We start from the raw sequence: 72089 nt of genomic DNA, 5'->3' as shown, positions 1-72089 counted from the left end.
ATGTGAATCCATATATGTGGTTTTCCAGGTGGATCAGCTCCTCATCAAACAGAAAGTCGAGCTTGTTGAAGGTACAGTATGTTAACACATTTCCTGAGAGCAGTACAGCTGCATTTTACACAACAGCAGCTCATTTAGTCTTTTCCCATCTTTTCAGCACTAGTTGGTTTTGAAAGCAACAACAAATATGAAGTTCGAAACAGCATGGGTCAGAATGTCTTCTACGCCGTTGAGGAGAATGACTGCCTGAGTCGACAGTGCTGCGGCCCCCTGCGCTCCTTCAACATCCACGTCCTTGACAACTTTGGCCAAGAGGTCATCACCGTCACCCGGCCGCTTAAGTGCATGTCCTGTTTCTTCCCATGCTGTTTACAAGAGGTGAGTGTAATAAACTTTTCTCCATGTGTCAGGTCTTTACAAAGTTTTTTTTTTTTTTTTAAATAATTTGTTATAAAAACAAAAAATTTTCTTCCATAATGCTTTACTCAGCTGGAGGTGCAGGCCCCCCCTGGGAACACAGTGGGCTATGTGATACAGCAGTGGCACCCGTTCTCCCCTAAGTTTATTGTTGCAAACGAACACAACGAGCCCGTTCTGAAGATCCACGGGCCCTTCTGTGGATGGAGCTGCCTTCCAGATGTTGACTTTGAGGTGAGTTTACTTTAACACAGAAATCCATTAAATTTGTGAAAACATGACACAGTAGTGTTCTTACCCTCTGGACATGCTCTGTGTGAGGGATACTCATGCTCTAATGGGAGAAATATGTTTCCAATCAGAGTGGGCTTCGGCTTGGATGAAACCACTGCACATGACTCTTCTGTTGGTATAGTGTGACCATTCTCCCATGGCTCACATAGTTTTATTTAACTGAGGCAGGGGTGGGTTTGGGTCAGTGATCCAGATCTTTTACAAGACCCAGAGGAGCAGAGAACTACAGCATGATAATACCATCATGTTCATCTTTGGGTTCTTTGAAATCATTTCAGGGAAAAAAGATTAAATTTCTCTGGCAACAAATCTGAAAATATGAACTATTCTATGACCTCGCCCTAAAAACACCAAACCGGTTAAGGGCCTGATCTTCATACTGATGCAACATATGCCAGTATTATGTTTTCTCTGTGTGTCTTACCTCAGATTTTGACAATGGATGAAGTCAGTAAGATTGGGAAAATCAGTAAGCAGTGGACAGGACTGCTGCGGGAAGCATTCACAGATTCAGACAACTTTGGTATCCAGTTTCCCATGGATCTGGATGTGAGAATGAAGGCTGTAATGATCGGAGCGTGTTTTCTCATTGTAAGTGGAACACCAAGCACTTGTTATGTACTTATAGTTGGTAATCTACATGACAGGAAAAAAAATCACCAAATGTTAAGATATTGTAAAGGATGTAGTTTAAGGATTCTCACATTATAATTTGGGAAAAGATGTCGGTACAATGTGGCTACCGCAGACGCTGCAACCTCAGATGACCCCGGTCTCATGGGGAATGTATTTCTTGTCAATGGTTACGGGAAATTTCACATTCCTTTCAATTAAATTACTACTTAGCTTACATTTAGTGGGAAATACAACCGAAGATTATCCCAATCACATGTGCAAAACAGCTTGTCAAAGCTATGTTATAATAGCACAAGATACATTTGCTTAATGTTAATCCCTAAACATATTTCCCACATATCAGTCAATACATTCTTTAACTTGGATGATAGATTTTAGTTTGTAAATACAATTTAGATAACAGTTTGATATTTTTGCTTTGCATTTAACACCTTCTTCCTGTTTTTATAAATGCAGGATTTCATGTTCTTTGAAACCACTAACTAGGAGCCAAACAGGATTTCCATGTAACATTCCTGAAGGAACAAGGTCACAAAGCCATGATGATCAGTCCCAAATGCCCTAACATCGAACAACCTTCACAAGGATCGTTTCAAGAGGGTACAAAAGTGTACTCACATGTTGTAACATTGCATGAAAAATGAAATAGAAGGTTTGTTTTAGTCTTAGCTGCTCAGGTTGGTTGTAAAGTCGTGTTAGTGGGATGTGAGTGCACAATGCAGTGTTTTCTATTTTTATTTTTTTATTTTTTTTGGGTAAGGATTGTGTATTTTGTTTTGAATTTGTTTTTGTAACTACATACTTTAGTGTTTGTTTAAATCGTGGTTACTGATGCCGTTTGAGATCAGGGAAACACGTAATTGCTAAACTAAATTTGAACTGAAAGAAAGCTCCATGTATACGTGAGAGGAAAGGATTGTTCTTATTATTAGTAATATGCCCAAGTTTCTGCCCTCTAAATTTTTAATTTAATCATATAAAAGTCAGCTTATGTAACTGAATATGTTTGTAGCTATATTGTGTGAGAACTAAATAACTCATGTAATGTAGTAGTTTATAGTTCTCATTTTTAATGCCCTTAATAACTGATTTGTATTTTGGTCACACTTGTTTGTGTTCTGCTTTGTGTGCGTTAGTGTGTCTGTGCTATGAGTGAAATTGTGTTTGTTTAAACTGAAATGGCAATTATCATGCTTTAGAATACAAAGTGTTTATATTTTCAATGCCACGATGGTTATACATTTTTTTTGCTATTGTTCTTTGTGAGTAAAAACTTGATAAGCCATGTCAGTTTTTACCACAAGAGGGAGCCAGATATCCACGTAGTATCTGTTAATAGTCTAAATGAACAGTCTTAATATCTGCTTATGCCATATATTTTATCCAGATATCAGATGGATGAGAAATTATATTTGTGGACAAACTCAGGTTAAAATGCATGCTACTGTGTTGGCTACTTCTGGTATTAAGAATAACTCAGCTGCAATTGAAAACATTTTTTTTTTTTTTTTTAGCGTTTTGTATACGTAATGTTATTATTCATATTCCCCCTGTTACATGTATTAAATGCAGCAGCTCTACATTAATCAAAAGGCAGAACGATCATTTATAAATAAAATAGTTTTACATAGGGACTTAAATTTAATTAGGAATTGTCTGAGGGATTGTAATGAAGACATATCACATTAATGCCAGTAAGTGTTGTAGTCATGGAAAATATAATAATATTATTAATATAATATAAAAATACCCCCTCCTCCAATCACAGCTATTCTATCTATTGCTCTGCAGATGTGTAAAGAAATCTCCATCTTAAGACTCTTTTTAGAAGCTTAAAGACTTTTTTTTCTTTCATTTACTAATCTGCCAGTTTGGAAAGTTAATGTTGCTTGTACAAACTTAAAATGTGTCTAGGGTGCTTTATTCTGCCTTCAGAGTACTAACTTTTTTTTTTTTTAACTCCTTTTTAGGCATTGTTTACTTCATTTTTAATATTTTTTTTTTCCAAAATATTTAAGTTCTTAAGATGGATAATATTTTTGCAGTCTTTTTTCCTTTTTACATAAACAATCCAGGTTATGTAAATCTGAGTCACATGTTTGCCAGTAGCCTCATTATTTTTCAAATCTGTATTGTTAGAAAGCAGTGATGGTAAAAGATGTCAAGGATCCATCCACAAATATCAAAGTCAGAATGTGATATTGTGCCAGTTTTGCTATTTCCAATCAAAACAAATTAAAGTCCTTATTCTTCTACTTTTGCACTAATACAGATAATTAAAGCAGTTTAGTCAAACTGAGCTTAACTTAAATTGTGCAAATAATCAATGAACACGCTTAAATAAAAAATTTAAACTGAGGTGTGTGCAGATTTTTTTAATTTTGTCTCATTTCCAAAGAAGCCCATAAGGTATTAAAAAACACTCAAGTATCTTGGGTTTTCATGAATTTCAAATATAAAATAAAATGTATTGCTTAAATCCTTGCTCTCTTTGCTTTCCTCATGGTAGGGGAGATTGAGGTAAGATGAACCAGTGGGCAGGTTGACCCACCCCCTGTATCTAAGTAACCTTGCACATGTTTTGTCATGTGACCATAAATTCAGGACACACCCATCTTTTTCCATCTTGTGATGCACAGAAGCCAATGGGAGAACAGATTGTTTTTTGTTTTTACCCAAAAAACTGCTTTTTGCTTGTCAAAGTAAATTCTCTGCATATCAGGTAAAAAGACTGTTATAGGAAATTTAGCTTTTAACACCTAAAATTATATTTTCTTTTAGTATACTCAACTGGCTTGGTGTGGTTGTCTAATGTTAACCATTGTACATCATGCCGAGAACCTACAAAAGGAAAACAAGCTGGGGCTTAACACCCCTTGAAAAGATGGCGAGAGTAGCCAATGGTCAACATTGAGGAGGTACATGAAACAAAGGGAGGCAAAGGAAATAAAAACAGTTGCGTAAGATGGATCAACAGAAGCAAAGAGGGTCTTCTCAGAGGAGGTGGAGAAAGCGCTGGTAGACCATATCAAGAAGCCCGCGAAACAGTTCCATGGCCTTACTCAAAACAAATGAACTAGCCTTGGAATTGGCAGAAAGAAGCAAGTAGGTGCCATCACATCTACTAAAAGAGGCAAACTTGTGACTGTGGTCTGTACAGTCAATACGACTGGTAATGAAGTTCCTACCATGTTTATCTTCCCAAGGGTTAGATACAAAGACTACTTCATTACAGGAGCACCACCAGGATCAGTTGGTACCTCCACCTGATCAGGCTGGATCAGTCAAGACACCTTTGTTGAGTTCCTCGAACATCAGGTTCAGCAGACCAAGTTCTACCCTGACCTGCCACTGCTGCTAATCTTGGATAACCATGAAGCCCACATTTCACTTAAGGCTCTGGATGTTGCAAAAACAAATAGTATTGTTATGCCCAGAAGATGAGATTCAACCCAGGCAGAACAGGAAACAAATCCAGATGAAAACTGTGGTGGAAAACAGCTAAAGTCATTATTATGGGCAGCTTTGTCAGAGATGCATTCTGATCATTTCATTTGATAGGAGACATCCTGAAATCAAGGTTTATGTTTTCATTTTATTTCTGCGTCCTTTTTCCTCACTTCCAACACAACATAAGTAAAAAGTGGCTCATCTTACCCCACTCTCCCCTACTTTTATACAGCTATTGTATATTTCTGCACAAGTTGTTCATATAAATGTGGAACATTAGCAGCTTTTTGTTAAAATGAATTACTGCTGCAAAAACATCTTGGTCAGGCTGTAAGTTCAGGAACAGTTTTATGTCAAAGAATTATTACAATACAAACGTTTGAGGCCACAGTTATCTTACATTTTAAGTTTTGTGTAAATAGACTGTCATATCTCTGCCATGACTCACAAATTTAACATTTTAACTGCCTTGTGATCAATTTTGGAACATTCAAGGCAATAAACCACATATGGGTTAATGAAGATTTCGCTGGAAAACAGTATTGTGCATTGAGTAATATATCTGCTATTTAATAAGGGAAACCAGAAAACCATGCACAGACATGGACAAAATTGTTGGCACTCCTCAGTTAATGAAAGTAAAATCCACAAAAGTTACCGAAAAGAACTTGAAAATGTCGAAATGACTAATAAATAAATATTTACTGAAAATCAACCAATGAAAATCCGACATTTCTTTTGAATTTTTGAACAGGATTATTAAAAAATAAAAAAAAACAAAACAAAACAATGAAACAGGCTTAGACAAAAATAATAGCACCCTTAACTCTTGAGGCAATCGCTGCAATCACACGATTTCTATAACTGTCAATGATATTTCTGCACCTGTCAACAGGTATTTTGGCCCACTCCTTGTTAGCAAACCGGTCCAGGTGTCTTCCTTCTCCAGACGACTTGTTTCAGCTGTGTTTTGGGTCATTATCCTGTTGGAAGACCTGTGACCTAAGATCAAGTTTTCTGACACTAGACAGTTAATTTTGCTCCAGGATGCTGTGATAGTCATTTCATTGTACCCTGCACAGATTCAAGCCACCCTGCGCCTCAGAGCATAAATAAACGGTCCCAGCAGGGACAGTGTTCGTTTCTTGGAGCTTCATTTTTGCATCTGTGAACATAGAGCTGATGTGCTTTGCCAGAAAGCTCAGTTTTGCCTCATCTATACACAGAACATTCTACCAAAAGCTTTGTGACTCATCAATATATACTGTGGTAAATTCCAATCTGGCCTTTTTATGATTGTGAGATTGTGTGTGACCTATTAAGTTAGCTTGCCTTCACCAGTGAACACCAGAGATAGTGTACAGTGTGAGAAAGAGCTATAGTGTACATCTCTGGATTTACAGGAAGTGTGTTGCAAGATGGCATGTTACAAACACCACATTTGATATAAATTACACACCCTAACTACACAGAGCTGATGTCCTCAATGTCAATGCAGCAGTGATTTGTTGGTTGAGAAGACCCAGACTGAGGAAAAACACATATTTCCAGTTGTGGTGAGTGTGATTATATTGAGCGTAACATCCCATTTTATAAACTTTCCTTATAATTAAAAACATTTTAAAGTTTTTTTCATCCCATAAACTGTGTGATCTCTGTGATACGACCATTTAAAAATGACACACTTGGTTACACAAGTCAAACGTCTGGGAGTCGACAGATTGTAAACAAACAGCATTACAAACAACTTTAACATGTTCTGCCTGAACAATGGAGCAGACATGTCAGTTAGGGCAGCTAGCTGCCATATGTTGTACTTTGTTCACAAAACTGGCAGATTCCCAAGCTGTTAAACGTAATAGTTTTGTTGAATCATTGCACACTTTATTAAAAGTAGAAAGCAAGTGATTTAAAATTACCCTGAGAATTTTCAGTAGGACTGTTCCTGGTGTGCACAGCATGTCTTGTTAGGACTGTAACAAGAAGTCTGTAAAGACAAAAGTCTAAGTGGACCTGGATAAAATGTTATAAATAACAGACCAGAAAAAAAGGGCTTTGTTGTGTTTGTAGCTAAGCATGAGAAATAAATGGAATGTAGTTTGCATTTGGGGAAGGGGGTGCAACAGCTAGTTCCCAACAGAATGCACTTACTGGAATTTCTGGTATCTGTGTTTTAAAACTCTCAGACAAACAGCTAAAGTAACATCTGTGCAAAGGCAGCTGAAGAAAACACTGTATACACACTTTAAGTGAAAGGAAGCAGATTTTAAACATAAGATGGGGGATGGTTATTTACTTTTACATTGGTGTGTCACATAGATAAGACTGGGGACATTGTAGACCCCCCAGAAGCTAGGAGTCTTTGTAAATACATAATAAGAAATATGTAATGCCTCTTAATTTATGGTTTTGATCACCGGACTCAAATAACATTTGCAGAGTAACAACGTATTTTATCTTTGACATTTTTGCTTAGTGAAATACATATTCTTTGCCATTAAAAGAGGAATTACTGCTTTTATATATGGTCCCAAGGGATGAAGCATTTTGTTAAGGTCTCAGGCAAATTGAAAATAGAGGAGACAGAGTTGGAGGAACCATCATGGAAGGAAAAACTCCTGGGTGGGATGTACCACTGACAGATAGCTTAAGTGATATGTTAAGTCCTACCATGTCTAGAGAAGGCTGGACTGGCGCTAATCATGACAGCACACAAGCAAGCCTGAAGAAATAGAGCAATTAAGGCCCAGATCTACCACACCAGGCAGGAGCCCAGGTGGAGGCTGTGCAAAGAGGCCCCTGAAACAATCCAGCACTTAACAGTAGGGTGTAAGATAAATGCAGGAAAAGAATCCATGGAGCACCATAACCATCTAGCTGGCATAATGTACAGAAACATCTGTGCAGATTATGTACTGGAGACCCCTAGGTCACAAGGTGGTGGAGAATGAGAGGTCTAAGATCCTGTGGGAGGTCCAAATATAGACTGACAGAATGGCAATGACTGCACGGTGGTGTGGTGGTTAGCACTGTGGCCTCACATCAAGAAGGTCGCTGGGTCGAGCCTCGGCTGGGGGGGAGGCCAAACAGTGGCCTTTCTGTGTGGTGCTTGTATGTGTGGGTTCTCTCCGGGCACTCCGGCTTTCTCCCACAGTCCAAAGACATGCATGTTAAGTTAATTGGTCATTCTAAATTCTCCCTACGAGTGAGTATGAAATGGTTGTTTGTCTCCGTTGACCCTGCGATGGGCTGTTGACCTGTCCTGGGTGTACCCTGCCTCTTTGGTTTGCTGGTTTAGACTCCAGCTTCCCTGCAACCCATAATGAATGAAGTGGTACATATAATGGACATTGTGATCATTGATAAACAGCAAATGTGGTGAATGTAGCTATACCTAATTATGGCATCATGTGGAAGTAATTTTAATGCATATGGTAATCAATCATATTTACTCATACAATAACCACAAGTGTTATCATTCTTTTACTTGTAAAATGCATTTATTCATTTATTATTCTCAATTACATTTCATTGATGTGTGTTTTCTTTTCCTTCTGATATAGAACATTACTGATATAGAACATTGATGTTATTATTCTCCTGTTGGGTCATTGTATGTGAGGTCAGGCTGACCACTCTTTTGGATTCATGACGTGGGAGAAAGATGAGACTGATAGGGAGCTGATAGAAAACGGTTGTTTAGAAAATGACAGCCTGATTGGGCGAGAATGGCGCCTCTCAATCTTCCTTTCTCCTACTATCAGTTTGAGAGACTGATCTTCAGCTGGAACCAGGTTGAATAAAAACTGATGTTAATGATGCAAGAGCCAGAGTCTCTGTGGACTTCATGCGAGTCTGGACGACACTCTCAACTTGCAAGTAAAATTGTTTGTATTTTATACTTCTCCTGTAATAAATCTTCTAATTACTTTTACTCATTCAGACTCTTGGTAATTTTTCTATAACAATCATCAGAAAAAAAGGAACATGAAAAACTAGAGGAATATCAAGGGCTCGAGGAACAGCTGGAGAAAGCCTGGAAGGTGAAGGCGATACCTGAGCACTGGGGACAGTGGCTCCAACAGATAACAGAAGAAAAACTGGACAGTGTAATAGGAATAGCTAAGAACCTGCTTCCCGGCCTCTGGTAGAGGATCTGAGCTTGAAGATAAATGAAAGCCAAACGCCTCAAACCACGGGGGAGGGAGGGGTGTGAGAGACGACAAAAAAAAAAAAAAAACAAATATAATATTTGCTATCACAAAATTTTAGACAAAGAGTCTTTAGAAAACACACACACACACAAAAATAAATAAAAACGTAGCTGTTCATTTTTTCAGATGTGACAAACAAATGAAAACCAGGTGTATTGAACAGGAAACAAACACAGAATGGGATAACTCTAAAAATAAAACAAGGAACCTGAACAGCAAATCCCAAACACAAACCCCAGGTAGGGGTCAATCCTCGAGATGAGAGGTTCACATTTTGGTCAAAATCCAGTTAAAATAATTTGACTTGAGATGCAAATCTCACAAATGTTAAATCTACAATTTTGGCATTAAAATGGCTGCTACATCACTTTCCCTAGTAAACAATGAGAAAAATGTCATTTTCATTGACCATGAGATGTGTGTCTTGGTTGTTTCACTTTGGACTGCAAGATAAAATATCAGACCATGTCTGACTTAGTATGGAACCCATCTCCTGGTACAGGGTATGTTTTTTTTTCTCATCTTCCCTATTACAGTGCTCTTCTGGTAGGTCTTCTGGCATCCCCAGTAATCTACATGGTCCAGAACACAGTGGCACATCTAGTGCTTGCTTGCCTAATAAGGACACATGCCACTACTCATTGAACTCCGCTGCCTACCCATGGCTGCTTGAATCAGGTTTATGTCACTAATGCTTGCCTGCAGATTGGCTCTGGAGTCTTCAGGGCAGCTACTTAAACTCAGTCAAATTTAATTTGTGGAATAGTTTCTCTCAAGAGTGACATCTGGTAATGCCATCTCTATGCACAAGGCAGACTGAGGTCAGATTGAGGAACCACAAATGGGAACAATCAAACATAATCAAAAAGAAGCCATATGATATTAAAGCTGGTGTGTCCATCTGTTTTAAAGTATCTGTCACTTTTGAACAGCCTGTTCCCCTACACATTTAATATTTATACTTAACTTTTACTTACTACTTACTTATCTCTGCCTGTAAAACAGAAAGATAGTATGTAATGCTTATGCCGTGATTTTAATATACTTATAGGTTACTTGGCATTAAAATCTCCTTATTGACTAAATTTAATGAGAAATATCCACTTCAACAAAAGCTTCTGTAGTAAAGCTTAAGGTTTTAGGAAGGTCTCACTTAAAATAAAAGTTAAAATCCAAAATTTCAAGAATTCCACATGGAATCTAAATAACAGCCAAACCCTACAATCTATTGTTTGCGTTGCAAACTTTGTGCCACATGCAGCCCTCTCCCTATGACCACTGGGATATATAAAGATGTAATATGTCAGATGAACTGGAACAACTATTGTCAGTGAATAGAATGTAGGCATCAATTATGTTTCCTCCAAACTGTGTTTGGAAAAGAAAATGAGCAGGATGAACATTTTCTGAAGCAATGAGTTGGCACCAGAAATGCAGGTTTTCTGCAAGGTTGAATCTTCATTTCCTCACCCACTTTTGGTGTGTTTAGTCAAGCCCTGTGGTTTTAACATGCCTAATGATGACATTCAAATGAAAGGGCAGCTAAAGATCTCATTATCTGTAATTTTCAAAGAGCACTGCCCAAAACCCCGAGACGATTAGAAATGCAAATTTTGTGACTAAAATAATAAAGGTTTAAAAACTGCACCTATTTTCATTTGTGCACATAAAATAATTTGATGCACAATCCCTCAAGGAACCCTCAGGCCTCTTTTCTGAGACAAAGATTGATCATGAGCAGTCAGAAGTAGTCCCTATCTTCTCCCTTTCTATTTTCTCTTTGTGTGGTCAGGCTCTGCAAGGACGTTACTAAACATAGCACATACATTTTGAAGTGTCTGTCTTTAATTAAATGCAGTGTTGATCAAGTACCTTAATGTGCCCCCTCCAAGTCCCCTAGACCACACCCTGCGTCAGTGGATGCTTTGTAGTCCCATAAATATGACCACAGTCGCCTGAACTAAACAGGAGATGATGCAATGATGGGTTCTTTAGAAAGATGACCAGCGTGAAGGAAATGACTGATACTCTTTCCACTGATCGGGACTTGTAATTACATTTTCAGTGAAGTGATCAAAGCATTTGAGCTAAAAATATAACCCAACCTTCTACAATTGTGGGTTCTCAAGAAGAGTTTAGGGGGCCAAGTTTCTATGATACGTGACTCACCAGTATAATTGCAAAACCATTATGTTCTACCACCAGAGGAGGTCAAAAATAGAGAGAAAGTAGAGTGAAATTCAAGGTGTGTCACAACCACTGACAAATGTGTACTTTTGGCTTAGTAATTGTATAAAGTTGTGCAAAAAAACTAGACAACATGTCACAAAAGTAACATAGTCATTAAAGTAAAATTTATTCATATTTAGCGATTGGCATTGAATGGAGCTATATAGTAGCTTAAACCACATAAAAGGCTGAGAACTATGTTTTATTGAATTGTGGAGTTGGACAATTTTTCAGGTCTGAAAAGGTCTAAAATCACATTTTTAAGATGCACTTGTTGAATACTATAAATTGATCTAATATAGTGCATTAGCATCCATCATGGAAAGGGATCTTCCTTGGATGCCTGAGTTGCTGAATTTGCGTTGCCTACCTAAACTGACAAGGAATAATGGCTACAGGAAAAACAGATTTTAGCTGAAATGTGGCAACACTGCAGATCTGGCAGCATACCAGCTCAGAGAATAAGATTTATCCTCTGCTGATAAAACTGCAACTTTAGCATCTTGTAAAAGTGGTTGTTGTGGACTGTATGAGAATGTAGTGGAGTTATAAACCATTGATCAACTTTGTGGCGTGCCAACACCGCACTGTGGAAGGTTCAGGGCTGTGTACTGTCTCAGAGAACCAAAGATTGAGGAGTAACTCCAGTCAGTGAATGCTCTGTGGATTCATTCGGTGCAGAGCTGCTGCAAGTGAGTTCTGCACCTTATTTTTTACCTTTACTACCTTTACAAACATTTACCAGATAAATAATATCTGCAATATAGTTCTCTGAGCTCTTCTCTGGCTGACCAATTAGTGCAGATTGAGCTGATCTCGTAAGCATACATGCCCTTAGAGTCCCAGATTACTTTGAGACAAATTCATATATATTTGTTTTGATAATTCCTGTCTGGCTTTGTGGAAAAACCCATTTGTCTGTGATGTAACAAACTCACAATGTAGATTTATTTCTGCTACAGTCAGACTTTAAAGAAAAATAAAATCATGGAATTATGAGAAGCAGTTCCAGCTTAATTTTTCCCAAATGCATAATTTCTCTTTTAATTGGTTTCCAAGATTGTTTTTTTTTATTATTATTATTTTATATATATATATATATATATTGAGATTTGGGTAGCTTCCCAAAAGTCTGCCTCCCTAATGAACCGTCTGTTTCTTCTTACTGTCCTTGTAAACCCACTGTCTCCAAAACAGGACCAAAAATAGAGGATGGTTTGCAGTCGTCAGGAAGCTACAGAACTGTGTTTAGTCTTTAATTCAGGCAAGGACAGTGAAAGCCAGAGGCTTGGTTGTTTTATTTGGCCCAGAAATGAGCTAAAATAATAATAATAAAAAAAGCAGGTTTAAGAGCACAACACCTGTGAAGTAGAAAGATTCCCAGCTGCATAAGCTTTATTTCACATTTGATCAACAGCTTAACTGTCAGCATGTCAGTGTGTGCAGCAGTCCAGAGTGAACTCTCATCCACTGATATCCAGGCAGAGAGGAGATAATTGTAAGCAGGTGTGCCTCGCTGTCCTGATGAGCTCCCAGCTTTCCACGCCGTCCTCACCCCACTCGCCACAACCACGTCTCAACTGCTTTAAATGCCCATTTTTGTGTAATTAAAAGTAATTTTCCCACTCCACTCCACACATACCCTTAAGTTTAAAGTTGTTGTCAACACACTGCCGTCACTGTGGGCACTGAAGATTTGTCATACTTCTGCAAGTAACTTAGAAAGGTTGAAGCCTACAGATGGACTTGTGATTTTACAAAATCTCCATGGTGTCTTAAATCTCCCTAAAAGAGGCCACTGATGGAATATTAAACCACTCATGCAACATTTATATAATTTCTCAGGGTGTAAATAAGTCCAGGGAGCATTTCATAGGCTTTTCTAAATAGCTGGGTGTTTAGATTTGAGGAAAATGATGCCAGACACAACGCGTCCTCCCACAACACACTGCCAAGATGCAGCATTCGGCCCTGTTTCACAAACACTTTTATTTTCCAGCAGTAGAGAATTCCTTCACAAACCACATGGCAAAAATGTCAGCTAAATATTTGTAATGAGCTGTTTAATTACATATTCTTTAAGGCTGCTACTGACTGCAAATCTAAGGACTGATAGGTTTGTTCAGCTGCTAAGACAAGACTTGGTGTTTGAGTCTGACGGTGAGAAGAATGATCTTTATTTTGGATGCTTGCCATAGCGCTCAGCTCAATGTCAGCTGCACACTGGATGTCACTGATGTCAAAGTCAAGCATTATATGTTGAGATTTCTGGCACAGCTCTTTATTTTCAGGGTTTATCGGGGCCTCAACAAGTAATTTAACTCATAAAAAATAGCCTGCCTTCTAAGAACTCTACACTCAAAATCATAAAGCCAGTGATGTCATTACATAAAACAACCTACTTGTAATCATCTGCCAAATAGGAATGATTTGAGCTTTAGTGGGTAATGTTTTGCCTCTAAAGTATTTACTGGATTTATCAGTCTTAACAAAATGGCACAATCTCCACACATCAAAAAGTTTTACTCCTACTTACTTTGCATTCAAAGCTATAAACCTGGTGATGCCATTAAGTTAAACAATCTGCTGACAGCTACTAAAACTGCCCTGCAAAGATTTTGCCAGATAGAAATTGTTTTAGCCGGGGGGGGCAGAGGGGGGCAGGTCTGTTTCTTCTAATAAGGATGGAGAGCTATAAATGAGACAAAGCATTTGGTTTCAAGGTCAACTGAAACAAATATGTAATCTGACAGCAAATGGAAGCTGCATTCACTGTCTGCTTTCCTCATCTATTTCCTCACCCTACCGGGCACAGGCTAAGATACCCCAGGAGTTCTGGACTCCCAGTTTTATCCCAGAAATATTATGTATATATCAGAAAGGAAAACTAAATTAACATAATGAGATGCTGAAAAGATGTAACATGGCCACAAAAAGACTAAGTGGAAACACAGACCTCACAAAGGTCCTTTCATGCAGAATGTGTCAACAGCACCAGTGCAATCTAAAAACTATTATTTTTAGTTGCTTATGCTGCACGATGATGGTTTGTCACTGGTCAAAGCAAAGCGCAAGCACATTTGCAAAACAGAGTTCTGAAAGTTTAAGGAAAGACTGATGTTGCATGTATTGAAATCTAAAATATATTCTAGCTAGTGTAAGATTTTGGGACTAAAGCTTCATCTTTGAAACATTTTTCTATCGTGGTTGGTATTTCTTGCAACATACAGTACACAGTGCATATGGACAGATATATTTCTTACTGCCAAATTAAAATAAATAAGGTTTTGTAAAATAAAACTATTTTGCTATGTACCCACATGACCAGTGTTTGAACCCAACTGCAAGAGTGGCAAAAAAGAAATGAAGCCAACATACATGTCAAAATCATACACAAATTTCTATAAAGAGACACAAAATAATGCAAAACATCTTCAAAGACAACTCACACCTACACAGTTTTATATTTTTGACTGTGTCTCATTCATTCTGGGCGTTTTAAACCTCATGTATGGGGAGTGGGGGGCTTTTCACATGACTGTGCCCAGAGGCCACTTCCATCCCAGCTCGCCTTCTATGTACACTATTGTAGAAATGGAGCAGCAGCTTCGACATCTGCTTTATCAATTGACTGTTTCATACAGTCTTATTAGCTGGGTTTCCATCCTGCTGCACATTTTTAATTGGCACATCAAAACAGATGAATGGAAACACCAAAGCAATATTGCAAGATTTAACTTAAAATAAACTGAAAACTTGCTGTATCAGTTCAAAGTAAATGAAACCAAGTGCAATGGAAAGTGCAGTTCATTTGTTTTAGAGAAATTAAATATCTTCTGAATACAGAAAGCTATCAGGACTCCAAGAATGGATTGTTTTCATTTTAGTTGTCCAAAAGTGTTACTGTTACGTAGGGACTCCACAGAGACATCAGCAGGTTAGCGATACTTTATTTATCAAGACTGAACACAAGGTAAAGGTCTTACTCGGACAGAACAGAAGGAGCAGGTTGGAGGGACAGGAACCAGGAATGGAGAAGGGGTGAGTCCATGAAGTATGTAAATTTAAGGTCCGACCAGAACTGAGAGCAGAACTGGGGATTTTAAGGACTGGAGGACAGGTGTGACTGATTAGACTTGATGATGATGAGCAGATCAGGACCAGGTGTGGAGAATCTGAGAGCTGGCGGAGGACTACCAGCCCTGGCCGGGTGACGTTGTAACAGTTACATTTTGCTGTTAGTGACACTATCTTTGTTTAATTTGTGTTAGGGTTAGTTATTTCTTGTTTGAAATTTTACGGATGTGTGTCATTTTGTTGCAGCCGCTTCTTCATCTTTTCACTTTCTCAAATAATAAACTATTGAAAACTGCCTTACTTTACTGAATTTCATTAGCGTGTTTTCTGTGTATTTCATGAACAACTTATGGCATCTTTTGAAGGAAACCAAGAAAATGTGGGAGACTGAGGACTGCAAAGAAAAACTATATAAATGACTGAAGAATTAACTTATTAATATCCATTACAAATAATAATAATAATATTAATATTATTATATATATATTATAATATATAATATATATATATATAATATATATATTAATATATTATTATATTATTACCCAAATTTCCCTGAGGGCTCTCTGAAGGGATTAATAAAGTATTTCTATTCTATTTCTATTCTATTATTATTATTATTATTATTATTATTATTATTATTATTAATAATAATAATAATAATAAATCCCAGAATGTGTAGGTGTCCTCCACATTGTTTTTTTTTTTTTCTCTGTCTCTCACAAAATGGAAAATTTGTTTAGCACATTTCTGGCACATTAAACCACAAACATGTGCTTAGAAGTCTGTTTTTAATCTGAAAAGGATAAAACAGGTAAAAGAATATTCCTTAACTTAACCACAAAGTTGAAACAATAAGTAGTTTAATATTTGCTTCTTTGGAACTTCTCTGTAGTGTCTCCATGGTTTTGGCTGTGCTGCTGAAGTGGAGCAGTGTTGGTCAGCCTCTGGAGGGGAGGGGACCAGAGGAGGAAAATTTGGGTAAGGGAGGTGGACGGAGGGTACAAATACAGCTGTGTTTAATCAAACTTTCACACCGGACGTCCCTCTGTCAGGGGTGAGCAGTGCAAAGTTCCCTCCTCCACGTCCCAAATGGCTGCTGCTGCAATTAAGGAACCACGCCTGTTGCTTTCTAATTTCTCTGAATTGTAGAACTTATTCCAGCATTCCCTGAAGCTAAGCCGTGACAAGAGCTTTTGAGACCTTTTTGTCCAGAAAACGCAATACCTGTGGACTTTGTCTTCCCCCCCCCCTAATTATTCTATTATCGCGAGAGACCCTCCGGGCTGATCTTGACCACTGCTGGGAACTGAAAGCCCCGTCGGTCACTCTGTTACAGTAACTATGGAGTGCCTTAAGTTTTGTTTGGTGTTTTCCTGCTGGATCAAGTTAGCAGACTCAGTCTTTTCTATTGATACTAATCAAGGACCTGTGCCCATTCCTAAAGGTAAGCAACTATAAACTTTCTCTTTTTTCTTTGTGCGGGTCTCCCCAACTCAGATCCTGTGCGCACATACAGCCTTAAGCTCCATCCCATCTTTACAGCGTTTCTAATGGTGATATTGCAATTAAACCGCATATGTTCTGGCTGCGCTTCAGAGCTGTCATGCGATTTGTGCAAATAACGACTTATGTATTTTCAAGATGTAATTTACCGGCTGCGTGATGTCAGTGTGTGTGAGAGGCAGGTTGAATGCCTGCGGCTCCCTGTGTGGGAATCTGAACATGCCAGGCGCGTCAAATGTTGGAGCGTGAAATTACATGATGCTGCTCGACACAAAAGAACCGTCTGCGGTTTCTCATGTTATTTGTCTGCACACAGCACGAGCTTTTATATACAGAAGACGGGCTGTAAAGTTTCAGCTGCGACAAATAACCAATTTCAGTCTTTGATGGTTTAAGTGAAAACCAGAACAAACACAATTAATGGCTTACAGATCAGATAAAATAGGTCATTTAAAGCCTGTTTTAATTGAATAGTAAGTAAGCTTGTGATTGAAACACAGTCAGGTGCTTGTAAAGTTGCTATATTTGAAAGCTCAACCTATACTTAACATACAGAAGTTTACACTTCAGATAACAACCCTTACATTTTATTGACTTGTTTGAAAAAATCCAGCCCTATTAACATTCTGCTGCAGCTAAATCACTCCAAATTACACTAAAATCTACACACAACCACTTGTCCTGGAAATCCTGTAGGCAATGCTGTAAGCCTGATCACACTAACTGCAAGGTTAGGTTTAAACTAAGTCTGACACTTTTATACTCTATAAGGAGTTTGCAGTATGTCAGTATACAGCGTTTATGAAGCACACAACTACTAGATAAACTCCAAATGTAGCTCTAATTGCATCAGACATGTGGTTCAGGCATTCCTTTGTCTTTATTTCTGTTCTTTTTTTCAAATCTTGTTGTATTAACCATTTGTGTTTGAGCCTGACATAGTAGTAAAAGCCAGGGGTCAGCCTCTTTCCATCTAACATCTCACAGATTATATCGAAACCTCTAATGAAACACTTTTGCACATTACATATTAAAACACATTAACAGTGTTGAATATCAAGTTGGTCCTCTATTCCGCCCTTAAAATCTCAGCCTTTTTTTTTTTTTTGATGCTTTTCCAGATAAAGTCAGACTAATGTGTTCCAAGGAAAAATGAAGCTAGTGTTTACCAGCTGGGTAAAAGCCTAAGTATAATTTAGAATAGTCAGATAGAATATTGTGTAATACTTGGTTACATTCTGAACTGTTTTAGTTCTGCTATGAATGTTTAAAACTTGTGTTTTAATAGAATCATCTGCCTTAGTGTGCCCTTCAGCTAGAACATCAAGTACATAGCGACAGATAAGTGAGAACCATATGTGATTAAGAATCATCAGCTAGATATCAGTCAGGTCTGTTGCAATATACAATTCAACATTCACACATTGAAAAGCACATCCTAATCTATTGTGTCAGCACTGGGTGACCTGCTTATGTCCATGATAACTGGTCAATTACAATCGGTTGTGTGTCAAGCCGTCCCATTGTACAAGGCAATCTCCCGGCCTAAGAAGATAAAATGTGATCACATCCAGTGCTCGGTGTTCAGAGGGGAGGCCTGTTCACGGAGCCCAGCACTGCATTGCTTTACCTGTTACCCAAATTAGAATAAGCTTTGCTGCATTTGAAGTTATCCTCTACTGTTTGTGTACTTGAGCTTCCAATGAAAGAATCAGGTTAACAGTTAATTGGTTGCAAATCTTTGTTCCAGCTTAACTCACATTCTGATATTTGTCCTCTAGCTCTTCTCTGAGAGCACACTTGCACTGGTTGTAGCTCAGACACAAACAGTTTGTTTCAGCAGTGGAAGAAGTAGGAATGCAGAGCTCTGCCCATTTCTCACCAGTGTGCACCTGGCTGGTCACTGTGAACAGCGGACGTGGCTGTTGGTTTGTCAGATTTGGAAAGTTACAAAAATTGGGCTGCGTAAACCCCCAGTGTCCAGCCATCTGAAAGGAGCCTTTCATTTATGTCTGACTGTTTGAACAGCACTACTGACAGCATATGGGATTTAACATGTAGGTCTTATGGTGTGAGGTTGAGTCTCTACATATTTCTGTGCAGGACTAATCCAACTGCCTAGCAAAGACTGGATTGATGATTGATTTATGATTTGATAGTTTTGAATTACAAAGTCTTTCTTTTTATATGCAGTATAATAGTGTTTTTTTAGTGTGAGATTGCCTGCTAGAAACCTCAGTTAGGGTTTCACTGAAAGTAACCGTTCCCTAGAAGTTGTAGCGACCTTTCCCCAAATGCTTTATAAATGTGTAACTCCATCACTAATAATCTGGTGGACTGTTCCACCATCCCATGGACAAAACATGTTTAGATTAGATTTTTCCCAGACATGCCAACAGGGAGCACTTTATAGAAAAGTGAAGGAAACTCCACCTAAGGCTGTCCATGCCTTATATACACTATATAATGACGTTCTCTATTGCCTGTAATACCAGTCTAACAAACTAACAAACCCCTTTGGCAGGTCAAAGCTGTAATCATGCCTTAGGACATTGTCACTATATCACCACAACGTTGGTTCTGTGGTTCCTTCTCAGCCAAACATATGCTGTGCTGTTTTTCTACTTAGGTGTTTCTGAGGTTTTTTTTGCCAACTATATTAGATACTGTGACTAAATAGTGCAAGATTCAAGCACCTGTGATGCACAGGGTTTACCTTAGGCAGTGCTAAAACAAATGAATTACAAATATAATTGTGTTAGGGCTGTCTTTAAAGTATAAATATCCGATTGCACTAAGCAAGTCTATGTCTGCAACCAGGAATTGCACAGCTGTTCTTCTTTGGAAAGCTTTTTGCTGGCTGAATGTTGCACTAATACAGCTGAACATCTGCTTAATGTTGTCAGGTAAATTTATCATACAGTGAAACAAGAATATTTACTGTAACACAGAGACAAAGCAGAGGAATAGCTATGAAATTAAGAGAAAAAGGGAATAATGTGCTAATCTATTATATATTGCTACTAGAGAGAAAGCATTTTCTTATTTCCTTCATGATTTTCAAGCCAGCTATTAAAGTAAGAGTAAAACTGCAAGACACTCACAGTAAAAATACATGTTCTTTTAAAAGCCCTTTAATGAGAGAATGGTATGCATTAAACATTGTTGCTCGGTAATGGAAATATTATAGATTTAAAATGTACAGTTATATGCCAAGCCACACACATGGGGAGCAGTACATACTGGTCTCACACCCCGTTTAAAATTAAACTAAAACCACATTTAGTTGCATTAATGACTTAATGACTTTCTTAACAGATGGAGCCCCATAGGAGATAATATTTAGAACTGCCTTTCTTTGGTAAAATAAATAAGCTATTCCTGATTCAGAATGACGTCTGCTGAGACTAGTTTCCTGGCACAAAGCTGGTGACATCATGCTACATCCTAAGGCTAACATGCCTATGGTTTAACATGTGTAATTGAAAATACAGCTCTTCTTTGTGGGTACGCTGCATTCCTCTTGTGTTATGGAAACTGTGTGTTTAATCGATTAGGATGATCTTTTGACATCACTAGAAAATTAATATTTATATTTAAACAGTGAGAAACAAAACCAGTAAGGTTGGATTAAAACGCTCGGTAAGCAGTTGAGTTTTCTACTCTCTTGTACTTTTTAAGTCTAATAGCTAACACATGGATTGCTCAACTAACAACAAAGTCATTTGTTACTGTAGGTTAGAAGGCAGGCCTGCATGTGTGGGGGTTACAGGCTTTAGATATCACAAGTACAACTTCAGTGCCAAATGTCCTTGTGGTCACATTAAAGTTCTAATGCTTTCCAAAGCTGGAAAACCTTTACAAGAAAGCTCTAGGTTGGACAGCAGGCTTCTATGTTTAGCTGAGGGCAGTTTTATATACATATATAAAAGTCTCTGCACATAAATTCATATATATATATATATATATATATATATATATATATATATATATATACAAATATAAAGCCACATTAATGCCAGCTCTATCTTAGAGCATGAGTTCTATAACAGCAGTCCCTTATAGCTGTCTTTTTCTATGTGTAACTGCTGCTTTCCCACCATGTCAAACTCCCTTCATCACTCCCATCATTACTCAGTTTCAGTGATTGCCCTGTATTTGTCCAGTCAATATCTTATCCATGTTCTTAAAACCTCATTGCTATCCCTTCATTTAGCTTTTAGACCACTGGTCATTCAACATTCCTCTTTACAAACTCCACCTTTTTCTGGTTGAGTATCTTTTCAGTCGGCCCTAAATGGACTGGCAACTTGTCCAAGGCGCACCCTGCCTCTTGCAGAAGCTACTGGGACAGGCTCCAGCCCTCCCCCCTTGTAATCCTGGATTGAAATATAAGTGGGCATAGAAGACAGATGGATGGATCTATTCAGTCCTACCTGCTCAACATCCACCACCAGTATGTAGACTATGGTGTTTTTGTAAAATCCGAATATAGAGCAATGTTCAAAATTCTTAACAAACTTAAAAATCAGCATTTGGTATGACCACTTTTATTCATCAAGAAAAAATGAGTTCTTCAAGCTTCACGAGGAAAAAACTTTGGAAGATATTCAAAAACACCAGAGAACTACTCCTCAAGACCACAATAATGAATGATATTTAATGCTGTGCATTACTTTTGCAAGTCACACTCATTCTTCCAGTTGTGTTTACACACAACTGGCTAATGATCATATTGCGTACAGGGCGATACATTAAGGTGTCCACATGAGTTTCAAATAGAATGTTTCATTCACATTCTCATTTGCATGTTAAAGTTAATGATTAGGGCCCAACCGATTAATCGGCAGGCCGATTAAATCGGTCAATATTAGCCCTTTTTAAATGGCCAATATTGGCTGTTGTTTTGCTGATTATACGCCGATTTATTCTTACTTTCTCATAAAATAGTAAATGCTGTTAAGTGTTGGAGTTGTGCAGCGTTTGTCCACTAGATAGAACTATGATTTCATTCAATTCCACAGTCATCCCCCTGTCTTTTCAACAGGGGTAGCTGGTAGCTAGCCAGGTTATATTAAAGTAGTGGGCCGAGTGGAAGTAAGTTTATAATGATGTTGTGAAATTAATGACTCAACGTGTCTCCAGTTTCAATTTAACTCTGTTTACCATGTGTAATGACGAGTGACACGTGCTTCGTTGTGTCGGTTAGCTTTTTATTTATGCTGCATTGCTAAAGTTGTGCTAAATTAGCTTAAAGCGCTCCCCGTTTCAGTGTTTTGGCTAACTGCTGTAAGTGGAACTCTTATTTTGAAGTGTGAAGCACCGGAACAGAATGTGCATCTAAAATGTTAAAGCATTGCAACGTTGACTTGTAGCCATAGTAGCACATCAAGAGCATGCAATAAAGAACTGGCTGATGTCGGCAGTTAACACATAATGTGTGGTTAAGTTATTCCTTAAAAACAGCCAGCCATAATACCCGTCTATGTTAGCAATAATCTTGCTGTTATCCCAACCTGGCATAGCATTAGCTAAGTAGCCAGTAACTGCAGAAGTAACTAAGTGTACAAAATATCTGAGAGTACAGAACGACTGTTCATCACTCCGTCAGCTGCCGGTTGAGGCGCGTTTTAGGAGGAGAGATGTGAATGCAGAGGGGAAGAGGTTTATTCACTGCAGCACAGAAAAAACTAATTATTAATATTCCAGTCTGTCTTCAGCCACCATCATGATGTCATGTCACCCTTAGATTTACTAACATGACAGGCTGTAACAGCGACTCACTATGTGTTACAATTAGTGCTAGACCATTTGTGACCATTGTAAAATACAACTTTATCAAAGGTTACATCTTTTTGACATTTGAGTTAAGCATATCTGGTTTTTATTTTGGTTTATATATGATATATGCCATGATATGTTTCATGACAAAGAAAAATATTGGAGTAAAGAAATTGTAATTTAACATTTAAGGGCATCAGAAGGCTGCATAAACAATGTTTTGCTAACTTCACTCATGTTGGTTATATAAGGCATACACCTTATATTTTTCTACCTGTACTTTAACCTATTTCTAATTTGCATCAGCGAGAAGTACAAAACAAGATATATTTAATTAATTCATCATTCATTTCTACAATTCATTCATAGATTGACTTTTTTTAGAGTTAATTTCCCAGTTAGTTAATGCTTTGTTGCATGTTTTTGGAAATTCTTCTGTTGTAAAGTTAAACATAGAAGGCCAAAATATTGTGAAACAATAAAATGTTCTACCTGTTATTCATATTTTTGTTGGTGTAAGCGTTAATGAACCAAAAAGGAAGTTAATTTATTCATTACATATTTTTGAAAAAAGTTGGCCGATTAATCGGTAATCAGAATTTTTTTCTGCCAAATATCGGAATCGGTATCGGCTTCAAAAGATATATATCAGTCCGGCCCTAGTAATGATTAATGATTACCACTCACACTATTTTCCCTAATGCAACTGCAATGCTTTGCATTGCAAAACCCCTCAATGTATCCATAGTCCTTAAAACATGAAGCTTCATTCTAGTTTTTCCTTCTCTCTAAAAGCTTGTCTTCTATTTTCCTGAAGTCATCCTGTTTGGGCTGCAGCCCTAGTGTGTTCCAAGCTATGCATGTAATCATAATGCTTCTTGGACCAGCATGTTCTAAATACTCTATATATCTATATAACTAAATCCAATTATTTCTTACCATAAAAATTATATTTGATATAAGGTAATCTAAAAATACTGTTTACATGGCAGTGTCTTATTTAGAGTAGGGCTTTTATAGGGTTAATATCAGGATATGCTGTTCATATAAACAAAACCATTATCTCCAAAAATGGCCACAAAATGCATTCAATAACTTCTACTTTCGCTAACCTAACAATTTTGGGTGATCCTTGAGGTAAAATGTTTATTTACTGGGTTGACAAAATAGAACAGGGGTTTGTGTTCTCTGGCCACAGCAATGGGAATCCTGTTATCCTTGTATTTAAGGCCAGGGCACATTCCCTTAATACCCCCCTTTCCTTTCTGCAAAAAATTGCTTACTTAAGCGAAGTCTCAGCCAGCAAGTCAGAATTATTGCTCATCTAAGTGTGAAAGTTTACCTAGACGGCTGAACCCTATGTGGTACAGAAAAAAAAAGAGCAAAGGAAAGATCACTTCTCCTTTCTTGGAGAAGAGATTCAGAAGCACCTTTTGAGCTACATTCATCTCCTTCTGAACTATTCATACAGGAATGCCAAGAAAATATGTTGTGTTTACTCTGACTGCACAGTTATCCTCTGAAACCACAGTTGGAAAAACAACAAGAAAAAGAAAACAAACTCCTCTATTGAGTGTCCACATCTGTTTTCTAGCTGTCCTTCATTATCACTGATCATGGTGGTGACATAAAACATTTAAAAGGATTGCACAGAAAAAACACTTCATAATCTTACAAATCTCACACAGGTTTCTAAATGTTTGGACAGAAGAAGATTGATAACTCCAAATTCTATAGTGTCATTTTGTCAGGAACACATTCATTAAAACTGCATTTTGATCCAAACCAAATCATTTGTCTTTATCTGCTTATTTTTTCAACATCTTAGGGAGGGATTATCAAATGATATTTTGAGGCATACGACACACTGTGGTCTTGTTTTTTACTCACCAATGTAGACCAGGGCAAGATGTGTCTCGTCATATTGTCTTGTCTTTTATAGTTGTTGAAATGTCTCTTCTTGATTCATCATCAATTGCCTTATGATTTTCGCAGGTAACAGCTCCATAAAACACCCAATGTACAATTCAGTTCCTGTTTGTGTCACAACACTTACAGCTCCCCTTTCTTAAGGTGTATCTCAGTGCTGCATCACAGTCATTGTCTTTGCAGCCCATGTTTTTGGAGAAATTCAAAATAGAACTACTATTTTATAACTATCTCACATGTTTCTTAGTTTTACCTTACATCTGGAAAACAATAAGATTTCAGGGTAAATATCCTGCTTGTACAAAATCAGCACCACACATGGTTGCATTCGTTGGGACAGAAACTTCAGTAAATTCCCGTCTTTTTACGTCTTAAAGTACGTTCAGGCAGAAAGATATCTCTGTTTAGCTCCTTAAGTTCAGAGAAACTGTGCATGGCTGTACAGTGTTGGGGAAGGGATACTCTACCATTATTAGATACATTAAACTGAGTAGTAACTTTTAACACATTTTTCCATAAAATATTTTATATGTACTTTGTATTGCACCTCGACCTTTGGCAAATATACACTCAAATATTTAATAGTTACAGATTGTGTGTCAGTGCTGGAAGATTGATCATTCTAAATGTTTTTGACAAATGATATTTTAGCTGGGTGAGAGGACAGCTGACTGAGCATCAGTCTAACATTTGTTTCCTGGCGACTGGTCCAAAGTGTACCCCTCCTATTGCCTGAAAGCATGTAGGATTGGCTCCAGCTCCCACAATGACCTTAAACTGGATCAAGTCGGTATAGAGAATGGATGGATGGATGGATAACGTTTGTTTTTTAGTATTATATGAAAACAGAAACCTGATTTTTACTTTGGATTGAACTGGCATATCAAATTTTTCCCAAGGCGCCTTGTGTTTTTGGAGACAGTGTCATCATATCCAACCAAGTATTCCAGTTATAGTTCGCATGAGGTGACTGTGAATACAAAGGAATTTTTTTCCACCAGTGGTTGTGTATGGAAAAGCCACAAAGAAGACCTGCCATAGTGTTTGAATAGCACATGTAGTGTCAAAACTAAATTGTACGTCTCAAGCCTTTTAAATCAAAGATGGTTTACATCCCCACGGTGCACTTAAGAGAAGGGTTGCTTGTTGGGATGTACCCATGTGGCCTGAGTACAGGCCTGTGGCCTGCTGTGTGTTTATGACATGCGATTCTATAAGGTCAGGGCAAAGTCATTGAAGGATAAATGATGTTTCCTGACAGGATTTTTTTTTTTTTTTTTTTTTTTTTTTTTTTTGGGAAATGTCAGCATGACATAAGAATCAACAAGGCTTTTGTTTCCAGAATGGCTGCTAAAACAGGAATTTAGAGCTATGGAAACAAGTCCAGTGAATACACAATATAACACATTACTTTCTTTCATTGTACAAACAAAACTACTGGTTATAAATTTGTGTTTTATGAGAAAAGCAAAAAACATAAACAGAGTCAGTTGTAAAGAGAAACAGTGAACATGTGTCCTGGCAGTAACCACGCTATCACAAAGGTTTTCAAATTTTTGCCAAGAAATCCAAAACAGAAGACAAAGAAAGCAGCATAATGCTCAGAGTTGTAATACAATCTTCAGGATCTCTCCAAAAACAACTTTCCACCAGTATGACTATAGCTCTTCATTTATTAAACAACTATTTATGTTACTGTTAACATAAATAGTAAAACATTAAGGGTAAAGTATTAACAAAATATTTCCTATTGAAACTATTTAAAACAATACAAAAGTCTTTTCCTCCTAGTATTAAGTATTAAATTTTATTTTGCATGTCTAATTTCCTGACCTGGGCTTAAACCTTGGCTTCATCGCTTGGTGCTGGGAAATGGGAAGCTTGGAAATCTCTCATATAACTATAAAAATCACCTGTTTTAAAGAGCTGTAAGGGAAATGTGTTTTCCAGATGACAGAGACATCATCCCCTTACGCTCTAACATCTTCCTTCAAGCCAAGAACATGAACAGAGAACACCTGCTGCTCAGAATAAACGCCCCTTCCTCCTGTGCAGTGCTTCACGTGAAACTCATGTTTCTTGAATTGACTTTTTTTTTTTACGCCACGTGTTAAGAGACCATTAGGGCATCTTAACTTTAATTCAAATGTGTGGACATATTTTCCCATTAAATTTAATGGGAAAACGTGTCCAAACCTTTGACTGGTACTGTAGTTCCAGTCTCATAGGAACTATTTCCAACCTGTAACAGATCCTCAGTGTCTTTAGGTCAGGAAAATGCTGCAGTGGCTGTTAGAGTGATGAAAAGGGCTATAGCAAAGACTAAGGTGAGAAACTGTCTAAGTCATATTTACAGGCAAGGGATTAAAAATAATTCTTGAATGCCAAATTCTGTTCTAGATTTGATGTAACTTTTCCACTTCATTGGTAATAAAGTGAGGTTTAATCATCAGCTTAGAAACTAAATTACCTCAAGTCAATTTTCTCATCATAGATTATTTTTGATCCAAATGGTTTGTTTCACTTTTTCAAGGATTCCCAGATGCCCACGGGTAAAATTAGACATACAATCTCTCTGGCAAAATACTCCTGGGGCTCCTTCCAGCTGCTCAAAGCACCTCAGCTGGCTCTATCTGACACAAAAGAGCAGGAGCTCTGGTCCCAACTCCCCTCAGACCTCTTTGTCTTGTCTCAAAGACTGAGCTCATACACCCTATAAGGAGAAAACTAATTTCTGCTGCTTGTATCCAAGATTTTATTCTTTCAGTCAAAACAGAGAGTTAAGAGGTCAGGGTAAAATTGTAGATTGGCTGGTAAATAAAAAAAATGCCTTTTGGCTCTACTATCTCTTAACAAAAGGTATCCCTCAAGGTGTTTATTTACCAAGCCAACAAACAACAATCATTTGTGTCTGAAGCATCACTGAACTTCTGTCTCTCATGAATTCTTGGTATGTACACAGACTCTGCAAACGTCTTCATATAGTCTGTTCAGCATGATGAATCACTTTCATGTTGCTACAGTGCCTGCAGTAAATGATGATGCTCCGCAATCTTGAACAGAATCAAGTGAAGCCACGCCATGTAGTGAAAAAGAAGTGAAGACTGTACCAAATGGAAATGCCATACCCCCATTCTTTTAAACTACCATTCTTTAATGTTTGATTATTTGTCTTTACTTTTATGTTGATGGTGAAATGTGTTATGTCAATGACCCCATTGACTCCATTGCCATGTTAATATTTTTGTATAATAAAGGTTTACTGTAGGTCCTAAACTTTGCTTTTGGACAAAATAAACTTTTGAGTCAAGTTTGCAGAAGGCCTTTGTAGGTCTGATATGTTCTCTCTCAGTTCTGTCTTACTCTGTGTGTCATTGACCAATAAATAATTTACAATGGTTTGGTGATGTGTATTAAACAGAGAACATGTTGCCTGTTAAACCATGACATGAAAAGCAGGATCAGTGTTCAAGTAGTCCTCTAAAATTATATTAAAGTGCTATTAAAATAATTCTGTTGGCCCTTTTGAAGACTAGCACACATTAACATGTTAAAATGTCAGCTGGGAATGAATTAATGCCTCCCCTTCATGCAATAACAGGGTTCAATTAACACAATCTAGAGACCCTGGGTACTTCCTTCCTTGGCTAAAAGCAACAGATGGAACATTTCTGATTAAAGCGATGCAGCTTATTGAACAAAACAAACAGGGAAAGTGAAAACTAGCAGCATTAAGACAGCCTTCTTTTTTCCAGCTTCATGTTAGACTATGGTGAAAACTTGTATTTGGTTAACCCTTCCTCCAACCTCAGATTTCAGCACTCGTGGCCACTGGAAATGTCCTAGAGGTTTGTGGAAGTTGTTCAACCCCAATAGGAAGGAGCTTATAGAGTCTGTGTTTGAAAATATGCTTCTGTTTTTGAATCCAATTAAAACTCCAGTAGTTGTTCCTAATTTGAGACATAGGTTTAGACTTGCTAAACCAAATAGTCACCAGTATGTTGACACAGGTTTGAGGTTTACAAGGGGACATGGTTCACAGAAGTGGGAATCTCCATACTTATATTTAAGCTTAAAATAATATACACATTTATGTGGATATTTTTTAACTGAAGCCAAATTGTTGCTACTTCAGACATCTCAGTTTTCATCTGCAACAGTTTAATCTCTCTTCCCCATAATTTTCTAGCCATAAAATATGTGATGACCTTTAAGTTGTTGAAGATTTGTCCTTCTATCCTTTGCAGAAAAACTGCTCGTCTTAACTGTTGCAACGGAGGAAACAGATGGCTTCCGCCGCTTCATGCAGTCTGCTAACTATTTTAATTACACTGTGAAGGTAAGATTGTCTTTTCTAAAACTGTTCCCACAAATCTTCTATTTGGTTCTTCCAGCTAACGAGAATGTACTCACACACACGTTACAGCAAGATTTTTTTGGCAAACACTTGCCGGGATTGATTGACCCCGTTAAAGGAAACAATAAAGTGCAACAAGCTGCAAAAACAACCATCCCAAAGGGATACTCCAAAACGTAGTTTCAGAATTCCCCTCTGTGGTTGAAACAAGTAGTAAAAAACCTTTTTTTTTAGCTTGTTGTTCAGTGCTCTGTTTGTGTTTGAAAGCTCATGCGTGTGTGTAATTGTGTTGCACCAGTTTGAAATCTGAGTTCCCCAAGCAGACACTTGCAAGCTTCTCAGTTTTACTGAGTCTGACTTTCTATGAGAACTTAGCCCCAAAACACATTTTACAGGACAATAAACAGGAATCTGATCATTTTACTTCCATACAGGTGTTACCTTTGCACTACAGGTAATTTAGCCTATGTGGATGATCAATTTAAGGGTACTGAAATGCAAGATAAATACACAAACACAGAATACGAATATAAAAGTCTCATTAGCAAAAACCTGTTGGTGTTAAAGTTTATTCCAGCAGCATTTATACAAAGAAATCTATAAAATGTACTTTACCCTAATATAAAGGCCACTGACACAGTGGCATGATTTCAAAATGTGGGAATTTCCTTAAAGTGTTTGCAGGTAAATAAATTTGCTGTTTGCCCTCATGTTTTGTCTCAGGTGTTGGGAATGGGAGAAGCCTGGAAGGGGGGAGACGTGGGTCAATCTATTGGTGGAGGGCAAAAAGTCAGACTACTGAAGGCAGCCATGGAGGCTCTGGCAGAGCAGGAGGATCTTATTGTCCTGGCCCTGGATAGGTATGTTGCTAACAAACAGTTTATATTTTGATTTATCATGCTTACCTCAAACTAGCACTACATTTATATTTAAAGCAGCTGTTTCATTTAATACTAAATTATGGGTTTGCCACTTTCCTCAGTATCAATTTGACCTTTGATCTGATTTAGCTTTAATTTCTACCCAGGAAAAAGTTGCAGAGCACATTTAATTGCAGTTTAGCACTAATTTTCACAATCATAGACTGTAATAATAGCTTGGAAAGCCATATCTCCTAAGTGAGAGGTGTTTTGTGGATGAAAAAAAAAAAAAAAAACAAACCAAAAAAACACCACCACTCATCCAGCCAATGGCATTATTATATGTGAGCAGAGCTCTTCTCACATGCAGGTACATAAATTATGAGCTTTCAAGGCCAATGGAAAGTTTCAATGAGGTGATGTGAGTGGTTTAGAATAATAAGTGCTTTGCGAAACATTTTTCCTTAAATAGAGCAAACGATAATAATATTCATGGTACCATGTACTGTAAATAATGTTACCCATAATTGCTGTGCAGAGCTGTCACACCCATGAAGCAGGTAATCAGAATGTAATTTTCTGTCTTTTAGGGGAAGTGATTGTAGTTTAATAAACTGCTTCTGCACTTTGCAAGACTCTTGAATTATTCAGACGTATTTTGACACCTTTAATCCTGCTGGACCACCCAGACTGGTTTGGCAGTTTCAGACACAATGGTTTACTATGCATGATCCTCAAATATAGAACTGGAAGGAAGTTTTTTTGCAGTTTGGGTTCTTAAGTTAACTAATTATACAGTTTTTCTTACACATTTACTACATTTTTGTAAAGTCTTGATGAAATTAAGGAGACAGTGAGTGGTTAGAATCCAAAATGATATCTACTGAGAAGTTAAATCACCATATTTCACTGAAGCTAAATGATTTAATATTTCTTTTTTAGTGTCCATAAGTCATTGTGTGAATCATACTTCAAGTCACACAGACGGAGGGAATACAGTGGGGAACTATTCCTTTGTCCAGATTTGTCTTGAATTTATTTCTGTGCAGTTCGTAGACATTGTCATGAATGCTTTCAAAGACTGGAAGTAAATTTATACAAGAAATAATTCTGGTTTATGACATTACAAGTCACAAGGGATACTTGTATGAACACGTGTTTGCCAGATGTGGATAGAGCACACACACTTCCTCACCTATATTATACTTCCCCATCTCTCATGACCTCACTTTCACTTTTGCTAACATCTTTTAAAGTCTTTTTTTTTATTTGTCTGTTTTAGATTATTTATGGTGCATACTACTAGAGTCAAAGCTGTATTTTATGTTTAATAGTCAGTGACTCTGGAATTTGTCTCATAACGGTGACTACACACCTCAAAGGAAAACAAAGTTTACACATACTAAAATATCTGCCCTTAGGGTAATATCCCTTTAAAGACATTACTGTATGGCCTGTGTCATCCATGCAAGCATCTCCACAGTTTGTTAATGTCTGGCAAATACAAACATTTTTGAAAATATCTCATCGAATAAGTTCCCAGATAACTTGGCTTTGCAAATGTCCATTGTTTACCTTTAGGTTCCCATCTGTTTCAGACAAGTAGAAACATAGGTTGTGTGTCACTTAAACAATAAAACAAGTTAAAGAAAATGACTGCTCCTAAAGGATAAATAAAAGATAATGATCTGTTGTATTTTATCTTCACTTCTCCCTTTTAGTTATGATCTTATCTTCGCTGGCGGACCAGAAGAGATTCTCAGGAAATTCCAGCAATCCAATCACAAAGTGCTCTTCGCAGCAGAGGGACTTATATGGCCAGATAAACGTCTAGCTGACAAATACCCCTCAGTCCGCAGTGGCAAGCGCTACCTCAATTCTGGAGGTGAGGAAAGAAGCACATCAATCCAAAGTCTATAATAAAATGTTATCACTCCTGCCCACTTGAGATATTCTTTAAATTGCTTGTTTGTCATTCAAACTCTTTAAATCGGCTGCAGTATTTGGATTGCCAAACACTTTGCTTTCTGCATATTCAGCTGCCTCTCTAGTGAGTCTCTTGTGCCAATAACAAAGTCTAACTTCTCCATTCAAGCTTAAAGCTTTTTCTCTCTGAGCTTGGTATAGTAGCACATAAACCACCTGCAGCATCACCTGCTGCAGGTTCTGGATCATGTGGAGAGAAGATTGAGGACAAAGATGGTGGATTTCCAGCCTGAGCTGAGACTAAGTGGCATCAACAGATCAAGGTCAATCACAACAGTGGCATAACACCACAAATAAATCCAAGTAGCTCTTCCAGTCTATTGTCAACTGGACAAAGGCTGGTCAAGGACTTTTTGGAATTAGTAGACTCTTTTACCTTTGTTCAGTCTGTTACTGGTGCCACCCAGGGACATGGACTCTGCTGGACCAAAGTCAGACAAAAGTTTTATATTTTTCTGTTTACCATTGAAGGTCATCCTGACCAGATAAGACCAGGACAGAGTTGAGCCTCCCTTCCTCAGAATCTGGAGTTGGATGCGTAAATCTGTAGATTGGCATTGTAAACAATCTATGTTATCTTTAAAGAGTTAGGCTATGTCCCAGATCTGCGTCTGTACCAGTACCAGCCTGCACCCACTATCAAAGTTCTGAGGAGATTTGGGGTCACTTTGTCCCTTCAGTGAACTTTAAACAGGGTCAGAACAGAACACAATGAATAAGTGTAATATAGGAACAATCAGTGTGAATACAATTAATAAATGAAAGAATAAATGTATATAATAAAGGAAGTAATTATAGGTGTGATTATAATATAATATAAAGAGCATAATGAGTAAAATTTCTTCCACACATGCCTGTTTTGTTTGATTTTATCCCTATGAATCAAACTGTCAAACAGTGCAACCCTGCTCGATACTGTCACATTTTTAACTCTGCTACTGCTGAACAGTTCTCTGCTGCTTTTGGTGAGGCAGCATCACAACTCTCAGGATCTTCCAACACTGTGGAGTTACTTTCTAACTTTGTCAGTTTGTCAAGCTGTCCTTGACTCTGTTCCTCCTCCCCTGAGGTTAAAGCGACCAAAACCTAAGTCAGAGCCTTGGTTAAATTAAAACACAAGAGTTATTAGAATGGAGTGCAGGAGGCTGGAAAGGAAGTGGAAGAAAGATGGACTACAGGTTTCATTTGAAATGCTTAAGGAAAACTGGAGTTGTTATCAGAGAGCAGTAAAGGCTGCTAAAAATAAGTATTTCTTTAATATTATTGCTGCTAACTCACATAATCCTCATGTTTTTTATAACGCATTTAATTTTGTTTTGTTTGGAAATGAACCTGACCTTTTGCAGGGCTCGAGCAATACATGTAACAAATTTCTTCACTTCTTTGGTAACAAAGTTGTTAATATTAGATCTCTGATTTCACTGCCTTCCACTAATCCATCTACATTAGTGTCCTATTCAGGCCAGCTCGACCAAATTCAGCCAGTTTCTCCCACTAGTTTAGAGAAGAGATTAAAAAAAAACAAAAAAACAAACATAGAGCCTGTTCTGACCCTTTGCTCGTATCATAACTTTGTCACATGAGAGTTGATGCAAGCTTTTGAGTAATGTTATTGAGGTGCTTGCTGATTTTGCCGCAGGAAGGCAAACCTGACCGAGCAGCAGCTTACAGAATTCAGCCATTTATGTTTGAACCAGACTCCGAGCCTGAGAGTGAAGATACCATGATGGTGGAAGAAGCATGTTTACAACAAAATGTTTACAAAAATTTACGTGGCAGAGCACTTCATCCCACTTATAAAAAAGAAAACATGGGGCTCATTTGTACATTGCAGGGGGTTAAACTTTTAGGCTCATCCCTTTGCATTAGCGTTAGCATTAGCGTTAGCATTAGCATTAGCATTAGCTGCATCAGCAGTAAAGCATGACTTTATATCATTATATCATTATATCATTCCACGTCTAAAGCAAAACTTTAGGCGTGGAAGAGCGGCTGGCTTATTCAAATAGCCTCTTGTGATGACGTAAAATCACACGTTTGTGAGAGTTTACCCTTGTTGGCGGTTCTACTGTTAACAAAGGGCCCAGACAGAAAAACTCGACCATCTTTAAAAGAAAGGCTTTCTACGAAGTTAACAATTCGGTCCAATACCAATACACATGTTTTAACTTTAAAAAGTACAATTTTCAGGTGATGACTCCTTCAAGCTATAGATGGATCTTAACTTTTTGAATTTTATTTAACGTAAAACTGAAAGTATTTTTATTTGGTCCCAACTGCTCCACCAATGCTCCTTGTGCTGATCTCTCAGCTCTGACTCCACACTTGAAGTCAATTGTCACCAACTTAAGAGTAAAAGTAGATGATGCCCTTACCTTTGATAACCACGTTAATGGGGTGGTAAAATCATCCTTTTTTCATTTTAGACGTCTTTCGAAGGTTAAACCCTTTCTTTCAAGACGTGATATAGAATTGGTAATCCATGCTTTTATAACTTCCCAGCTGGATTATTGTAACTCTCTTTTAATAGGAATTAACCGGGGCACTCTATCACACCTTCAGTGGGTGCAAAATGCCGCAGTACGATTTTTAAGGTACAGGGAAACGAGAGCATATCACTCTGGTATTGGCTTCATTACATTGGCTTCCTATTCTTTTTAGGGTCAATTTTAAGGTTCTGTTATTTTTTTTAGGTCGCTTAATGGTCTAACAACAGCATATTTGTCTGAGTTGCTGCACTCTTAAGCCCTCTCTCGTTCCCTCCGGTCATCTGACCAGAGGTTGCTGGTGATTCCAAAATCACAAAAGGAAACGAGGTAATCGAGCATTTTCTGTTGTGGCCCCATAGCTCTGGAATGAGCTTCCTTTACATATAAGATGAGCTCCCTCAGTTCACATTTTTAAATCTTCTTTGAAAACATACTTTTATTCTTTGGCTTTTAATTGAGTGTATGTTTGACATTGCTTTTACTGTTTTCTGATTGTATTGTTTCCTCTTTGTTTTTAGTGTGTATATCAATTATTTCTGTCAAGCATGTGTTGTATTTTTAAAGTGCTATTTAAATAAATGTGGTACGGTATGGTAAGTATGGAAAACTTTAATTGACTTTAGATTTCAATGTTTTGTTTACCTAAATGTTTAAACTGGTTGCAATATGTCATGGAGTGACAACCTGGTAAGGTTGTATCCTGCCTGATAGCAGCTTGGATAAGCTCCAGTATGGGTGGATAGTTTGCATTACAGTACATGCAAGTAAAACACACAAGTTGTAGTTAGTAATTTTATTTTTCCCTTTTTTTGTTTTTTGGTTTTTTGGTTTTTCTCTGCATGGATTAAATACCGTCTTGCATTTTTCTCACATGTAAATGTAATAGAAAGTCAATTTTCCTGTGTTTCTAAACCATAAGTACAGTGATTTGCTTGGACTCTGAATATGCACTTAACCTACAGCAGAGTTATGTCCCTGCCCACAGACTGCACTTCTACCCTGAAAACCATGTTTGACCGTATCCAACAGTATATCAAGCATCAGCTTGAAAATTTACCAGACTGACTGATGGTTAATTTCAAGGTACAATGCAAATCTAAAGAAAAAATAATGATCAGTGATGCCATAGTTACTGCTGATATTTGTTTAAATGTTACCCTTTGTGTTTAATTTATGCTTTATGTCTAGATGTTATATACTAGGGAAAATTATTGTTTGAATAACCTGGCTGAGAAACCCATCTAACCCATCCCACTTGTCCTGGAGCACAGCGGTTAACACATTCCACCGGCAACTGTCAAACTTTGAAGACATGCAGGCCTAATTGGAATTCAGTGGGCTGAGCAGCTGTGGGTCTTCACTGTTGTGAGCGTAAGGAGTGGCGGAGCAGCTTTCAGGAATGGCAACAGACTTGTGTTAGTTTTAAAATATAAAACCCCATGATTTTTATTACTATCTCATGGTTTTAGATGGAAGTATATTTTCACTGTAAACTTGCTCTGTGAGGAATTTCCTGTCCACAGTGCACAGGATGTGGGAGAAGCTCATTCATGTTAATATTAACTGCATACTTACAGTACATGTCTTTTTTAAGCGCTCACCCTCCCTGTGGTTGCTCTGACAGATATTCACTTTACTTGTGGGGATGTTTCAAAGCATAATGCTTACATCAAGTGCACATTAAGATGTTGAGCGAGAAAAGTTTAGAATATATGCAGATGCTTTTAACAAAGTGTAACAGTAAGTTCTCATGCATAATCCAAACGGTGCAGCCAGCTGCATCCTGCCAGTTCTTCAGGACACTGAATTACTGCCTTCTTTGTGGTCATCAGTCTGGTCTGACCTCCCATAGTGGAGCCTAACTGTCTCAGACTGATCAGAGACTGTTTTTAGCAATCATTGTCATTGACATGACATGTGGATTTGTCTTGGGCCCCTAAAATGTGCCACAGTTTGTATAAAATTGTAGGCTTTGTTTTTGTTCCTACGGCTACCGCCCAAGTGACCAGTGGGGAGAGTTTTATTGCCTTTGGACACACACTGCTGTGTCACAGAGAGTACAGTGTAGGGTATGGAATCAAGATATAGAGGGGTTGTGTTTGTGAGTGGCTGTGGCTGATTCTTAAAGCAGAGTAACCAACAGGCCATTTACTTGCAAAGCTAACAATGTTTGGAACTAATTAGTTAAAGCTGCTGGAGGTTTAGCACTTAAAACATTAAGTTTGGCAAAAGAAACTTCAAGAGTCCAAACACACATATTTTACAAAGCATTCTGCTTTTTTATGTTTGGTGCATTTGTTGAAACTTAGTAGTCAGGATGTTTAAGTGTGACATGGTGCAAAACTGAGGGTTTCTCAAAAGGATTGGGTGAAAAAACAACAACAACAAAAACAAAACAAAACAACAACAACAAAAAAATAAAACAAGAAAACAAAAGGCCATGTATTTTGCAGCATTTTCTCAGGGTCTCACAAGATAGAGAAACTACCAACAATATAATTTGCATTAAATTCATGATTTCCTTTTTTATTTTTTTAGTCATTCCTGCTATTTAGATTATGTCATGTCTATCTGTTGACTTGTTTACAATGTCTGAGGCTTTTGTCAAATGATGGGATGCAAAACGCAGTGCACCAGCAACATAGCCAAACCCTGCAATCTGTTACTGTGGTCAGTGTCTTTGAGCTAGAGAGGGAGAGGGAAAAAAGAGACACTCAGGGAAGACTGGAGAAGAATTGCCATGAGAAAGTACATTTAAAAAGTGTGTAAAATGGTAGTGCACCCAGTTCCAGTAGCTCAGCTAACAGTAAGAGGGTTATAACAAACAGACTGTGAGAATGTAAAGTCCCTGCTCATTTCTTGTGTGGTTGGGGTTATTGCCAAAAATCACACATTGTTTAAGGCATTTAGCCTTCTTGGGTGAAATTCTTAGGCCATGGAGCCAGCAGATATAGTATAATTGTCACCAGCAGCCTGCCAGTTGTATATGACCCTGTAAACTAAACCCTCACCCTATACTTTACAACTCTACGTGTTTCACACTGTTAATTACTTGCAGGTATAATTGGCTATGCCCCGTACATAAACAGAATAGTCTCACAGTGGAGTCTCCATGACAATGATGACGACCAGCTCTTCTACACTAAGATATACCTGGATCCATTACAGCGAGTAAGTTCCTTGTATCAGTGACAACATGTAATATAAAAATGTATATTGAAACGATGGCAAAGCAAATTTCCGTATTTATGTCATACAGGAAACTCTCAATATGACCCTGGACCACAAGTGCCAGATTTTCCAAAACCTGAACGGGGCCATTGGTAAGAAATCAAAGAAACAGAATTCCATAATTTCATTTCCAGCTAATGTGTATATTTTAAACTTGGCTTGGCATAAGTGTACTGTCACCACTCCCACCCAGTGTGGTGAGTCAGTTTCCATTAGCTGGCCTGAAATGTGTTCCTCTGTTTGGCAGATGAAGTACTTCTCAAGTTTGGAACAGACAGAGTCAGAGTTAGAAACACAGTGTATGACTCCCTGCCGGTTGTTGTCCATGGCAACGGAAACACCAAAGTGAGTATGAAATAGTATCTGTGAACACAACTAATGCATTCTGGATAAAGTACAACTTAAATACTTTTAATTAATCTTCATACAGCTCCTCTCTACCATTCACAGGTGGGTTTCTTTAAACCCTAACTTTTAGACCTTTCTCCAACTACTACTTATATATAATTAAAAATCCTGAATATGAAAGAAAAAAACTGATGATACAATTCATGGGATGCTTGCCAGATACCCCATGCCTTCTCATAACCAAGTCAAGTCTAATGTAATGCTTCTCTCCATGTGTTCCTCAATGGTCTTGCCATTACTCCCTGTATATCAGTGTCAGGAGCTGGCTAAGTTAAAAAAACAAAACAAAAACAAAAAAAACAGGATGTTAAAATGGTACTGATATTCTGAGGAATTTTTGTCTGGTATTCTCTTTCCCGTAACTCCTCACAAGTCTTGTTCTTTTGCCAGCTGCATGTTTCTGGTCATGCCTGGTGATGAACCAAACCCACCAAACACCAAAGTCATTCTTACCAGAGGCCCAAACAGCTGTAGAAGCTTGAAATGGTAGACGAGGGAATTAATGTCCCAGCGGTGGTTTCTACTGTTGGAGCTGCCTGACTGGATGTCTGGCCTTTAGTTTATTATTTTTTCCCCAATTTGTCATGCCAAATTCAGTCTGGTGACAAGCACATGATCACAGCGTTAACGTCTACAATAACATATTGGTAAACAGCAGCACCCGGGAAATTATATGTTCCCACAAAATGTGTAACTTTAATGCACGCTAAACACAGAGCAGCAATAGTTGTGATTATAATAAGTTGACATTTCTTGGGGACACAAAGAAGTGAAAAAATGACTGTACATGATCGCCAAGTTTCAGAATTTACAGCCCTGAGAGTTTTAGTTTGGACTCCTGAGAGATTCTGTCCAGCCGTTCCACATTCACACAATAAAGCTGAATATTCATTGTGGTATCCCAGGGTAGGATGCTGAAAACACAGGATTAAAATGTTTTATGACCTTGGTTGCATGCTTAAATTTAAAGCACAATATTAAAAATACCATCAGACACAAATGTAAATGAAAAATGTCAGAATATTTCAAACAAATATTCAAAGTTGATAAAAAATAAAGATAAAAACATTTTAAATGACTTTTCTTCTTAAATGGAATGGTAAATGGACTTGAACTTATATAGCACTTTTCCAGCCAGTTTGACCACTCAAAGCTCTTTACACTACTTATCACATTCACCCATTCACACCCCGATAGGCACATCGGGTTAAGTGTCTTGCCCAAGGACACTTTGGCATGTAGTCAGTGGAAGCCTGGAATCGATCCGCCTACCTTCTGGTTGAAAGACTCCTCTTCCTCCTGAGCTATAGCCGCCCCTTACATTCCATTATGACTGCAGAACCTTTGACAGGCACTCATTTTTATGTAGTTGTCTTGAAGTGCCTTGCACCTGTTTGCTGGTAATTTCTGCAGCAGGTGTCATTTTTACAAAAAAAAAACAAAAAAAAAAAAACACAAATTTCAGCTCTCTCCAAAGGCTTTCAAAAGGATTTAGGTAGAACCTGTTTATATCTCTACTTTATTTCTTTTTGCTGGTGTGTGTACATTTAAAGTCCAAACAGCCCAAGATTCTGGCCTTAAACTGAGTTTTCAGACCCTGTGTGAAGCATTTTACTATAAAATGCCTCAATAATCTTCTGATTTAATTCATTCAATGCTTCAGTACCAGACACAGCAAAGCATCCTCACAGCATGATAGAACCAACTTTACCATTTCCTCCATTTCAGCACCTGTATGTATTAGTCTGTTCGTAAAGTATGTGCTTTGGTTTTATTTCATACCATTTCATGTCCCCACAGAAAGAGAATATGCCTGATTTATAAATGAAAGTCTGACTAAACATCAGACCTTCCTTTTTGTGCCTCTGTAAATGTATGCTGTTTTGGGGCTTTTTCCCATAAAGTCTTTGTTCTACTTTGTTCATTGCACATTAGATGTTGCAGTGCAATTAAAAAATAAAGAAAACTTTGTATTTTGTCTTTTTTTTCTGCTCAAAATCTAATCCAAACCCATAGATGTTTCTCTGACTGAGTTTATTTTCAGCACCACTTCTTCTTATTAGCATCATAACAGTATCATGACCTTCAGAGAGGTTCTGCTCTTTGATACTTACAAATCTGATGATCCCCGACAGTTAACGACAGTTTGTCTTCCCCACTGTAAAAAGACATTGGGAACAATCAGGCTCCTTTTTTATTTAAGTGTGGTTAATGAAAGGATGTAAACAGGTAAATGTGTTTTTAACTCGGTGTCAATAATTGCATCCACCATTTACATTATTTCTTATTTTGCTAAATTAAAGCTTTTGCATCATTATTCAGTTGCTTCTATTAAAACACATTTTTTAACATAAGAAATACTTAACTGCCTGTTCTGAATTTCTTTCCCACTACAGATGTACTTGAACTACTTGGGTAACTATGTTCCCAATGCGTGGAACTATGAACATGGATGCAGCCCCTGTGATGACGATACTCTGGATTTGTCTCAATTAAAAGTAGGTTATTCATATTTAGTCCTTTTCCATCCATTTGCCATCATCGTTGGCCCATTTTTAAATTGCGACTGTGGAAAGTCTGTCTTTAGCCTGTGGACCTAGGAAAGGATGAAACATTGTCTGGTCTTCCAGCATGAGCTATCCATTTATCGGTGACTGTCTAGACAGTAGGAGGGGAACCTAACTTAGCTTATTTCAACAGATAAGCAAGGCTGTTGGAGCTGCAAATGCTTTCCAACAATAACAGCTTAATCCCTTTGAACCCTTTTAAAAAAGGAAAAGTGTGATGAGAGCTACTCGGGGGAAAAGGAAGCACTGTGTGGCTGTGTTGCAGGATATGGCTTCTGAGGTTTTCAGAAGGGCTCATTTAAAGGGGTGTCACTGTTGACCAGCCTGCCTTTTAGTGGGCTTCTCAGTGTGGCTTTTATCCACAATAGTAAGTTATAGTGGTTACACTGAAAATTTGTCACGGAGTTCAGCCAAGACTGGAAACGTATAGAAAGCAAGAATGGCTGGTACTAGGAAATGCATCCAGTTGTGTGGTTGCATCTGTCAAGAATGCTACCAAACTCCTTCCCTCTTTGTGGGCTGAGCACTGAAGCCAACACAGTTAATCTTTGTTATTGGTGTTTTCTAAAAAAAAAAAAAAAAGTGCAACAAAATCTGCTCAAAGATGTTGCTTTTTTACTTCTGTAATCCTACAAGTTCCTTAAATAAAAGTGCTTTCATTTTAAGTTTAACAGGAGGTGATTCAGTACAAAGCTAACATGGACAGTATCTCCGTGACCTTTCAAATACAGAAAACACAGCTTCTTATAATGATAAAGGGTAACTTAGAGAAAAAAAAAATCATTCCACCATGTCCCTGTGTTGGTTTAGGATGTAGACTTCTGGAAGATCGCGTCTTGTGGAAACACTGGTCAGACTGTGTGAAGGTTTTTTTTGTGGGTAAACTCAGTTCACAGGCATTCCTGCGTGGCTCTTTGTGTAACTTTAAGCCTGGCAAAAACCTCATATGTTGCACTCACCAAAGACCAGTACCATGCCAGCCAGACAACTTCATTATCTACTGTAGTTTGTTTTTTCCATGAGGGTGTTTTTTTCTTTCAGTCATTATAATCATTTTAGTTTAGCTTTTCCGTGCTCTCATTGCTACTCACGTGTCTGCCGGTCTACTGTCTTGGTTTGATGATTTAGTTCACATTGGCTTGATTCTTTAGATTCCCTTCCTGTGCCCAAAATGCAGTCATTTTGGAACTCGCAAATTAGATGCTTCTGCTTACACTGCTTTTCATCCCTTGCCCAGACCTTTGCTGTGAACTGGTCAAGAGGATAAGGAGTCCAGACTGGGATATGTGGGTTGGAGCTGTGTGTCATGGGAAAGTCTTTGCTCCTCTCTGTCTCGTCTTTTAGTTCCTGGTATATCATCTTTGCTCCAGCTGTCATTTTAAGCATGTTTTTTTATGCTTTTACCATCACACGCTGGCCTGGTCTGCAGGAGCAAAAGAAGCCCTGTGATATTATGAATAATTTCTTTTTGATTACATGTGTAAATGCAATGATGTCTGTACTTTTAGAAAAAAAAATATAATAACCAGGATCACAGTTAAATTGGTTAAATCAAAGCAAGTTCATGTTAAAGTCATCTGCAGAAGCTTCATTTGTTATTTTTTTTAGAAGCAAAGTCTAAACTTCATCATGATTTATGTTAAGTGGTGCTGAATTACTGAGACCAGTTGTTTAAAGTAGAACTGATGTATCTTTTCTCTAATCTAAACAGGAGTATCCAAATGTGCTGGTTGGAGTGTTCATTGAGCAGCCAACTCCATTTCTACCTGAATTCTTTCAACGGCTGCTGGCTCTGGACTATCCCAAAGATAAACTTAAAGTTTTTGTCCACAACAATGTAAGTGTTTACAGCTGCACTCAGGTTGTCTTCCAGATCCTTGCAATGCATGACTGTCCCTAATTCACTGATACTGTGTTCCCACATTCAGGAGGTATACCACGAGAAGCACATTGAAAAGTTCTGGGAAGAGAACAGGAATGTGTTCAGCAGTTTCAAAGTTGTGGGACCAGAAGAAAATCTGAGCCAAGGAGAGGCCAGGAACATGGGAATGTATGTGTGCTTGTTTATCTAGCTTGATATATTGTTACTAAGGTAAATATAGTGTTCTTATTATTCAGGAGTATGTTGTTACTCTGATTTAACTATAGTTCAGTCTGTAGTGGCTGTCTCTTAGAGAATGTGAACTGTTCTGCACTCGCCATTTGATTTAGTCGGCAGAGTTGTTGCAGGAAACAAACCAAACAGGCTAAGTTTGTTCAACATGCTGAATGTTGGTAGGTGAGAAGCTCCTTGTTTGTATACAGCAATATGTTAACAGTCAAAGGTACATCTGTTTGTACATAGTACCCAGTTAGAATATGCACCTAAAACAGTAGCTGGTAGAGAAATCTGCTTCTAAGATATTGTTTTACTCCTTAGTTGTATCAGGGACTTCAGTTTCACTCAGTACCCATTTTTCTTCCATCTTGCCCTCTCTGATTGAAGGGTTGCCTCATATTGGCTGCATGGAAAGTCTTTAGAATCACATGTCCTCTCAGCTTTGCTGTGTGGCATAAGCAGCTAAAAATAATGGGCTCATGGTGCAGCACTGCTGAAAGGACCACAAGTCATCATCTATGAGATCCCATTTAAAGGACAGCACGCCAGAAAGCACTGGTCTGGACAGCTCTAGCATGATGAATACTGCGTTTTCATCAAAAGTGAATTTAACGGTGCATTGGTGCAGTTGCATTTAAAGTCTGTTGAAAGTGTGAGCAGATGCATTTTTGTGTCAAAGCACATAGGTGCAAATTTGCAACTGTGCTGTAAATACTAGTCATCCAGACAATTCCTGGAGGAGACAGTGGAATTCCCTCCGCTGTGTGCAGCTACCTTCAGGGAAATTCTGTTAATTGTTATTGTGGTCAGATCGTTATGTTCTTCACCCTACACAACTAGTTTGTCTTGTGTATTGTCATTGCTAAAAAAAAACAAAGATGCATGGGTGTTCTCATTAACAGAGCAGACCCTTGCTTCTTCACCATGCCCTCCATCATGTCTATTGTATGTTTATTTCCTCCTTAGAATCGCCGCCTGCCACGTTGCCTGACCTTGTATCTTACCCTCCTTTTGGCTGTAGCTCCTTAAAGCTTTATACTGATAAATTAAACTTCAGATTTGACTGACTATTGTGTTTTTTTTTTTTTTTTTATTTTATCAGGGATCTTTGTCGTAAGGATGCCACCTGCGACTATTACTTCAGCATAGATTCAGATGTCATGCTCACCAACAGACAGACAGTGAAGCTCCTCATTGAGCAAAACAGGTAATCACACAGTAACTTGAATGGCAGCAACATTGGAGTCAATTCAACAAGTCTCCTCCGTAGCAGTCGGGATCAACGAACCATTGAAGTTATCCCTCAAGTGGCAAAACCACAAGAACATTACAGCTAGGTCAATTAAAGTTTTAAAATAGGCTGCTCTGGCTTCCTGTTATGGCCGCATGGAAACACTGAAAGTTTGTCACACTAACCCTGAAATGCCACTTAGCATTATACAAAAAACAAACATGCAAACCCTTCCCCCCCCCCCCCCCCCCCCTCTGCAGCTCATAATTGTGAAGAAACCTTCCCATAAACTGGATGTCATTGCGGCTGTCGCAGTGGAACTGTGACCAACTGGATGCATGCAAAACGAAAGATTTTCTAGGATATTTAAAGGCAGCATGAGAATTCTGTGCTGACACAAGTGATGCAGCAGGAAAACCAAGGAAATTTACCATTAGCGCATTGCATTGCATCTATTTGCATAAATGCTAAACACTATTGGGAGTTTTTTAAAGCTTATCTGTGTATTTAATTTTAAAAAATTGATGTTTTTTAGATTAAGATTAGTGGAAACATCAAGCTGTTAATAATCTGAATTCAGTTCAGCATGACCTACAAGTCTGGTTTGCATCTGTTACCAGCTTGGCAGTGATTGTATATTTCCAGTTAGAGCTTAATGTGATGCAGCTCAATGGTTTTACCACAAAAAGAATCTGTGTATTAGGTGGTTGGCTGTCTGTGACATTTCTCCCAGTTTTATCTGCTCTGACAGAAACACCACCTCTCTGCCCTGTCTCCCGCTTCCCCCACAGAAAAATAATTGGTCCCCTTGTCACTCGTCACGGCAAGCTGTGGTCCAACTTCTGGGGAGCCTTGAGTCTGGATGGTTATTATGCACGCTCTGAGGATTATGTTGACATTGTGCAAAGGAAACGCGTGTAAGTCACAAGCAAAACACAAAGCAATATCTTTGCATTTTCTATGGTTCCTGCTGACCTGTGTGTCAGTTTTGGAGCTCTCACTTTGTCTACAACTCTAAACAGATCCTATCCACTTGTGCTTAAACAGTTCTCATCCACGTTTACACATAAACATCACCTGCCTTTATTTTAAGCCTCATCCCAGAATTCACATTTGAAGATTTGTTAAAGCTACAAACAATGAGTGGTGATTTAGTACTGAGCATTGAACCGTAAGGCATTAACATTACGGTAGTCAAGTTCAATACTTCTTTCTGATTGTGCACAAAAAAAAAAAAAAAAAAAAATGAAATGGCATCCAGATGGTGGAGTCCCACACTCTCCACCACTGCACAGTACTGTTATTACCCACAAAAATTGTCTGCTATGTCATTTTGACCAAACAGAAGCTTCTAAAAACCACTTAATGCATCTTGTCTTATATTACCATATAGTTCTCCAACAAAGTCCATAATAATTACTTAATCTTAAATCACGGATAGTGTAAATATTTTAAAAAATAAGTCTTGTAGAAATCCAAGAATTTCAATTTTAAAGGTTACAGTAAAACAAACATCTACTTTCTCTGTCTCTTGTTGTTTTAAGGGGTGTGTGGAGCATTCCTTACATGGCGCATGTATACCTCATCAAGGGCAGTGTTTTAAGGAATGAACTCAAAGAAAGGAACTACTTTGTTCTGGAGAAACTGGACCCAGATATGGCTTTGTGTAGAAATGCCAGAGAAATGGTAAGAAGGAACAAAAATCCGTTGAAGTAGTTCATCATTGTCTTTAAAATATGCATGCTTGCATAAAGGCGTAGCACCAAGTGTAAGCATAGCTACTTGTAGTTTAGAAATGAAATAAATCTAACCCCTGACAAAAGTAAACAGCTCAATGGAAACCAAAACAGGCAAGTATGAGTGTTTTACAGTGTCTTTGCCTGTCATCGAGGCATGACCCTCCTCTATTCATAAATGCTCCATTGTGCATTAAAGTTCTCTCCTCCATTTGTATCCCTCATTCTTACCTTTCGTTTGCCTTCATCCTCACTTGCAATGCCTGACTTGCAATGATGCAATGAGCTGATGAACTTTGTCTCGTTTGCTGTGTTTTTCTTTTCTTTTGTAAACTGTTCACTCAGCTGCACTCTGTCACTTGCACTCAGCACTCATGCAAATTCACTACTTTTGGATTTTTTGGCCTTTTTCCCAACACGCATTCCTCCCATATTAACCCCCAAAAACATCAGCTTCAGAGGGAATCTTGCTCCTTTTTTCATGCCGCTCCTCTTGAGTTCTTTTACATGTGACATGTATATTTTTAAATGTCACCGTGTCTGTTATTCTCATATAATATCATTAATGTTTTCCTGTTTGATGATGCTTTTCCTTTATTTTAGACCAGTCACAGAGAAAAAGACTCCCCTTCTCCGGAATCATTCCATATGCTCAGGCCCCCAAAGGTCTCCATTTACTTTGACTATTCTGTCTTTTGAAACATCCATTTCCAATGGGTTAGCACTGAGAAACTGATCTGAATTTTGATAAATTTTGGAGGAAGGCCCATTCTGCGCAGGGAAAAGTCTTGCACCTGATTTGATTTCTTGGCACTGCCAAGTTAAATTTAGTTGCTTTTTGATAAAAAATAAAACACTTTATTTACCGCTGATAATTATATAAATGTAATTTGATAAATGTTTTAATATTGAGAAGCTTTCTATGTTGCTGCCTATGTCGCCGAATGACTGGCAGCTCTTTGGAAATTGATGTTTGTTTGTGTTGCGTTCATATTTAAAAGCAGATTTGCTTCAGCTAGAGCGAGAAAGACCTGTTCTCTATCCTGTTTTTAAAATTGTTTCCAAGACAAGATCATTGAGGAGACAGAAGGCTGGAGAGTCAGTCTACATGCAAGTCCCCTGTCCTGATGCTTTACCCCGAAAAGCCAAACACATGTAACCAGCTGCTCTCTGAACACACAGACTGATCTCAGACTAGGCTCCAACAACATTTCCTTTCACCCATGTAAAGCATCTGGTCTAAATCACAGCTTTCACAACATGATTTCAGATGATTGCCATTTGGGAACTTCCACCACAAAAATGCAAAACCGGTCCTAATTTATCATTTCTGCCATTGACAAAGCCTAGTCTGATAGAGTCCAAATCCCCTCCCACACAGCTCCTTCCCCATGCTTCACATAGAGTCAATATCATTCCTGGATTTGCTTTGTCCCAAAGCTGTCTCTCTGTTCTTCTCTCCTTCCCTCATTACCCTACCTTGCCCTGTTACCAACCCAATAAAGTCCCTGCAGCCCTCTACTCCCCTACCAATAAATAATCACAGATTATTTATGTCATCTTTGTGTGTATGTGTTTTAACATAGTGTTTTAGTTTGGTTAAACATAATTGATTTCATTGTGCTTAAACACTGAAATCAATCTTTATTATCATATTATCTCAGTGTTACCCACTGTTGAGCTTTCCATAGCTAAGTTTTGCATGTGTTATAGTTGCATTTAGATATGAGTCTGTGTTTGAGAGTTTGCTTCATCTTATCGGCTCTCTAACTTATATGAAACTGACAGAACTTTTTCTCGTTTGCTGCAGGGAGTCTTCATGTATATAACTAATCTTCATGACTTTGGGAGGCTTATTTCCACAGCCAATTATAACATTTCTCATTACAACAATGACTTGTGGCAGATGTTTGAAAACCCTGTGGTAAGTTATAATTCTTTAACCATGAATACACACACAGGAAATATGTTTATATTTCTGAACAGCTCTGATAGATAACAATGATCTGCAAACCTATAAAGGTTATTAACCATTAGGGTTAGACAATTTGAGGAAAATCTAAACCAAAGACTTAAGTATAATAATGTGATATAGCTCCTGACTGATGGGGCTACTGCTTTTGGCAAGCTGGAATCTGCCCTCTGTAAGGGGTGGGGGATTATCTCTGTGAGGTATGCAGGTCAGTAAACAGTCCAAAGAAGAAAAAAAAAAGTCTCCTAATCTCTCTGTTTTGCAGGACTGGAAGGAGAAGTACATCCACCAAAATTATACTCGAATTTTCACTGAGAACTACTTGGAGGAGGTTTGTGTTTATATGTTAGCGTGTGCAAGTGTGTGTGTGTGTGTGCATGTCCTCGAGATGCAGACAGACTGAGAGACAGTAAAACAGATTGACATAATGTTGAAGGGAAATCCTAACATCTGGTTTTGATATTTCTGGGTATTACATTACTTCTGGTTAAGGTGTGATTCAAGTCTATTCTCAGCGGTCTTTTTATGTATTTGTGTGTGTGTGTGTTGCAGCCTTGCCCAGATGTGTTCTGGTTCCCGGTCCTTTCAGAGAAGGCCTGTGATGAAATGGTCGAAGAGATGGAGCACTATGGCTCATGGTCAGGGGGCAGACATGAGGTCAGTCGTGTTAGTTCACACTTGCTGAACACAGAAAGACATTCTTTGCTCTGGAGGCACAGTACACTGCCGACTTTGTTCTCTAATCTTTGTGCTGACATATTTCTATGAGAGCAGGATTGTATTATGTGTTAAGGATAATATAATGCATGTTAATTAATATGTTTATTTTTTTTAAATTAATTTGATTACAAAAAGAGTTAAAAAACAAAAAAAAAATGTACATTACATGTTGCCAGAAGAAATGATTTGTGATGCAGAACTTTTACCTTTGTAGTTTAGTGTTGGCATGCTAATATTTGTGAACACTGCTAGCATCACTGAGAAAATCTTCAGATTTCAGTCATAGTGAGTTGCAACTGTCCTGCAGAAAGGTGTCTATCATTAAACCAAATTCTGCTCTGCTGCTAAGCAGTCTGCACTTTGTCCATTAGACTTTATCTCAAGATAAATATAACTTTATCCCTCTTTTGGGTTTTATTCCTCTTAATTTTCTTTACCCTCTCTCTTGCATATAGCTGTAGCCCATTGAAGCTTACTCAGTAAGATCTTGCCTCCTGAATTCTCCCTAAATGATCTAGCACGCTAGGTATTTGGTTAGTCTGGGACATGTCTGTTAGTCCCACAAATCATGTCTTTGAAGCAACCACACATAACCGCTCACCTAACACAGATTGTCTCTTTTTTTTCTTATAATCAGGATGTGAAAATTGGGCTTAACATGTGTTTGTGTGACCTGGACAGAAACTTTAGTCTTTCTTTACTTAACAGTGACCTGCTGCATGCATACCCCCCCCTGTTTCATCTTCTAAAGAAGCAATTTGCTTTAATTTATCCAGCTTATATATAGATTAGCCTTGCCAAAGTCAATTTGTTAGTAATGTACAAACAAAATCACACTTTAATGCTTTTAAAAACATTAGTACTGTTAATGCAATTGGATGTATAATTAGATTCCTGATCAAATTCTATTTCACCTGACGGTGGTTATGCTCCGCAGCAACGGTGAAAAACTGCACAAACACTGTTAAGTGAAAAACAACGAAGCTCCAATTGGCGGCTCTCACTTCTGTGTCTACACTGAAGATTGGCTTGTACTACCCTGGCTGCTAACTAGCTTCGACAGTTTGGGCTGACTGTGCTGAGAAAGAGAGATGAATCAACAACATTGCAACTTTATATCAGCCAGGTTTTTATTTTCCACTTCTGAGACACTGAACAGAATACAGCTATTCTAATATCTGGGCCTATTTTTAGTCTGTATGACTAAATACAGATCGGCCCTGATGTGTTCCTCACTAACTAAACTACCACAACTAGCTTTCACACAGTGCAGCCTTCTTAAAGAGGAACAATTTCTAATGAAAATTTCTATATATTTGTGAAAAATCAAGATTAATTGCACATTAAAAATAATATTTTGTTTCTCCACTGTCCAAACTTAAATGAAATAAAGATACACTCTTGTTTGTTTTTGTTTTGTTTTTTTTTAGCATGGTTGTTTGATCCATGTTGGTGTAATTAAACAGTCCCAAAAAACAACTCTATAAAGATGAATGCAGCCTTGTAGAGCTTATGAAAGAAGCCTTGTGTTTGTTGTCACAAAGGGGCTCGTTGAGCCATCACTCTTACATTCAAACTGCCTTGTAAATGTTAACCAGATGGATTCAGTGGAAAACTCATATTTAGCTACTGTTTAATATAAAATCACACATTTGATTAGTGTAAAGACTAAGTAAAGCGTTATTACCTCTATCTCATATCCAGAATTTAAACTGAATATAAAATGAAATCATGATGATGATGTGTTTATTTTTTATACTGACTCATGTTGTCTATTTTATATAGTTTTAAATTGGTCACTTAATGTCTTTCTAAGTTGGCCTGCAAGACTGCATGCTTACAGATATTTTGTCGGACTCTGGGAAAAGAATGTGCTGGATGGGTCATTAAGTCTCATACAGACAGACAACAGTTGTGGTTTTAAAGAAACCATCATCACCATCATCATAATCACTTTGAAAACTGTGGTGACACGCTTTGAGAATGCAGGATTTCGGGGTCATTTGTTCTGTCGTTAATCATGCTGCTTTGTTTTCTTTTTTCTCAGGACAACAGGATTGCTGGAGGCTATGAGACGGTGCCAACCGATGATATTCACATGAAACAGATTGGGTTTGATAAAGAGTGGCTACACTTCATCCGAGAGTTCATATCACCGGTCACATTAAAGGTTTTCTCTGGCTATTACACAAAGGTTAGTGTAATCGGGTGGAGAAATACAGGAAAGCTTAACAGGAGACCCCTCTACTATTCATCTGAGAGAAAAAACTTTTTATCTGACCTGTTTTACTTGTAGTAGGGATAATTTGATTTTATTAACCGATATCAAATCCCAATATTTTTAATAATTCAACAATGAAATGGTGTAATTCTGTGCTGATAGTTATTGTAAATTTTCTTCTCTGTAATGCAATGGAATAATTAAATATAGTTTAGAAACAATAACTAACCAGTTTCTCACACTGTGTTTTCCAATAATTTAAAATTCAAATATAGCTCATAAGTTTCAGGATAAAATCAATACAACACACCATGTAAATACAGACCGCAGCCATTACTTTCTCAGTAATACATACTTTATTTGCAGATTGACAAATTGTGGTCAAAAAGCTAATTATGGCTCAGTAGTGATGTAACACACTTTATCTGTGCATCTCTAAATATTATCCCAAGTGTGTAATAGATATTTAATTCTTTGACACCATGATTATTGTCAATACTTACATATCGCTACAGCCCTAACTTGTAAGCAACCTTCTTCAGCAGTGCACAGCGATTTTCTCATCTGGTGATGCGATAATTTAAATATTAAACACTGACATGCAGTGGATATAATGCATTTCTATTCCTCTACTGCAGGGTTACGCAATAATGAACTTTGTTGTGAAATACACACCTGAGAGGCAAGCATACCTGAGGCCTCATCATGACACTTCTACCTTCACCATCAACATCGCTCTTAATAACAAAGGCATAGATTTCCAGGTAAGCAGGCGTAACGCAGGACTGATTCACCCTTTTTTCTTCTAAAATATTTCTGAATCAGCTCTAAAAAAAAAAGATAACACTATTTCCTGTCTTGTCTGTATCACATTGACAGGGTGGAGGTTGCCGTTTCCACAGGTATAACTGCTCCATAGATTCGCCTCGAAAAGGCTGGAGCTTCATGCACCCAGGACGACTGACCCACCTTCACGAAGGCCTGCCAACCACTAACGGCACCCGCTACATCGCAGTCTCCTTCATTGACCCCTAAACTATTTGTTTATGCTGAAAATCTTCTTTTTTTTTTTTTTTTACTTTTATTTTCTTTTGAAGGTTTGTGCACCAGATGTCTCACAGATGCAATTCTTGTTTTTTTTTTTTTTTAAAGCAAGTGCTTTGAGAGGATAAACGATTGCATTAAAAGAATCTCTGTCAAACAGAGTGTACGGTGGAAAGGGAAGCGGCAAATGTAATGATACACACAAATAAGATACATGCACACAAAAAAATATCCTATCAGGGGACAAAGAAGTTTTAACCAATAACGACTTTCCCAGGAATCGTGTACTGTAGGTAACTATGACTTCCACAATACTGATCTTACATCGTCATGGTGACCGTCACTCATACACACTGGTAGCTTTCTAGACAAGTAGCTGTACCACGCAAGTGTGCAGACTGCTACTGTGTATCTAACGAGTTTCAGATTAAATGTCACTGAAAATGAAAAGATTACTACTGGTGCTTGTAGACTTGTCATGTTTCTGCATCCAAGGTTTGTGTCTTTATTTGCTGGAGTGTACTTTGTGTATGTTTTTTCTACCCCAAAGCAGCTAATTTGAGATTGTTACTAAATGAAACTTTGATGTTCGCCCAATGACAAAAGAAAACAATTTTTTTGTAATTTTGCACAACTGAAAAAAGAAGACAACAGAATTTAGTGTAAATTCTGTTTAAATCATGTTCTTAATTAAAAACAGCACCAGTCATTTATTTCACTGAAAAAAAAAAGCTTTAGCATTCTTCTCTCTGGTGGTTGTGTGAGTGGCTTTCAAAACTCAGCAAACAGACTTCTTTAAATTATTGTCAAGATGTAATAAAATTTTCTTAAAATACTTGCTTTCTCTGTGCTGTTCTTACTATTTTCTCCAGAATCAACGAGTGATGTCCCATTTCTCCAAACTGATTCAGTCCTCTGTAGATTCCTCTGACAGATGTAAAACAATATGTTGATCTCATCACCTCTAGAGAGACTTTTCATTGTATTATCACTGTGTCAGTTCATTTCCCAAGTCTGTACAAGTCACATGTAGAATCAATCAGGGCTGTAAACTGCTCTGCTGCAGGGAGAAGCACTGCCATGTTTGAGGTGTTGTGTGATGATGTACATCAGTGCGAATGTAGTTCAGTGTACCTTAGGGGCTGTGTGTAAACATGTACATGTAACCTAATGAAAGCTGTACAGATGGAGGTTGTAAGACGGATGCAGGAACTGAGAAGGAACACATGGAAGGTGGAATGCGCCTAAACGCTGTCGTCCTTCAGAAAGTAATGCCAGTGCAATTTTTTCATGTTTTTGTCTGACTGCTGTTTCACCCAGCAGAAATGAATCATGATAAGCTACTGAGAACTGGAGAGAGAATATTCACCTTGGATCAATACTTCACTTATGAAACATCTAAAGCCTTGCCACGCTATCAAATTTAATTACTTCTTAGCACCCATAGCCATACCCTGAGGGGTATGTTTTCACCCTGCAAGGTCGACTACCTGACCAGGCACACGTTTCTGCTCCTTGTAAACCAAGACGAAGGCTGAATGTCTGAGTACTTGTTATAAAGTAGCAACGATGAGGGTGGGGTATAGGAGGCAATTTAGGTCAGTCTGGGGGGAGACTCACTGCTGCTGAAAGAGCTCTTTGTGGCCATCATTTCCCCTGAACTTCCTTGTGTCCATACCCTCTGAAAGGTGACATTGATCCAAACCAGGCAAGCAGGAATACCTTCATACCCACCTAACTAGGAGATTCTCAGAGGACTTGCCTTATCAAAAGGCAGAAATGGACAAAAATGTTTTAAGCCTGATTTATTTAAACCGTTTAGAGGGTGAAGTAGACTGGGTATTTGAAATTTAAAGGCAGGTTGTTTGAGGTCTCTCTGGTTTTAACACAGTGAGTATCCATGTCTAGGGTAAATGGCTCTACATATGGGAAATGAGATTTGAATTCAAATGCACCACAAAGTGGGGGGTGCTCAGGGAAAGACAGTGATTTAACAATTACAGGCCATACACTCTGGTCCTGACTAAACAACAGATTTAAACTGAGTGTTTACAGTCATGTAAAAATTGAAATGTCTTAGGCCCATCTATGTGTGGTCCAAGCTGGTGCTCACGGCTTTGAAACAATACTACAACATAACATGCAAAAATGGCTTCCAGCTAATTTTATCTGTGGCTGATTTACTAAGTCACTCATTTACCCCTTGAGGCATTAAGAAAAGAAAAAGAAAACATTACTCCACAAATGGCAGCCATATTACCTGCTATGAGCCTCAAGACATTAGAAAAAACAGGCGCTAAAGCTAAATCTTAAAGTTAATGTCCATTTTTCTCCTGCTGTCCCACTGGTTGTTATGATAATCTTGCCTACTTTTGTCACATGTTCGGTGGTGCATTCCATTTAGAGTTACTGTCATTATATTGATTACTTTAAACAGCTGAAAATAGAGTATTTGTGGCTGTCATCCGCAGGTCCAAGTGATGGCACTGTATTCACAAGCTGATAAAAGTGGATTTCAATTTTTCTTTTTCTTTGAATTTTCAGTTGAATTTTTCAACTTTCAATTTTCAGTCCAACTTCTAAAAGAAGAGGAGTAGGTTTGAACCTTTGGGTTAACCTATGGATTATTACTATGTATTTGGGGCAACAAGGCCTTTTTATGTGGAGGTGAATGTAATTTAAACTGCCTTCATCGCGATAGTCACCCAGTGCAACAACGGCACAGCTTTTGCTGGTTTGGGAACTTCCATTTTAACCCAAGTCGCAGTAAGACATACAGTCATGTGTATAGCTCCACTACCACACCCTCAAGCCTCCACAAACTTTCCTTTAACATTTAAACTGGATAACACTTTTTTAATGACAGTTTTACAAAACACCATTAAAATCCTATAATTAGTCATTTGTGCTTTGCTGTTCACAAAAAAGTTGAGAAATTTGTGTCAGTTAACCCAAAATAATTACTAAGAGCTTTACAAACTGCTTTGACACTTTGTTGTTTTGCAAGATCTATGTCAGGTTGTGATGTGGGGACAGGACTCAAGACGTTGAACCAGGAAAGAGGAAGATGGATGGAGGCAGCAGGTGTTTATTAGTTAAAAAAAACAAACAAACAAAAAAAAAACATGTCACTGCGACAACAGGTCACCAGAAAACACAAACCAAAATGAGGAAAAAATAAATAAATAAAAAATAAATACATAAATAAATAAATAAAATTTTAAGGAAAATGGGATTGTGCAATGATCTGGCCAAGAACAAAAGAAACCAATTGGTATTTATACACTAAGGTGAGAGAACTAGCTAAATGAGGAGCAGGTGAATAAATCAGGAAAGTGTGCACTGAATAGGAAGTAAGGAAAACAGAACATACAAGGGCGTGACTACAAAATATGACAAATAAAAATAAAAAAAACAAACCAACCAAAAAAAAAAAAAATAAAAAATAAAAAACAAACCAACAACAACAAAAAAAAAGAAATAAAAAAAACACAAGACTCAAATGTAACATAAACTAAGGAACAGAATTAAAATAATGACACTATAAGCCATGACTATTTATTCTTATTTCTTTGAAAAACAATTTAAATCAGCAGTTTTCTACAGGAATCAACCACCAGTAAAGAATGCCAAGTAGCTGTTTTATTTTTGTTTTTATCAGTAATGCAGGATGGATTAAGTCAACTATGTGTGCATGTGTGTGTAAAGCATGAACTACATGATGTTGCATAGTTAACTCACTGTAAAGTTCTCTGACTATGTTTGGGGAAGAGACTGAAGGGGTGGGAGGACTCTGGGTTCAAATGCAGTGCAAGTTTGAGTTAGTGGAAAAGTACCAGGATGAGACACGAATGAAGTCAGGAAAGATTCTGTAGGCTGTGGCTGTGCACTGGAGTCTGAATGAGCTGTGGGTCAGTGGGAAGGTGAGGCTATCTTCACTTGTGTATAAATCAAAGACTGTTATATTTCTTACACATGAAAGCATTATTGGAAATGAGAACAAGATACAGTAATACAAGAAAATTTCATAGTTAGAAACATGACCTGCTCTCTATAATCAGCAAAGCATTAGTATGAGACCTCTGGCACAGAGCCTGTTTTCACCATTTTTTGAGTAAAACTCAAATTATAATATATATTTCTACCGGTTCCACATGCTGAAGAGTGGGAACATTTTATTCTTTCATTTCAACATCATAAACCCGCTGACTCTGGCAGCTGCAGCTGCAGCTTTAACACACTGTTAAAGCTTTACAGGACTCTAAAAAGTACTCTTAGAATCTAAGTACTGTGTGCAAAATCTCTTTTAATATTTGCACATGATGTTCTTTTACATTAGGTTAACAACTGTAATTAAACTAGACAAACACACACATACACACACAGACATGTCAGATGACAAGAGGTGGTGAACATGATCCATACGATTTGACAAAAATAGCACAAATATTACGAGCCTATCATCAGCCCTATCTCTCAGGTAATGAAGTATATGCAATGCACAATACCAATTATAGCTGATTGTATGCTTTGAAACTATCAGCACACTCCCTTTTCCTGGCCAGACTGTTTACCATCTCAAAGTAAACTGGGTGCACGTACCATTTAGCCAAATTACACAGCAATGCTCTGTAAAAACAATCAGCAGCCCCACACTCCTAGACAGATATTGATTTATGGAGAAGACAAAAGTGGAACAGAATAAGGGTGGAGGATAGGGAGTTGTCAAAAGCCACAGGAGTTCCTCGCAAAGAAAACTCTGAACGTGTCTTTTATGAGCTATTTTGGAGTCTTCTGAATGATCTTTCAATGTGTTTAGTCTGGTTTTTCTCCTTCAATCGCTGCCTTGTAAGTAGAACTGCAGATGAAAGAATGGTAGTGTGGAGTATTCTGGAGTCGTGGTGTGTGCTCAAGTGCATGATGAGGCTCCATGTCTTAGGTCAATATGAGTGCAGGAAAGAAGCAACAGGAGGTTGAGTTCAGATCCTCAGAGCCCCCCTGTGGGTAAGAACTGTCATTTCTAAACTGGATGTCAAAAATTTTAAATGTTGGGGTCTGGAGGTGGTTTATTATTGGATTAGACAATTTCCAACATGCTAACAAGTGTATTATATGGTCTGAAGCCAAATGCAAAGATAGGAGTTACAACCACATCTTCCAGCAAAGCAAAATTTTCTTTCCTTTTTTATTTTTTTATTAAGATAGTTTAAAGAGTATTATGTGCTTCAAATTTATTGTGTCATTTGCTGTTCATCAATAATCACAATATATTCCAACCAAAATATTTAGAGTTTTTATGTAAAATTGATATACATTGTAAAGGCACATACAATCTGGAACACTAAAATACAAGTGCACCCTTTAAGTATTCAAAACATTGTCTACAGAAACAAAAAGAAAAATGATAACATTTCCCTACATGTAGACAGGCTTAAAATCCTCCTTGATGCCTGATGAAGACATTTGCTTCAGTGTTTGTTTGCCACCAACGTTTTCTCTGCTTACTTGCAGGCCATTTCCTTGCTATTTCAAAAGAGTTAGTTTATGATTCTTGGCAGTGTTTTAGATGGCCACCCACACTCGTCACATCTAGAATGCATCACATGGATGTGGTGAGGCCAAAATACATTGCAGTCTTATACTTTTCATTTGGTTTCTGCATTTGAATGAAGTAATTATTGGAAATTATCAGGGTTTAAGCACAAGTTAAAAAATATGTACAGTTTCATTAATAAAAGTACATTTTTGAAGTCTTAACCTAAGTATACATGATGAAAAATTCCTGAACCTGGTTGCTGTGCCTGCCATCAACCCGCTTCCTTCCTGCCTCTTCCAGCGCCAAACAAAATGTTCAAACTCATCACCGTGTGTGGGCTGAATTTCCGGGTCTTCCTGAGACGATCTTTACACCAGTAAAGAATGCCAAGTAGCTGTTTTATTTTTGTTTTTATCAGTAATGCAGGATGGATTAAGTCAACTATGTGTGCATGTGTGTGTAAAGCATGAACTGCATGATGTTGCATGGTTAACTCACTGTAAAGTTCTCTGACTATGTTTGGGGAAGAGACTGAAGGGGTGGGAGGACTCTGGGTTCAAATGCAGTGCAATTTTGAGTTAGTGGAAAAGTACCAGGATGAGACACGAATGAAGTCAGGAAAGATTCTGTAGGCTATGGCTGTGCACTGGAGTCTGAATGAGCTGTGGGTCAGTGGGAAGGTGAGGCTATCTTCACTTGTGTATAAATCAAAGACTGTAATATTTCTTGCACATGAAAGCATTCTTGGAAATGAGAACAAGATACAGTAATACAAGAAAATTTCATAGTTAGAAACATGACCTGCTCTCTATAATCAGCAAAGCATTAGTATGAGACCTCTGGCACAGAGCCTGTTTTCAACATTGTTTTTTTTTAAAGGGAATGTTGAGTCATGAGCATATTGCTGGTCAGATCGCTCATCAGGTGTCCCAGCACCAAACTACCACTAATGAAAATAATCATTCTCTATTATAAGCCTCATCTGGTTATTCATATCTTGTTGTTGCAAGTCTGTTGTTGCTTGGATTGTGAGTCTTCCTGCTTCAAAAACGCAAAGCTTCAAGCAAGTATCTCCATTTAACTCTGTATTTTTTTTAGTAAAACTCAAATTATAATATATTTTTCTACCAGTTCCACATGCTGAAGAGTAGGAACATTTTATTCTTTCATTGCAAACTGCTTTCACACTTTGTTGTTTTGCAAGATCTATGTCAGGTTGTGATGTGGAAAAATATTAGTCTTTCATGCGTTCATCAAGCCAAGCATGCAAACCTCTCGTTCTAACTTACTGTGATTTTAATTTCTGTAGTGTCAGAAAAACCAAGCCTGAAAGTTAGAGTTTTGTATGGAAACAAGTTACATGTGTGTATAGTTGCTTAAAACATGTTAAAAGGGTCAGAACTGAGCTACAGAGTTTGGCTGTTAAACTGTTTTCCATCTAATTCTTAACCAGGATTTTAGGGCAGGTATAAAATGACAAATCTATGACATAGTGGCGTTGACAAAACCGCTCTGACATAAACTGCAGAGGAATCAATGAGAACAAGAAAAGCTGGATTGATTTTATGAAGAGTGATAAAATTATTTAACATCTGCAGCATGCAGTAGTCATTTCTCATCTATGCTTTTGTTAAAATAAACTATGCTCAATTTGCTCAGATAGAATGGTTTGTTTGAGCTGGTCGGAGATCTGTCAGTCAGTGTGTTGTGCAGACACACCCCCAGCATCCGAGAACAGAAAGCACCACTAATTTTATTATGATCTCTTGAGGGTTAATCCATTAATTTGATAATATTAAGTAACTGAGAAATAAACATTGAAAATTGCATATATGATGAAAAAAACAGGTGAAAAAGAACAGATGCCCAAACCATGATACTGCCACCGCGTTTCACAGACGGGATAAGGATCTTAGCTAGAATTTGGTGTTTTCTTTTATTCAAAGAAAGAGCTCTTCTTTAAACTATCCTGCTTGTTTTTTAGAAACAAGGTAAACCTCTGAAGTCAATAATCAATAATATAGTCTACCAACTGTGTTACAGCAGTCATACCAGCATTAAAAGAAAAATCAATGTGCTCCTTTTAAAACATCAAAGATACCCACAAGAAAACTGAGGATTTTAACATACACAACACACAGACTATCTCTCGGAACCAGTAAATTCTGTGATGAAAGATTGTGAATAAAATGTCTCGTTAATATGAACTTGTGTGCGATCATGAAAGAAAAAATTAAAATGAACTATACCGATTTTTCAGTGTTTGAGTCTAAGTTTATGTCTCCTATAAACTCAATTGTCTATGAGTAGTTGCGGCACCACAGCGTATGAACACTCATCCATAATAAGAATGTAAGCATGGCTGTAGCAGTGTTCGTGACATGAGAACATTCCCACAGTTGGTCTTGACCTCATTCCATAGAAACACACCAGTTCTTGTCTATCTATTGGTTTGATATAATTGTATGTTACTTGTAGTTTTGTGGATCTTGTCAGATTTGTAGTTAGCACTTCATCCTCTAGCCTATTCTATCAGATCCAAAAGATGAAGAATCCCTCAGGGTGTGTTTGTTTGTTTGTTTGTTTTAAGCCATCCATGTGAACTTAGTGCCCTCTGAGATGCCGGAGGCAGCACAGCAGCAGACTGGCAATCTGGTGACCACAGCACATCAAGACAAAAACCAGTGGTGATCCACCCTAATCCTTCTAAATTGCCTCTTTGGCTCCAACTTAAAAGACCAACCACAAGTGAGGGATTTTTTCCCCTTGGATACCTCTGTTGCATGTGCAAAGAAACCTTCCACACTGGACTTTGTGGTCTGTAACTCTGTACCGTGGCATTATGCCTCTATCTGGGCACCCAGCCTTAGCCCTCTTTTTGTTTGACTTTCACAAGTTTACATAGAGGGATTATTTATGATCACGGTCATGTTTAACTAGCCATGCAATACTCCAAGAGGCATGCACCATGCATTCAAACACTGAATCAGAGTGAAATAATGTTTTTATTTCCAATTCTATTCCAAAATCTACAAGATGATCCATGAAGATTTTTCTTTTTCTTTTAAATCCAGGGCAAGAAAACTGATAGGACATGAAAGAAGCTTTAGAAAAGTTTTAAACTAAAAAGAGATACCAAACTAAAGTTTGTCAACATCTAAGATTTATTCTGTAAAAATCATGAGTTTCCATGAAAATTTGTTTAAACCCAGTATTCCAGTAATCAGCGTTTAACCCTGAAGACATCATGGAGACTAAACTGGAGCTCTCCCTGTTGCTTCTCAATCATAGCGACACATGGTGCTGCTGGCGTTTGGGTTTTTTATTCATACTCATATGTTCACAGCAACACAAAGATGATATAGGTCAAGCTGATCCAGACAATGAACATCTCCTCTAACTTCAGCTTTTGCGTATCATCTCAGCTCCAAACAGCTTTCATTGAAATTGGCACAAAAATAAATTATGCCTCTTTTGTGGTGAAGGTTAAGTTTGCTTAGTTCTAACAGCCGACAACAAGGTGTTTAATGTGGCATCAACATTGTGGACTTTTTGGTGTATTCCTTGATTTTTTTCTCCCCTCTGACACATCAGAACAGAAACCTTTTCTGTGTTCTGAGAACCACTGATCTACAAAATAAGCTCTGAGTAAAACAATAAATAGGGACTTTTAAAGAAGAATATAAAGAATGTGTGCAATGGAAGCATGAAGAGCGATAAAGAGAGATTCTGAAGCTGTTTATTCTTAGGAAATGATTTTATTGCTGATTTTATAATAACTAATGTACAAGAAAAACAGCACCATGTTACTGTAACAGCCAAAAAAAAAAAAAAGTTATTTTTAGAGAAGCCAAGAGGTGAAAAGTGCTGCCTGATGTGTTATCTGTGCCATTAACTAGCTGCTTTGGGTGGGTTGGGCTGTGAAACGTGAAAATAAACACAACCATGCCAGCTCCTCTGAGTCTTGTAAAATATATCATACACAACATGAGACCTCTGCATCGCCAGCTCAGTTGCAATAAAAGTTTTATATAATGAAATATAATCCCAGTAACTGTGTTATATCTCCCAGCGGGTATAAGCTGCAACTGAATAAGAGCAGTTAGGTCATATGCTTATATTTATTTTAGTTAAAAAGTTAGAAATAGTTAAATGCTCCACAGTCAGGGCTGCACAAAACAAAACAAAAGAACTGACATTGGGTTACTTTTTGACATTATGGAGCAAAAGGGGAGCTGCTCATGCTCTCTAATCCACATCCTCTGCATGTGCATGCATGTGTATGAATAGAGATGAGGTAAGTGAAATGTATCTGGTCCACATACAAGAGCAGTTTCTGCACAACGTGTAATAAACGTGACTTTGAAATGCAATGCTTTTTTTAAATTCCACATAAAAAGGCTTATGTTATGATGGCAGGAAACAACGTGCATCGGCTATTATAGCTTTCAGGTGTTGTTCTGTATAATATTTGGGTTGGCTTGATAGAATTACCGTGTAAACTCAAGCTTAGCAGTGGGATCTCTTTGTAAGATGACTGAGCAAATTTAGGCTTTAAGACTGAAAGCTTAATTGAGAAATCAGTACAGCGTACAATGCCAAAGTCAAGCGGTGGTCATCTGAAGGACACGTGGGTGATTTCCCCCCACCATTACTTCCAACACATATAAACAGAGGTTAGAAACCATGTGGGGTTGAGAAAGCTAGAAATCAGACTGCTCTTGAGCACCACAACCTCACAGGAATGCAAAGCTTAAGACTTCACAAGGTCAAAAGTTCTCTTTTTCGCATTCTGAGCTCTATATGTCGCTTCAACCCACTCTGTTTTTGCTCTATTGTTCAAGCAAGTATGAAAATTAAAAAAAAAAAAAATAAATAAAAAAATTATTAATTGATGTCAGACAGATAGAAACTATACAGTTGTTAAAAAGATGGGACTGACATGGAAGGCTCAGCAACACCAAAAGGCCTATTAGATTATTAGTGTTAACTTATGTGGTTGAAGAAAAAAATAACTTTGGAGCATCTAGCCAAGCCAAGAACACTAAAGAAGAAGCAGGCGTATTAATGTGAAAAATTACAAACAAGAGTGGTTAAGTTAAACTTAAATGCTCTTTGGCTGAATAAAACCAAGATGAACTTGTACTTGGACTTAGTAGCAGAGAGAAGACAAGACTTACCACATCATAAGTCAAACATGTTGGATGCAGTTTGAAGCCTGAGTCCCTGTTGCCTCCAATGCAAATGTGCCTTTGATCTTTATTGATGATGTGGTTACAGACAGTGGCAGAATCGATATGTCCTAAGTTTCAGTTTGCAGCTTCACAAAACGGATTATATTTGAGTATAAACACACAATAAGGGCATCCCAAGTGCATCCTAAAGGAAAGAATGGAGTTGTTTGCATGCTTTTCAGTTGCTCTTCAACCATTAATAAAAATGAAGAAGGCAGTGGAAAAAAGGCCAAGTAAAATATTGGTAAGCAACCTGGTGAAGAACTAGTGGTGTAATTACATCTGAGGTATAGCATGGCATCACACACCATCTCTCGGTGTTGATCTCTAGCGGTGTTTACCAGCTGGTCCGGCCGCGCGTTCATGTACGTTTATGTAAAAATGGTGAGGAACGGAACGAAATATCCATCTGCAGACGACCAGGATCTGACATTACCTATGATCCTTTGAAAAAGTTATCAGATAGAGAATGGGACCTAACCCGGTTTAACATTGGCCTGGTATTTATATAGTGGAGAGCACTGCAGTAGCTAAAGAGGCTACAATTTGATTTGGAGCTAGCTTTTCTCCTGGATTGTAAGTAACAACAAAAATATTAAGTTACTTCGACATGTTTCACAAAATGGTGAAGTTGTTTTGCTCAGTGTGTTTGCACATTTGTTTGCATACGAGGTGAGTTGACAGTGGGGGGAAGAAGTAGAGGAAGGTGTGGCTCATGACACTTTGTGTTGGTCTATAAGCAGTGCATAACAGCAAACCTTGCAGTGACACAAGTTCACTTTTTGCCCGTTTAAGCAGAGGGCATGGATGTCAACAGCCAGTAATCTTGAAAACTGATAGTTTCATGTGATATATTATTATACTGTCTGCTTTAAGACAAGCCATGATGTCTTTCAAACCTTAACCAGGCCATAATGCGTGTCACAGCAAAGGAAACAGAGTAAAAATGCAATGAAACATAAAATTTTATTTCAAAGCAAAATTACTCAAAAACCAGAGGGATCAGTACTATATCGAACTTTCCTTCTCTGTTTGATATTCCAATTTGGCAGTGGTATGCACAGCACCATCATTAACACCCTAAGATCTCTGAATGCAGACTTGGTCACTTGTTGAGTGTGAAGCAACAGCTGATTCACAACTATTTCAAGCGTTAAATACTAATGGATATTACAGTATCCATCATGTACAGTATCAAAGACAGACTCATTTATTGCTTCTGTTCATGCTGCCAGAGTTCTTAACAACTATGAAACAGCTGTAATAGCTCTTTTCTTATGGTTAGATCTGTCTTTCCTCTGCTGATCAGCTCAAACTTTGAGGAAAAAAAAAAGTTAATCTGCAATATCTAAAGACTAGAACTCAACCACAAAGTCACGTCTGTTAGCCCACATACCTTCAGAAGCACAGAGGCCACTATCTGCTCCACCCAGGCAGTACTACACACAGACAGTCTTTCAGAGCACTCATTTGATTTAGTCAGTCGGCTGAAATAACTGGAGCCAAACAGTGATTGTTGTATGTTTGCATACGTGCACATTCACACACAATTTCCTATAATTTTAACTTGCACTGGAAGGAGGTTAAATGCCACCCAAGCATGCAATGAACTGATTGCCTGTTATACCGCCCACAGTTTCCCCCCATTTTAAAAAAAAGGAAAAAACCTCCACTGAAAACTAATATCTAGTTCCACACGTCAAGGAACCGCCTTGATGCACGTATCTGTCTGAATTGGAAATAGCTCATAAAGAGTCAAATGCTAGCTGTGATGTCTGCCTTGTAGGGTTACTTTATGGAATGATGGAATGAAAATCATTTACCTTACAGGACGGTCCTCATGTGTCAAATCCTACATAATCTTTCATTAATGCTTTGAACAAACTTATTGCATCACAAAAAAGGACAATTTCCAGCTCCCCAGGAAGAGAGTTAAGGAGAAGAATTCAGTCTGTCATCGGAACCCTTAACAAGCTTTTGGCTTGTTTCTAATGCAGGAAATAAAGATGAAAATAAAGTATGTGTTGCAAGGGGAATGTAGTGGACCAGGTGTTTTTTCTCTTATGCTGATACTGCTAAGGCAGTCATAACTGCCAGGACTCCTAATGTAGGGCAACATGAAAGCTCAGCCTGAAACTAATGAATCATGGTAGTCTGGTCAGGAGTGACATCATTTCCTTTAAGCCTCAGTGGGTCTGGAATATGACACCTCTCCTCACCACCCCCAAGCCCTTGTAGCAGAGAGCTGTGAAATCCATCTGCAGTAGAGACAGCTTGGGTTCACCAAGGAAAATGTCTGAATTAATGGCAAATTTGATATGAGCACAGAAGTAATTTCACTTTATGCTTAAAGCAGCATAAAGAAAATAGTAAAAGGCCTACAATGACAGCATGATTTTGGTATTTCCCCCACTTCAATTACAGACTTGGGATGTAATCCAGCCTTCAAATTGCAGGGTACTGCAATGAAAAAACATGCATGAGTTTTTTTTTTTTGTTTTTTGTTTTTTTCCATTGTGTCTAATGGAACAAAAACCTCAGTTCCATAATATATAATATTATCACTTTAATCTGACTAAATAAATTGGAATCTGCATTGTTCTATGTAACACATGTGAGTACTACAATGTAAGTAAAATGAGAGTGTTAGTGGGATTTATATTCACGGAAAGATCAGTAAGATTCTCGAGAATGACGTCTTCTCTCATGAGTTACTTCCCCTGCCCTGACATAGTGACTCAGAGCTGATAAAGATGGATAAATTCTCTGCTGGGAGAGCTCTGGTAACAGTCATATATTATGACTGAAAAACTCCAGCCTCTCTGCTGCATGGGGCAGACATCTGGTCAGTGAAGTATGGGACTGGAATGTACCTAATCACTCCGAGACTCAACCATCACTTCCAGGAGAATTTGACTTTCAGAAATCTAGTGTAAATACTGTACACATACTAAATTAAAACACATTTTAGTTTATGCCTAAAATTTACTTCTTGTTGTGTTCGCTGTTTTACAACAGTAACCAAAACTGTTTGTACACTAGAGTAAAAACAATTGGAGCAAAAAACTGGAAGCAAGAGTTGCGCAAAAAGCTTGTCGGTTACATATGTCATGAGCACATATATATCCCATACCTTAATTTGGAATTTTTTTTAATACAGTAAACAACTACTGAACCTGTGCAGTGATTTCCACTCTCTGCTGCTCTGAAGATCAAAGCCACTGAATACAAATTCGGTGGCTTTCTTAAATTCTTATGTCTGTTTCAGAGAATGGACCACCTCCTCATCTTAACTACTGAAAGTCTCGGCCTCTGTGATGCGTTCGGTTGCAGATGTTAGTGACCTCCAGGCAACTGACCCAATCATTTTTAAGATGTTTCATCAGCAACCATTGTTGCTCATGAAATGATGTTTTCATCACAACCATTTCAGTTTTTGCCTTTATCTCAAACTTTTTACAAAGAAAACTGCAGGTCTGCTGAAACTCTCAGCAGTTTTAAATCAGGGTTAAAAACGTTTTTTGTTTCTTTGCTTAATTCCTCACACTGGAACTTTATTTTGTAGTTTTTATCGATTTCATTTAGGTCTTTATTTTCTTTCTGTCTGTTTTTATTTAATTTCTTTTATTTCTTTTAAAGTCTGCTTTTAATGCACTTGTTATTGCTTCTTGCACCCCGCTGTAATGCTTTTAATGTTTTATGTAAAGCACTTTGAATGGTCTTGTATATGAAAGGTGCCGTACAAATAAATTTGCCTTGCCTGATGTTGGCAAAAATAAGCGTACATTTTATTTATTAATTTATTTTTCTTAAAGCAATTACATTTCTCAGTTTAATATACATTAAGTTGTTTTAAATGATTCGGAAATCATTCCAGTCTGTTTTTCCCCTCATTGCTATGAAATAGGGTAAAAAAAAAAAAAAAAAGAAAAACTGCCTAAACACATTTTTGTTTGTTTTTTAAGGAGAATATCTGTTTCTAATTTTCAAAGTGATGATTTCTATGATATGTGGAGGCTGTATTCAGACAGAGTCCAGTTGCACAACACTGAGTAAAATGATTCATAAGCCTCCAGGGTAAAAACACCGGCATAGTCGAGCTTCTTTGTGCCTCTTCAAACACACTTTGAATCCGGATGAAACCACGTTGAGGCTTGTTGCATTTGATTTCGTTTGCAGTTCACCCTTTCTAATAAAGTGTCTTAATGCATACCAAGTGAGCTCTTTGATATTTAAAATATTTTTTCATCAATTTAATCTTATTAGAGTGAAACAATTGTGCTTAAAGAAGCAGCTAAAAACACTGCAAGAGGCAACTTTTCTTATATCTTTCTTTGCACTTAATAAAAGCTGTAGCCAGTCTAACAACTGATATTGTGAGCACTTTGAGAATTTTTTTTTAAAAATGTCCTTATTTTGGTTGGATTCCGTCTGTAAGTGACTGACCCCTGTCTAATCTAAATAAAGAGCATCAGTTAGGCTTTAAAAGCTAAAGGGGATATAACAGTATCATTAAAAGTGATAGAATGTGACTTTTAAACATTGTAAAATGAAACTGCAGCTTGTAGCTGTTGGCTTGGCTCTACATTGTGCTGCAATCTAAATAAGAACACATTTTACTGTCTAATTACCTTATGAATAGCTCATTTCCTCATGTAAAAATCTATTTCAGTCTCATGTTAGAGGATTTTAAATGATTGAAACAAAGGGGTTCAAAACTTAACAGTGACTTGGGCTTAGAAGAAGGCTTAGTAATCATATCGTCTATGTTTTTGTATGGTTTAAAATTAAATGTCTCAATGCAAACTTAACAATAGGATAAATTTGGATGGAATTTTATACCAGCTCAGATGGATGAGTTTAAATATGTTGCAGATTTCCTCCACAAGGTGTCACTCTGAAAATGACCCTGTTTCATTTTTAAAATGCCACCATCCTGGTGCAAGATCATGAGTGTGCATTAGAGGCAGACTTTAGAAATATGCTTCTTAAACTGCTTGGATCAAAAAAACTAATTAACATTATTCATTTGCATTTGTCAAACACTCACTCATCTGAATGATCAGCAGCTGACTGAAGTAGCTATCAACACCATGAACAACAAAGCAGAATTTTGAACAACCATGAACTATTTGATAGTTGAGATGTGAAGCGTATGTGCTTGCATCAGTTCCACTCTTCTTCCCTCTTGTGGTAAAAGATGGGACACAAAACTAGTTAAAATGTGAGGGCAGCTGTTAAATTTGAGAAAATTTTCTTAAAATGTCCCAGTCTTTTTGCATTTTAAGCACCAAATCATCTGCATTAAATCTAACATGGTATATATATTTTTATGTGACTTCCTGTTTTATTTAGTATGTAATTCAAATATTGAGCTGTAACAACAACAATAATTATAATAATAAGAAGAAAAAAAATAAACTATTTCTGTGAATTGCAACAAAAAAATTAATTGTCAACGTAGACATGTTTGCTTTTGCACCACCAGGAGTCGCCAGTGAGCTGTGAATGGATCTTTTAAACTCCATGCTGCATCCAAAAAAAAAAAAAAAAAAAAAACAAAAAAACTAGTTTAACTCCACAACTATCTGCTGGCTCTGGCTATAAGCTGCTAATTGATGATGTGGGTTTTGGGTTTCTGCACCATTCACTGGGAGCAAACTGGGTCATAATTTACAAACATCATTTAATAATAATGCCAATTCATTAGTGCAAGACCCAAGCAATCTCTTTCATCAGTAGAATAGAAGAATGCCACTGGGGCTTGAAAGCGGGTCGGGGTAGGGGGTGGTTGCGGTGGGGGGATGAAGCTGGAGTAAACAGCAGTGCACATTCTCTGCCTTAATGTGGCTGCCTGGCAGATTTCCGTGCCGTCACTGAATTTGTGATCAGAAGTGAGCTTCATCTGAAAAGCGTAAGTAAATGTTTTTGAGAAGACAGAGCAACAATTTGGGAATCACTTTCTGTTTTTGACAAAAACTTATTATATAGAGATATGGTTGGCCCATTTCTTTTGTAATAACAAATGCAATTCACATTTCCCCTCGAAGGCACAAACACATCTCTGTCTAGATTTCCAGAAGCAGAGAGTTTTAAAGTGTTATCAACAAGAATTGTTATTTAGTCTGTCCTGATTTATAGACGATCAAAGGAGGCAGCACAAGTTAAGGAAGATGTGGTCATGACAGAAACTAGGTTAATCTTATTATAAACTCAAGAACATAGGATAGATTGCAAAAGCCAAACAGAATATTAAGTTTTTTTTTGTTTTGTTTTGTTTTGTTTCCAATTTAGAATCATGAAATCTCTAATCAACCCAAAAGACACTTTATATGAAAATTACACTCCTGAGAGACAATATCAGGTAGCATAGCAATAAATCTGGCTTTCATCCTGCTCTTTGTGTCCGATAAATGGCGGCACCACAAGCCAAGCACTTGGCTCACATATCGAACCATCTCTTAAATCCTGGGGACGCTTCATATCACAGACAATGTGAATAGCAAAAACAAAAACACAAGCATTAGTTACAGCCAGGGGTTTGGGTAAGAACCTCAGATATTTTACACATCTGATATTATCAAGTACAAATGGCAAACACAAATGTTTTCTTCCTCTATGTGCATTTAATTATATTTATAGTAGCTCATAACTGCTAGTGTGATAATATTTTTTTTTGTTATAATAACCACTCATTATTTTAGCCTTTCTTAATTACCGATTATTGTCAAAATATATAAATGACTAAATTATCATCACACAACAAGCGTGCATCATGTTCATTAATCAACATTCTCATTTACTGACAGCGTTTTCAGTTTAATGGCAATAATTTCTAGGTAAAGCAGAAATATACTTTTTGGTAGTTAATGGAAAGAAAATAGTGAAATGCATTACTTGATTGCATTATTGATATTATTCTTAACCTTTAAGATAATCCAAAAGAGCCAACATGATCTCATGGCAATGTGAATAAATAACATTCCACTTTGGGGACTTTTGCCATGTCCTTTGAAACTTTGTTTCAATAACATGTTAAATTGTTAGGGTTTGGAGTACAGGCCAGGTTGTCATCCATCACACTACATGGCATGAAATGCTGAGCAAAAATCCAAAAATGCTTACTAATAACACACAGCATGACTAGGCATGACTCAAAAGTAATATAGAGGTGAGTGCAAACACTAATCCAGCTAACTGGAAAGTTGGTATGAAGCTGTTCATCTGAGAGTCAGTGAAGTTTGTTCCGTGCCTATTAACTTATCATAATGTTCAGCAGCAGCTGCAGACATTATGGCCGTACTGTGATGATGGGCAGATTGAATTCAGAAAGTATTTCAGTCCTCATCTCCTGAGCCACTTTAAAGAGTCGTAGAACAGGACAATGGACAGGAAGAATTAATTCAGCTGAGAATAAAATCTATTCAGCCCCAAACCCACCTTTCAATGCTGCAAATTAAGCAGCACATATGGAAAAGATTATTAACAGTCTGACCGACACCAGTGTGCACAAATTGCATCCAGTCAATAGAAACAGGAGATGAGGTCAGACTCACATCATATCAGAATACATAATGTTTCTAAGACTGCTGAGCTCCTATGTGACATTTGTAGGCTGTGAAGTACACATATTTGACCAGCTGAGACAGCTCCCTGAAACCTTAGTCTCTTAGTGCAGCATGTGACTCTACTTCGTGGTTAGAACTCTTTAACCTGCAGCAGCTTGCTGGTTAAAGTCGATGCATTTGTGTGGGTGACAAAGGCATCAATAGGCAACAGGTGGTATCTGGGTGATACATTTACAAACAATGGGGGAGGTGAGTCATAAATTGAGACATCACCTTTTCTCAGTGCCTGCAGGCAGTCTCATGTAGTTCCTTATCTTCCACATTCTCATTACGTGCTCCCTCTGTGTTTTTCCTTTAGTGAATATAAGAAAGAAGTAAATAAGAGGGACCAATGGAATATGAAAAAAACAAAAAAAACAAACACAAAGCAGGAAGGGAAAGGACCTAAAATACAGGCATTCCATATCCGTAGCCTTCCCTCCATAAACGCTGTTGTCACTGCTGGGTGCAACAGCAATTAATCTCAGCCAGGGGAGGCAAAGAGGAGAGATGCACAAGTACAAAAGCTATCAAGATGACAAGACTTCGTAGTGCAATTTACCAGTTTTCTTTTGCTGTCAGGGATATAAATGACACGCTAAACTTGCTTTTGTTTGTTGGGAGCATATTTCCGATGTGAGCCCTGCTGTTAATTGATTTCTCATTAGGTGTTTTGCAAATAATGAACAGAGTATATTGTACAATCTCAACATAAACACAAATATGATGGCAAGCATTTGTAATATTTGCAGATATTATTAAAATTGACAAATATAGAATATAGCTTCTCTTAAAAAACTTAGCCATGAAAGTAAGGCTTCATCTGTAAAAAAAAAAAATAATAAAAGGATGCAGGACTTATCTAGGTACTCTTTTCTGCAATAATAAATGACAGAATGTAATTCTGCAAGGCCAACTGAGGTGACACCACAAAGACCAGTAAAATGAAAATTCAAGTGTTGGCTCTTACATAGATGGAGAGCTTTGAGGTACAGTACCATCTTTATTTTACAACAAAATGCCCACATACAATTACATAAAACTGACAGTAACTAACAGCAACCTTCACACGGAGAAGGTGAATGCAAAAAGTTTTAAGATTTTTTCAGTTTTTCTGGATTTATTTATTTTATATATATATATATATATATACACTTTTTTTTTGCACATTGGGCTACATATGATTCTCCACAATTAAAAATAAAAAAAAGAGACAAATAAATTGTCACTTACATAAGTATTCAGTCCTTTTGTTGTGACAGTTGCAACTAAAAGATGGTGCATGCTACGTCTATTAGCTAAAACTTCATTTTAACACACTTGTGCCTTACAGACTACCCATGAACAGACTTCCTCAATCTGCCTTCCCAGCATACTGAACTAAACGAGACAAGAGTTTGCAGACATAGGAAAATCTTACAGAACCAACCTCTACACCAATCAGGCCTTTGGTAAAGTGACCAGACAGTAGTACCTATTCCTCATTAAATGGGAGGTTACAAGCTACTGGGAATATCCTAAAGGGCACCTGAATGACTCTCAGACCATTAGAAAAAAAAAGTCTGTGTTCTGACGAAGTAAAGCTTGAACTATTAGCCATCCAACAGCTTGTGCAAAGGAAACCAGGCACTACATCACCTCATTACTACCATCCTGGCAGTCAAACATGGAGATGGCAGCATCATGTTGCGAGGATGTACATCTGCAATAGCTGCTGGGAGACAATGTTGGAATAGAGGAAAACAAAAATGTAGAGTATTTCTGCGCAATAACCATTTTACGAAACTCAAGTTGGAACAAAGGTTTACATTTCAACGTAAGAACAAATCTAAAGAAAACAAAAGTGACTTAGAGAAAACTATGAAAGTCTTAAAACAGCCGAGCCAGAGCCTTGATCCAGCAGAGCATCTCTGTGGAGAGCTGAAAATTGTTTGTGCACTGGTGCACCCCATCCAACCTGGTTCAGCCTGAATGTTTCAAAAAGAAAGGGAGAAACTTCCAAAGAGAAAAGGTGTGCTCGGCTTGTTGGATCATTTCAAAGAACACTTGAGAATGATATTGTTGTCAAAATAGTGAATGTCTCAACACTTATACTTTACAAATAACCTTCTGTAGATGCAGTACCTTTGCAAGATCAAGGTCTCTGCTACATATTTACTATGTGTGTTATTATTCTGCCCAGTCTCCTGTATACATGGTCTGTAACTGTACTCCCAAAGAACATCATTGCTTCATACTGCACCACCAAACAGCAAAAAT

At 37.7% G+C, this 72089-nt stretch overlaps 2 protein-coding genes across 5 annotated transcripts in view; both read left to right on the top strand.

Moving 5' to 3' along the window:
- Window positions 1-3705, top strand: part of si:ch73-206p6.1 (phospholipid scramblase 1) — a 6030-nt gene extending 2325 nt beyond the window's left edge. For all 3 annotated transcript variants that reach the window (XM_041969096.1, XM_041969098.1, XM_041969097.1), the window contains 5 exons: window positions 29-71; window positions 158-378; window positions 490-651; window positions 1141-1302; window positions 1804-3705. In XM_041969096.1, coding sequence (XP_041825030.1) covers window positions 29-71; window positions 158-378; window positions 490-651; window positions 1141-1302; window positions 1804-1833 — 618 coding nt within the window. In that variant the 3' untranslated portion in view covers window positions 1834-3705. The remainder of the gene's footprint in view (window positions 1-28; window positions 72-157; window positions 379-489; window positions 652-1140; window positions 1303-1803) is intronic.
- Window positions 3706-16366: 12661 nt separating this feature from the next.
- On the top strand, window positions 16367-52288 carry plod2 (procollagen-lysine, 2-oxoglutarate 5-dioxygenase 2). Of its 2 annotated transcripts, XM_041968713.1 has the most exons (20): window positions 16367-16764; window positions 28781-28872; window positions 29614-29750; window positions 31472-31635; window positions 37284-37396; window positions 37485-37548; window positions 37704-37801; window positions 40261-40362; window positions 42143-42268; window positions 42360-42481; window positions 43632-43736; window positions 44552-44677; window positions 45305-45446; window positions 46100-46162; window positions 47307-47420; window positions 47734-47799; window positions 48021-48125; window positions 50236-50382; window positions 51048-51173; window positions 51289-52288. In XM_041968713.1, exons 1-20 carry the CDS (start codon window positions 16662-16664, stop codon window positions 51442-51444), a joined length of 2271 nt encoding a protein of 756 aa, XP_041824647.1. In that variant the 5' UTR covers window positions 16367-16661; the 3' UTR covers window positions 51445-52288. The 2 variants fall into 2 exon arrangements, with proteins under 2 accessions (XP_041824647.1, XP_041824648.1); XM_041968714.1 differs by lacking the exon at window positions 46100-46162.
- Window positions 52289-72089: the final 19801 nt, after the last annotated feature.

The sequence above is a fragment of the Melanotaenia boesemani genome, chromosome 18 (genome assembly GCF_017639745.1).
Source record: "Melanotaenia boesemani isolate fMelBoe1 chromosome 18, fMelBoe1.pri, whole genome shotgun sequence".
NCBI classification, from domain to species: domain Eukaryota; kingdom Metazoa; phylum Chordata; class Actinopteri; order Atheriniformes; family Melanotaeniidae; genus Melanotaenia; species Melanotaenia boesemani.
Note: the sequence above shows the minus strand (reverse complement) of the source record. Positions and strands in the feature narration are given on the sequence as shown.

What these genes read in the sequence shown, in the direction of transcription:
- plod2 (XM_041968713.1), top strand. Translation starts at nt 16,662, where the DNA reads ATGGAGTGCCTTAAGTTTTGTTTGGTGTTTTCCTGCTGGATCAAGTTA. An exon ending in AAACCTGAACGGGGCCATTG is followed by an intron (nt 37,549 to 37,703) that starts GTAAGAAATCAA and finishes TCTGTTTGGCAG; the next exon opens with ATGAAGTACTTCTCAAGTTT. An exon ending in TCTCTGGCTATTACACAAAG is followed by an intron (nt 50,383 to 51,047) that starts GTTAGTGTAATC and finishes CCTCTACTGCAG; the next exon opens with GGTTACGCAATAATGAACTT.